Source organism: Equus caballus, chromosome 22 (genome assembly GCF_041296265.1).
Source record: "Equus caballus isolate H_3958 breed thoroughbred chromosome 22, TB-T2T, whole genome shotgun sequence".
In the NCBI taxonomy this organism is placed as follows: domain Eukaryota; kingdom Metazoa; phylum Chordata; class Mammalia; order Perissodactyla; family Equidae; genus Equus; species Equus caballus.
Window position 1 is genome coordinate 28,855,197 of NC_091705.1, and position 71,485 is coordinate 28,926,681.

The 71,485-nt window shown below is 46.7% G+C and overlaps 2 protein-coding genes and 1 long non-coding RNA gene across 5 annotated transcripts; 1 reads left to right on the forward strand and 2 right to left on the reverse strand.

Moving 5' to 3' along the window:
• Positions 1 to 1,372: 1,372 nt before the first annotated feature.
• LOC138915086 (uncharacterized) lies at positions 1,373 to 30,154 on the reverse strand. The gene is made up of 3 exons (XR_011431012.1): positions 30,018 to 30,154; positions 21,568 to 21,686; positions 1,373 to 1,541 (listed from the first exon to the last, which is right to left on the reverse strand). It is a non-coding gene; the product is annotated as an uncharacterized lncRNA (long non-coding RNA).
• BLCAP (BLCAP apoptosis inducing factor) lies at positions 21,061 to 21,645 on the reverse strand. The gene has a single exon (XM_070247721.1). The coding sequence runs from the start codon at positions 21,508 to 21,510 to the stop codon at positions 21,247 to 21,249; it is 264 nt and encodes an 87-aa protein (XP_070103822.1). The 5' UTR covers positions 21,511 to 21,645; the 3' UTR covers positions 21,061 to 21,246.
• NNAT (neuronatin) lies at positions 22,536 to 25,967 on the forward strand. 3 transcript variants are annotated; one of them, XM_001502326.7, is made up of 3 exons: positions 23,476 to 23,698; positions 24,635 to 24,715; positions 24,939 to 25,967. In XM_001502326.7, the coding sequence occupies exons 1-3, from the start codon at positions 23,627 to 23,629 to the stop codon at positions 25,029 to 25,031; spliced, it is 246 nt and encodes an 81-aa protein (XP_001502376.1). In that variant the 5' UTR covers positions 23,476 to 23,626; the 3' UTR covers positions 25,032 to 25,967. The 3 variants fall into 3 exon arrangements, with proteins under 3 accessions (XP_001502386.1, XP_001502376.1, XP_023482305.1); XM_023626537.2 differs by having other exon boundaries at positions 23,502 to 23,698; positions 24,635 to 24,710; XM_001502336.5 differs by lacking the exon at positions 24,635 to 24,715 and having other exon boundaries at positions 22,536 to 23,698.
• Positions 30,155 to 71,485: the final 41,331 nt, after the last annotated feature.

Sequence of the window (71,485 nt, forward strand, 5' to 3'; positions counted from 1 at the left end):
AGTGCCAACTCTCCTGGGAGTCATTCTGCATTCTAAGCTATCTGTTTTGAATGGAATTTGCCTTATTACATTAGCCACCTTATTGGCCATCACTGCCAGTAAGAGCACTTCCCCAGACTTTTTGACTTGGGAACTAACATTCATGGAGCACCGACTACGTGTCAGGCCCCGGGCTGAGCACTTTACAAGCATCATCTCCGTTGACCCTCACAACACTCTGAGGCTGGTGCTGTTATTATCTCCACTTTACAGATGAGGACACTGAGGACAGAGAAATTAGACAAAACAGTGAGTAGCAAGTGGCACTGAGGCCTCTTAACCAAACCCTGCACTCCCACTGGGTCTGGTCATGAACCTGAGGGATGTGAAACACTGGTAGCCACGAATGCCAGTACGTGGGAGAAGCAGGCCTGAGAGCGCAAGGCTGGCAGGCGGCCAGATGTGGAGGCGCGGAGCTGAGAGGGAGGTCTGCCGGGCAAGTCCCTGGCTCCAGGGGACCTGGAGGTCGCACTAGCCTGGCCTGCGGTTTGGTTATGGACGCCAATCAAGTTCTCTTTCTGCCTGAGCTGGTTTGAGTTGAGCTTCTTTCACTGGCAAAGAAAAGAGACGTGAGTAAATGAAAATGTGGTCACACCTGTCTCCCTGCGTAAGCACACTCACCGGTTCCTCAGAACCATTAGGGGACAAGCTCAAGCTCCTTGGCACGACATGCAGGCCCTGCACGCGCTGGCCAGCCTGATTTGTCACTGATCTCTCTCCTGCTGCCTCCATGCCCCCAACCCCGTGTGAGTCTCCACACATGCCGGACTCAGTACTGTCCTCTGAACGCCCCACAGAGCTTGCTGGCCTCTTGGGTCCAGGTGAGATGAGGTCCGTGCCGGCTCTGCCTGCTCCTCCCCCCAGCTCTCAAGTTCTTTGAATCCAAGTCTACCCAGGATTTCACCCAGGCAGGCTCTTCCAAGCTCTGGGTCCTGCTTTTTCCTGCAACAAAATTTACCTCTCTCACGGGTCATCTCCTAAGGACCTAGGTCTTTGACTTTTTTTTAATTACAAAAATAATTTGTGGACATCTTAGAAAATTGTTAAGTAACCAGAGGCAGCTACTGTTCATATCTTGACACATTTCTTATCAGAATTGTTTTTACAAAAACAATTTTCCATTTCTTTCCACATGATACATATACATAGTTTTAAAAAAATTCAAGAGGATACAGGGTTTTGATGAAGAGCATCTTTCTCCACCTTCTCCCCACCCCCAAAATCTCACCCCAGAGTGTGTGATCTGCTCCTCGAGGTCACCTCTCCAGCTCTTAGATGCCTTACACTAGGAAGCATGCTTTCACCAGCATCTAACAGAACACCTAAGAGTGGCTTAAATAGTAAGAACATTTATTTATTCCAAATAATGAAAAATCCAGACGTTGGTAGTTCCTGGTGTCCAGGCTCTGAGTCAGCAGAGAGCTGCGAGTCTCCTAGCCTTCCCCTCCTGGTCACAAGATGGTTGTCAGAGCTCCAAGCATCACGTTTTCACCCAACAGCACCTAGGCAGAAAGGAAGGGGCAGGGCCAAGAAAGCTCTCCAGGTGTATCTCTTTAATCAGAGAGGAAAGTGCTTCTTTGAAGCTGCCTGAAGATGTCCCCTTTCAAGATCCTAGTCAAACTGGGTCATGGGAGTTCTCTGAATAGCATCTGCTACACCCTATTTCTAGTTCATAAAATCCACTGAGGTCCCACGTGGCGGACTGGGCTTTGGGTCACTTGGAAACTACTCCCTCCGTCCCTGCTTCTCCCACACCGTTTTAAGTACCTCTATTGGTTATCTTTTTAAGAAATCTCCTTGCCCCTTCGTTCCTCCTTCCACTGTGTGTCCACAGAAGCTCTTGCCTCCCCACTATCAGCCGTCCCACCCCTTTCCCTCCACTGTGATCTCCCAACCTCTATATCTTTATTTTCACGTTGTGATGGATAATATTGACATTCTATTCTGTAACCACAATAAAATCCGTGTCAATAAAAAAACTGAATTTCAATGAGAATTGGAAAGTAAAAGATAAAATTCTCATTATTTGAGACAACTATACCAATATATTTCCTCGGGGTACCTATCTATGTATTTACAAGTTTTTAGAAAGTCTAGAAAAGTACACACTGAGCCCATTAGAGTGGTTACCTCTGGGGAGGAGGAAGGAAATGGGATGGCAGTGGGTGGCCAAAAGGGACTTTAACTTCATCTGCAATGTTCTATTTTTTAAAAAGGAGAATGTATTCATGTTTCGCTTGTGTCATTAAAGTTTAATTTGAAAAAATTCTCATTCATTTTCAGCCAATAATGCCAGCTCCGTGTGTTTGGCTGTGCTCGCATGTTTGTGCCCAGGGAGGAAGAACGTTTACTGTGTGTGTCTGTGAATGAAGTACAGTGATTAGTACGGAGATTTTAAAAATGCAGCAAGCAAAAGCAAAACAAAAAAGGAGGTGCAGAGAAGACTCGTTCACAACAATAAAAACCACAGGAACAAACCCATTAAGACATGGGTAGGTTCTTCATGGAGAAAGCTGTACCGTGTGGCTGAAGGACACACGAGATGATCAGAACAAACACAGGGTTCTGCTGTATTCAGAGACGGAGAGGCTCAGGATTGTATTGATGTCAATTTTCCCAAAATAATCTTTGAATTCACAGAACTTGACAAGCAGGTTTTAAAATTCATGTGGAGGAAGAGTTAACGTGCAGAAATAGTTAGCTTAGGTAACTGAAAAGGAAGCCCAGCGAAACAGGGCATTTTACTTAACAGGTATCAAAAGGTGTTAAAGCTATCGCAGATAAGATAGTGTGGGACAGACAGGAACAGAGAGATCAGTGAAACAGAACAGGGGCCTTAGACCTACCTAGACACTGAGATTCAGAATATGAGGGAATTTCACTTCAGATCAGTGGAGAAAGGATGAACTAGTCGATCCGTCACGTAGCAATAATCAGCTGTGCGTTTGGAGAAAGGTTAGATCCTATCTCATTTCAATCATAAAAATATATTCCAGATGCATTAAAGCAAAATTATTAGAAAAGAATGCAGAATATATTTAAACTTTAGGAGTAAGAAAGGCCTAAACATGATATATAAATAAAAAAAATAAAGGGAAAGATTGACAAATTTGATTATGTTAAAATTGATAACTTCTGTCTAACAAAAGATCCTACAAAGAGTTAAAGGCAACAGACAAGCTGGAAGAAAATATTTGCCACATACTTACAAAATATTAATATCCACATTGTATTAGGAAATTCCACAAATCAATAAGATAAGGACAAACAATCCAATTTTTATTTTTATTTATTTATTTTTGCTGAGGAAGATTCACCCTGAGCTAACATCTGTGCCAATCTTCCTCTATTTTGTATGTGGATCGCCACCACAGCATGGCGGCCAACGAGTGGTATAGGTCCACGCCTGGGAACTGAACCCACCTGGGCTGCCAAAGCAGAGCGTACTGAACTTAACCACTAGGCCATGGAGCCAGCCCCAACAATCTAATTTTTTAAATGAGCAAAAATTAACAGATAATTCAGGAAAGAGAAAATACAAACACCTAATACACACATGCACATCTCACTAGCAATCAGGTATATATATCATTTTTTAAAAATGATTCAATTTTTCACCCATCAGATTGGCAAAACTTTAAAACAATTGCTTATGGTGTGGGGACTGGAGTCCTCTCATACCCTCTTGTTGGAAGTCTAAATGGTACAGAAATTATGGAGGACACTTTGGTAATATCTGTTAAAACTAAAACTGTGGAAACCTTGAGACCCCAAATTCCACTTCTCAGTCACTACCCTAGAGAAACCTTACAGAGGAGGCATGCGCAAGGCTGCTTCTGCAGCGCCGCTTATGGCAGAAGAAAGGAAAGGAAGCAACTCCATGTCCATGGGTCTTAGGGAAGAGAAAACAGGGTACTTTCATGGGAATGGATACAATACCGCAATTAAAAGGAACAGGCAAGAGATATATGTATCAATAGGAGAATATCTTAAAAATATAAGATTGAGTGAAAAAACACAGCTTACAGTAAAATTTCTATAAAGTGAGATGATTCATTCAAAATACTTACATCAATACTATACATTTCTACGGAAGGAGACACATAAAACTGTAGAGGGGGTGGGAAACTAGGACTTCAGAAGGTGGCCAAAGAGGATTGCAGCAGTATTCACATTGTCTGCTTTTAAAAAGGAGAATGTATTCATGCTTTACTTGTTTAATTAAAGTATAATTTGACCAGATCTAATTTGTTTTCAGCCAGTTATGCCGGCTATGTGTGTGTTTGGCTGTGCTCGGATGTTTGTGCCCAGGGAGAAAGAACGTTTACTTTGTGTGAGTGTCTGCAAATCAAGCACAGTGATTAGCAAACACGTTGAAATGGAATACAGAAAAACAAGGGTCAACAAACAAGGGGAGAAGGGATCTTATTCTCAGTAGACAGCAAAACTAACATAAACCGAGGAGTCAATTTATCAAGAAATATGCAAGACTTTGACCAGAGAAAACTGTAAAACTTCCCTGAAAGACAGAAAAGATGACCAGGACTGAGAGATATAGCAATGTGCATTGGTAGGAAGACTGGAAATGATAGATGCCAATTTTCTTCAAACTTATCCATAAACTAAATGTATCCTAATTAAAGTCCTAGCAGAAATTTTTCTGAAACTTTAAGGCTGACTTTAAAATTCATGTGGTGGGCAAATATGCAAGGATGACCAAGACAATTTGCAAAAGCAACAAAGAAGGTGAGATTTGTCCAGCTAGTTAGCAAAGCATATAATCAAGCTCAGGAGTAGACAAATAGATCAGTGGGCCAGAAAGAGCTCTAATATAGATTCGTATTGGAATTCAGTGTCGGGCAAAGGTAGCAATTTTATACATAGATGATGCAACTAGGTTTGTTCATCTTTGGTTGTAATGCTACTCTTCCAATCAATGGCTGAGACAGTAGAAAACTAATACCTGCCTCTTCAGGGACTTGTGAGCTCAGGGATAACAGGAAGAAACCAACTGCCAGGTGAATGGAAGAGAGAAATGCATGGTTTTCGTGTGTGTGTGTGTGAGGAAGATTGTTGCTGAGCTAACATCTGTGCCAATCTTCCTCTGTTATGTATGTGGGATGCCGCCACAGCATGGCCAGGATCCGAACCTGTCAACCCCAGGCCTCTGAAGTGAAGCGTGGGAACTTAACCACTATGCCACTGGGCCAACCCTGAAGGTAGCAATTTTAAATCAGTGGAGAAATGATACATTATTCCATAAATGGTGTTGGGACAATTATCTATCCATTTGTGGGGGGCAGGGAATTAAAGTTAGATCCTAAGATTCATGCATATGGACTTTATTTTTTGTATATAGTATAATATATATATATATATGTATATGTAAACTATAAATTTTAGAGAAGAAAATACAGCAAATGCTTATGACCCTGATATAGGGAAGGCTTTCTTAAATAAGGCTGTAAAAGAGGCATAAAAGTAAGATTGATAAATTTGACTATATCAAAATTTAAAACTACTCTAAGACAAAAGATACTATACAATAAAATGACAAAAATCACAAAGTAGAAAATATTTGCAATATACATAACAAAGTATTATATTCAAAATACATAAAGAATTCCTAAAGATCAATAGGAAAAAGAAAGAAATCTTAAAAAAAAGAAAATAAGTAGGCAAGGGATATGGACAAGCAATCCAGAGGAGGAAATATAAATGGAGAGTAAACACATGAAGACTTCAGCCCTGTAGGTAATTCAGAAAAATGCAAACTAAAGCAAGATGCTATTTCTCACTATCAGACTGGTTAAAAATGTACAAGTTGGAGATGGTCTGGGGAAAAGGACACTCGCATACATTGCCGGCAGGAGATTACATCAGCAAGGCACTCTAGAGAACATTTTAGCAGTTTCTATTAGAACTGAAGATGTGTATACCCTATAATCCATCAATTCCATTTCTAAGTATCTGTCCCAGAGAAACACTTGTACATGTGCAAAACAGGCCTTATACAAAGATGCTCTTATAGGTTTGTCTTAATGCAACAACACTGGAAACATTTTAATAGTCAATCAACAGGAAACAAGGAAATGAAATGTGGTGTAATTGGTTATGGCGGCCAGTCACCAGCTGCATGAGCCCTGTAGCGGGCTGCGGTGGGCGGCACGAGGTGGGCCTAAGGGTGCACTAAGCTGAGAGCAACAACTCCAGCGTGTACACACCATGTCTGTGCAAACACACACACAGAAAAAGAGAATAGAAGCGTTTCAAAGGGTAAAGGGGAACATTTTGGACAAAGAGCAAAAGTCTAAGAGCAGCTCCCTCTGCAGGGGAGGAGGGGCCCGAGGCAGAGGAGGCATCAGGAGAGACTTCTTTATCTGTAACACTCTAATTTTATCTAAAGGAAAATGTATTCATGTATTACTTGTATAATTAAGATTTAATTCAAAAGTTCTAATTCATTTCCAGCCAATTAACTCTGCTTTACATGTGTGCTGTGTTCTCATTTGTGTGCCCAGGGACAAAGCACATTTACTCCGAGTGTGTCTGTGAATGAAACACTGTGATTAGTTAACTGATTAAAATTTGGAAGCCAAAAGAACAAAAGGAAAACTTTTTCCACTCACAAAAGCAACAAAACTGATAAAGTACTCAGGAATAAAGCTATTAAGAAACATGAAAAACCTTTATGACAAAAGCAAGCGATCTTTATTAAAGGCATTAAAAACCAAACCAAACAAATAAGACTCTGATTAAACAGAGACAGATGCCATATTCACAGACGGGAAGAACTGATATCCTAAAGATGTTATTTCTCCCTCCAATGAATCCCACTCAAAGTTCCAACAGGATTTTTTTAAATGGAAATTTGACAGGCTGATTCTAAAATGCATGTGAAAAAGTAAACGTGCAATACAACCAAGGTAATTTTAACAAAGAATAAAGGGCCAGGAAGGGAGGGGTTCTTACTTTACCAGGGAGTAAGATAAAGGTTTGCTCATTAAAATCTGGTATTGGCCCAGAAACAGACAACAGATCAACAGATCTGAATAGTCTAGACATAAGGAACTGGGAGAAAAGAATGGTGTTGGGACAATAAATGGTGCTTAGCAAACTGGTTACCCATTTGGAAAAAGATGAGATTAGATCTCTGTCACACCATACAGGAAAATATATTTCAGAAGGGTTAAAGACTTAAACATTTAAAAAAATAGGTAGAAGTTTTAGATGCAAATAGAGAACGTATATATCATTCACATGGTGGGGGGCTTCTTAAACAAGAGCGCTGCCCCTAGAGCCAGCACTGCAGATTTCGTCACTGCAGTTTGATACAATGCTTTAATATCTGGTGCTTTAATATCCGGTAGGTCTCCAACTGGACCACACCTTTAACCTTCTGTGAGTGCCTGTGAGATCTCCACCTGGACCTCACAGGTCCCTCTTCCTCTTTCTCCCCAGCTCAACCTGGTCCTGGGAAGAAGGACTGTGACACTGGATGGGCTGACGTCTGAACCCAGCCTCTGCCACCTGTGCTCGGTGTCAGTGAGGCACTTTCATCTCCAGCTTCTTCCCCTCCTCTATGAAATGGGGTAATGCTCTCTCTTGTTGGGGTGTCCGCATGAGATGATGAACGTGGACTTGGATAAATGGCACAGAGCTGACGAGGAGGGGAGCAGACTCCTCTTTTCCCTACCCACCCAGCAAAACACCTGCTACCCATTAATGCCGCAGTTCTTCTTTTTTGCACTGTAAGAAGAGACTTGTCACAGATGCTTTTTGATCAAAAAGTTTGAATGTTCACTTCAGATATTTGATTCCAAGGCAGAAAACACTGATTCGGCACCCAAAGAGCTTACTGCCTGTTGCTGGGTGCTAAGAAACACAAAAAATACTAAGACATGATCCCAGCCATGAGACAGGATAAAACCGATGCTAATTAGAGCTGCAGTCAGCGCAGAGGTCAGAGAAAAGCCCCCAAAAGAACATGGAGATCAAGTTACTCTCTGAAAGGTAAATAATTTAATTTTGCCCCATTCAGTCAACTTTACATTATTGCCTCGAACTAATTTATCCACCTCCACACTTGATCCCAGCCCCTTTGGGAACTCATTTCACTAATTGTCTCCATCTTTAATCGCTCCATCACCCAGGCTCCCTTCCCTCAGAATATTCATAGACCAGCATTGCTCTTTCCTTTAAGAGTAAAATGAAAAGCCCTAGACTTTGCTCCCTCCTCCTTTCTCTCCTTAATCGACCCCAACCCACGCTGTCTCTGGTAAAGGCCCCCAGAGTTCCCCATGGGCCCTGGGGGGTGCCAATCAGCAGGGCCACCATGCTGCCCAATTCTGGGGTGATTGGTGTCATGGTTGCACATTGGAGGGCCTCACGTTTCAGCCCTTGTCCCAGGGACCTCTCTGCACATGTCCACCGCTGACCACGCCATCTTTCTGCTGAGAGAACGCGCTGGCCTTTCTTTTCAGTACCCTAGAACGGTTCTTCTTTTCTTTACAGTCCCCAAATGTTGGTGCTTCCTGGGCTTGGTTTCCGGCTTCTTCCTCAGCTGTCCTCATAGCCTTAGAATGCTCCAGAAACCTGACACCACTTTAATTCACATTTCCACTCAGGATCCCTCGGGAGCTCTGAACCAATCTCTGTACTTTCTCCTCTGTGCTCCAATCTATGCCTGCAGCCACTTCCTCCCCTTCTTCATTTGGATGTCTCAGCTGTCAACCACGAGACTTAAGGTCTGCCTCACAGACCCAGTCCCTTTCTAGGGCTCCCCACTTCTGACAATGGCACTGCCACCTCACCAGTAAGGCAAGCCAGAAACTCAGGTGTCATCCTGAAGACCTCCTTCTCTCCTTGCCCTTCTTCATTCCATCCAGCACCAAGACTAACCAGAATATGTTGATCGTAGCCAAAGCCTGTCCACCATGACAGCAAAAACTACCTGACTGGTCTCCCTAAGTCTGCAAATGTTTCCTCTAATGGTTTCTCCTCAGAGCAGCCGGTCTCAGATGAGAGTGACCCACTAGGGCAGCGCCCGCCCTGCCTCCCTTGTTCTCAGGATGGATGCAGGAGCTCAGCCCTGGCCTCTAAAGCTCTGCACAGCCAGCACTGCCTGCCTTCCTGGTCTCACCTCACCTTTTTTTGCACAGGCTGTTCCCTCTGCCCAGAATGCTTTTCCCCAATTCACTCTGTCCAGTTAAGTCCTCTCCTTCCTTACAACTTGGTTCAAGTGTCACCTCCTCAGGGAAGCCTCTTGGAGTCAGCACAGGGCAGGCCCCCTTGTCGTACACTTCCAGCTCTCAGTACCTTTCCTTCAGAGTGCTGTCGGAGTTGGAAATTGTACACTTATGTGTGATTATCTGATTAATGTCTTTCTCTGCTACTATCAAACAAGTTCCAAGAGAAGAGAGATTCTGCTTGTTTTAATTCATTCACCAAGTATCCATAGTGCTAGGCACACTGCCAGGCACATAATGGGCTAAATTAGAAAACATGCAATGAATGCTTATCACATTTTGGAGTTGACGTCTGCCTGTAAAATTGCTCATGACTTTCCTATGCTCAGCCTCCCCACCCCTATCCTTCGCATCTCAAAGTCTTCCTTCCAGACTCCTCAGAGGACTCTTAGTGACAGATTCGCCTCCCCCTCACATCTTGACATTATTCCAGCTCATGCCCCATCACTCCCCAAACTGCTCTTATTAAGGTCACCAAAAGCTTACTAATCATCAAATCCAAAGAAAAAATTCTGTCTTTATCTTATTGGAATTCTCTGCTGCATTTGACAGTGTTGATTACTTTCTCCTTGAAACTCTTCACTACCTTGGTTGCCATGGCAACCCACTCTCCTAGTTGTTTGTCCCATCTCTCAGGCCCTTCCTTCTTTTTCTCTTGTCACCTGCCCACACCTTGATTGGCTCCTCAAATGTCACTATAACTCATGATTCTGCCCTACACCCTGTCCCATTCTCTCTCTGTGATCTCATTCATTCTCAGGGTTTCCATTACTCTCTGAGTGTCCATGGCCCTGGGTCAGTACTTCCAGTCGAATCTCTCCCTGAGCCTGACCCTGAATCCAAGTGGCTGCTGGGCTCCACCTGGCTGTGACTCTGACGCCTTGGCCATATCTGAGTCCGCTGTCCTGCCTCTCAAACTTGCTCCCCATGCTGAGTTCCCCATCCCAGGGGCCTCTCCTCCATCTACCCAGGGCCCCACTCAAGACACATGGGAGCCACCCTTGTCTTTACCCTCTCTCTCACCCTAACAGCTAATCATTCACCAATTATTTCTGGGTTTTACCTACTACAAGTTTCTGATCTATTTCTCTCCATCTCCACTGGGCTAGTTCAGGTCTCTCCCTCTCTTATCTGAACTATGGCCTCCCCACAGATCTCCTAGCCTCTGGGCTGGTTATTTCTTATAATGGATGTGTTTGGCGTTTGGGCTTTCTAGCATCCTTATCCTTATTCCTCCCTAACGCCCCTTGTTACATGTAGGGAAACTTCCTGTTCTCTGTTTTATGTAGCCATGGTGGGACCCTCCTCCTGGTCCTGCTTCTCAGGTCCTATCGGGGGTGGCATGAGGCCCAAGCTCAGCCAATTAGACCAAGGCTCTCTCTTGACTTTGCCCTCTGTCCAAATATGGAAGAAACAGAATAATTCAATGTCTAGAAGACACTCCCAGGTAGTGGTGGTGAAGACCCTGACACGTAGCATTCAAGACTGTGCCCCAGTCCCCACCCACTTCATTGCCCATCATTCTCTCCCTCCATCCTACCTCTCTGGGTCTCAGTTTCCTAACCTGTGAAATGGGACTAATGGTGGCTTTTAGTGGTTGCGATGGGGTTGCAATGACCAGATGAGACAATGGTCATGACCACATCATGTAAACTATAGAGAGCTGCACCCACACTGGAGCACAGAGTGCATTTCCTGAGATCCAGGCAGCCTCAGCTTTGACTTTTATTTCCTTGTTCCTCGATTCCCTGGGAACTGTCACAAAATCTTTGTGGTAAAAAAAATTCTGAACCTCCATTTCAGACATTTGATTTCAAGCAGGGAATAATTATTCTGCCTCTACCTAGCTCGCTGCCTGTTGCTAGGTGCCAAAAGGTACAAAAAACTAGGAAGACATGGCCCCAGACATGAGGCAGGATGAAACCACTGCTAATTAGAGCTGTAGTCAGTACCCAGAGGGCAGAGAAAAAGCCTCCAGAAGAACATGGAGATCAGGTTACCCGGAAAAATGCATGTGATTTAATTTTGTTCTTTTCCACCAACACAACTAATCCCCGCACCTCTACACTTAATCCCCCCGTTCTCGGCCCGCTCACTACCTGCCCCTGCTCCCCACTCTCGGGCTCGCGCAGCCTCCTCCCTCCAAACGTCGGCGAGTGAGACTCAGCTCCTTCCTGGACCCTGCTGTCCCCCCAGCTGCCCCCTCCCCTCCTGCTTTCTCAGCCAGACTCCAGATCATCCCCCACCATGGTGGGCTTCTGCCCCTTCCCCACAGTTGCTGTGGCAAAGGTCCCCAAAGGCCGGTCCAGGGGATGCCCTCAACCCCCTGGTCTCTGTGCACCTGGCCCACCAGTGGCCACCCTGACCTGTAGAACCTCTCCCCTCCCTGGCCTTCTAGGACCCCCACTTTTTTGGTCTTCTCTTCCAGCCCCTCCTGCTCAGTCTCTTCAGCAGGATCCTCTTCCTGAACCCATCCCTAAAACGTCCGTCATGGTTCAGTGTCCGGTCCTGCTCTGGGAACTCTGCACCTTCTCCTTTAAGCTTATCCCTGGTTCTCCATCTATGCGCCTTGGGAGATGCACACACTTCCTCTGTGAGCTCCAAACTGGCATATATACTTTCCTACTTGACAACAGCTCAAGTCAAGGTCACCAATGGACATTTTTCCTCCTCGCCACCCTTGTCCTTTGATCTTGTCTCTGATTTATACAGCCAGGAGGACTTTAGGTGGCAGCCCTTTCAACCCCTCTTCTGTCACGTCTATCCTTACTTCCTCTCAACACGGCTCAGAAGTTCTCCCTGACTCAGATCGGTACTCCAGCAGCCTCTCCCCAGTGTTCCAAACTCCCAGGACAGGTGCCCATGCTGCCGACTTCTCCTTCTCTCCTTTTCCTCTGCCCACCTAGTGGGGGCTTCTGCCCCATCTCTCCCAGGAAGCTGCTCCTGTGAGAATCTAGGGGCCCCCTAATTGCTCCACCCAGGGAGCTCTCAGTCTTTATCTAACTGGCCATTCTCTTTTGTCTGCTGATTACTCTCTCCTGGAAACAGTCCATACCCTGGGTTTCCATGCTAACACAGACTCCAGTGCTTTTTCCAACTCTTTCCGATTTCTTTTTTTGCCTTTGTGGACTCCCCTTTCTCTCTGTCCACTCCTTAAAAGGGAGAGAGGTTCTCTGTCTGGACCCCCTTTCTCTTCTCAGCTGCCACATTCTCCCAGGGCCAGCTCATGGAAGCCCATGGCTACAACAGCCACCAGTCACAACCCAAATCTTTTGCTCTAATCTGCTGCTGGATCCAAACCCTTTACCTAGCTCCTTTCAAGCCACCTCTATCTGGATGCCCACCTTTCACTTAATGTGCCCAAAATTGAGCTCAATAATCCTCCTTCAGCCCCACAAGCCTGCTCTTTCTCTGGGTATTCTCCCATTCCCTCAGTCACCTGAGAGAAACAGAGAAGGTATCCTTGACCCTCTTTCTTTAACCCCAGCCATCAGTCAGTCAACAGCTTCTCCTAATTTTACCTCCTGTATCTGGCCACTTCTCTCCATCCTCTTGGCCCCCTCCCAGATTCAGGGCTTGCCCTCTCTACCTTGACCAAGGCATTACCTCCTCATTGGCCTTCGAACCTTCAAATGTCTCTAAGTAACCAGAGTAATCATCCTAGAACAGAAATCTTACCACGGCACCTGCCTGCTCAAAATGCTTCAGTGGTTCCCTGGTGTCAAGGGGAAAAAGACCTAACTCTTCAATTAGACAGACGTGGCATTGTGTGATCTGGTCGCACCCTCTCCATCTCCTGCCTCTTCACGCTTTGGCAACCCAGAACTGTCTACGAGTTCATTCACGATACTTCTCACTTCTGTCTCTGCCCTCTACCTGACTAACTCCTACTCATCCAGGTCCCTCTTCTAGGAACCTCCCCGGATACTCCCATAAAGCTTCAAACTTGGACACCCCCCACAGCTGCTCCATGCTTTGCCCATGACCCAAGCGTATCTCTGACCTTCTTCCTACTACATATCATTTTAGTATTTGTCTGTGTGTCTTTCTTGCCTCTTTGACTGTATGCCCAAGAGCAGATGACACATCTTACCTATTTTCATATTTTAGCACCTAGCACTGTGCCTGACACAAAGTAGACACTCAATAAATGTTGTATAAGTAGCCCATTTGCCTTTTCTTGAAACTTTCATCTCTCTCCTCTTCGACTACCATATTACCGTATTTTCCAAAAAGTTTACACCAATTCACATTTCCCTCAGCACTGAATAACAGTGCCTGTTCCACAATTTTCTCATCAGCATTGGGTATTCTTCAACTTTTTTTTCTAATTTGTTGCTGAAAACTTGTATTTCTTTATTGTTTTTTATTAAGCTTTGGTTATTAGTGAAATTGAATACTTTTTCAAAAAAATATTTTTAGTCAATTCTATTTCCTCTTCTGTAAACTGTTTAAGCGAATTCCATATTTATCTGTTGCCTTTTGACTGCTGAAGTTTTGCATGTGTTCTTTTTTTTTTTTTATTTTATTTTTTTTAAAGATTTTATTTTTTCCTTTTTCTCCCCAAAGCCCCCGGTACATAGTTGTATATTCTTTGTTGTGGGTTCCTCTAGTTGTGGTATGTGGGACGCTGCCTCAGCGTGGTTTGATGAGCAGTGCCATGTCCGTGCCCAGGATTCGAACCAACGAAACACTGGGCCGCCTGCAGCGGAGCGCGCGAACTTTACCACTCGGCCACGGGGCCAGCCCCCTTGCATGTGTTCTTTTTATACGTTATGGATCCGCAAATCTCTGCTTTCTGGTTCTGTTTGTGATATTAAATTTGACTTTGGAAATACTTAGTTTTGATGTAGTCAAACTGGTTGGTCTTCCACTTCCTTATGTCATTTTTGTCATTGCTTTTTAGCTTAGTGGGGCTCCTCCATTCAGACACTTGTTAAACATCCAATTCCTTTTCTCCCTGGTTTTTAATGGGCTTTTATCTCCTTTCTGATCTTTTAAAATAGTTTTGAATTTGGGTGTGTGCTCTCAGGTGAGGCTGAAAATGGATTATTATTTTTCTTTCAATAGCTAGAGCCCCAGTTTTGGACAAGCCTTCTCGTGGCTCTGACTCTGAGCTAAGCTATTCCTGGCTAACTAAGGCTTCAGGGCCACAACCTTCTCCGAGAACAGGCCACCTGTACAGGGAACTGGAAAGCTATGGGAAGGTATGATTCCAGGTGTGGTGACAATGAGACACAGTGAGGCATTTAAGGGGTGGAAGCAGAAAGCCTTTCTGGAAGCCATGCCAGGACAGCGTGGAAAGAGGGTTCACCTACTTTGCCAATATAAGTGGCTGAATCTAGCTGGCACCCACCAGTGCCGGAGGCTTGTGATTCTGCAAGGAAACATTACTCAGGAATCACAAGAGAGGGAGAGCCCAACCCCACCCCTCACCTGCATCAGCCTACCTGCATAGACTGCCAGGACATTTCACAGTCAGCAGAAAAATCACTCAGCTAGTTCCTGCCAAGTTCATCTTCCAGGGGCTGCAGCCATCACCACGATTCCTCCATGCTCCAGATGTGGATTGACCCAGATACTGGGGTCACCATGGCCCTGTCCAATTACTACTCTAGGCACCAGGACATCTGAAGGCAATGCTAGAGCTAGAAGGAAACTTGAGGATTATCTAGTCCAATGGCCTCATTTTACAGATGCAGAAATTGAGGCTCAGTGAGGGGAGGTGACATAGCCACCTTTTGCCATACGGAGGACACCAGGCTGTGGAGCCTTTTATGAGGTTCTTCTCACAGACCTTTGTTCAAAATATTGGTCTAGAGGCTGTAAAATACTGTCATTGTCACTTCAGAAGTGCCAAGAGAAGACTTGGGAGGCAAACCGAATTCCCTTCCTTCTAGGAAAGACCAGGCCACCTAATTCCTTAGGGAGTCTAGAGACTGATTGATTGAGCCATCCATCTATCTACTCCCCTGGCCGGCCAACCAGCAGGCTCTATGCCAGGCCTGGTCAGCCAAGTACTGTGCCTGATAAGGGACAAACACCAAGCCCCCACCTTCCAGGGCTGTGCAGGGCCTCCATGGCCAAGCTAAGGAGTTGGGACCACAGGCAAGAGGGATCCACTGAAGGGCTATGTTTGTCTTCCTCACAGACCCTTCCAATTTTGCCTTGACTCTAACCTAGTATTGTTGACAGTTCTGCACCCAAGAGATTTAAAGTTTACTCTTTAATACAAAAGATCCTTTCATTAAACACAGCTTGTTTTAACAAACTTTTGGCCAATACTCCTTGGCATACAGATGGGAAAACAGAGGCCCAGAGAAGAGGGAAGAGAGGAGGGCAAGGTCATGTGTGAAGGGGGTGGGGATCAGGTCCAGGGCCTCAGCTCCCTGCCCGCCCGCTGAGGGGCTGCCATAGAAGGGTGGGGCAGGGACTTGGCAGAGGGGTTAGCTTCAGAAGAGGTGTGCGATCCAAGGGCAGCCTCTCCACAAGCTGCTCGGGAAGAGGTGAGAGCCCAGACCCACTGAAAGGATCAGTCTTTGGAGAAGGGTCCTGTCCAACCCATGTCTGACAAAGCATTCTTATCATACCCTGCACTGGTTCCTCACGACAGGAGGCTGCACAGGCGGGGATTTCTCTCTAAGAGAGTAAAATCCAGGGAGGGTCCTGGGCAAGCTGCTGGCCAAGCAGGGACTCAAAGCCAGGATTTTGGCCTCTCAGGAAAGAGCTATGCCTTAGTGTTACTCTCCCTTTTAGGATGTTGTCATTTTGGGGCTTGTAAAAAATAATTAAGGGCAGTCAAGCTGAGGGGCCGACACATAGGCTCCCAAATGATCGCTCTCCTTACTTCCACGACAGTCCTGACACCATGGCATTGTAACTATCTGCCTACAGGACTGCCTCAGTGTCCTCCCTCCCGCTGAGCTGAGCTCTCAAGGAGGGCATGGTCTTATTCTGCATCAGGTGCTCAGAGCTTGACACAGGGCCGGGCAAATGCTCCTTGCACGAATGAACGAGCGGGAGAGTTGGATGATCAGATTGCATCCCCAAGAGCCTTGGGCCCAATAGGGGTCAGCAATGTGGGGCCACAGAAGAAAAGAAATAACATTTGTGAAGACTTCGCCTTGAGACAGGCGATGGTGGATGTTATGATCTCCATTTTACAGGTGGGGAAACTGAGGCTGAGGGAGGCAGAGTCACAAAGGTGGGGGCATAAGGCCTGAGGCTCCCTGAAGCTTTACCTCTCAACGTTCCTCGGTCCTAAACTGTTCTCTAAGTCTACCTCCACCCACTGTTTGAGGCCCTTTCCCCATCCCCAGAGGGAGACGGAGGGTTTCTGTTTGAAGGCTTCAGCTGCTGCTGAGCCAGCTGCCCTCCTCTCCCTTGAGCCCACCCTATAATCGAAGTTGTTCTCAAGATACAGATTCCCCCTTGAAACCTGCCAGACCACAGCCTGCCCCTCTCAGGTCTTTCAGGAAGACACTGGGGAGAGAGGGGTCCTGGGCTGATGCCGGACAAGCTGCTCTTAAGATCACCTTCTGTCTCTTGCTGAGGAGAGCACTTCTTAGTTCTCCCCTTTTCAGAGCAGCGACCCTTCCACCTACGATGGGGGGTAATGGGGTGAACTCTGCCTTGGGTGCCAGCCGACTCGATACAGGTGACAATTCTCCTCTGGCCTCCTCTCCCGCAGCTATTCAATGGGGGTCAACTTTCCTTCTATCATCTTTCTCTGTCCTCCTTTCTCCTCAGCCTACCCTTTCTCCTGTTTTCCCCCCGCCCACCCACCATGGCTCCTTACAGCCACTTCTCTCCATTCCCGATGATCTAGTCAGGGCAATGGCCTTCTCGACAGCCCTGCTGCATTCACTGCTCACAGGCTATCCTGTTCCCTACTGAAAGAACCCACCTTAAATGCTATTATGATTGGGTTACCCCCTATTCCTGTCATATCCTTGTTTTGTGATGGTTCCAGTCAGTTGGAAACTGAAGAGTTCTCAGGAGCCTGCCACCAGAATGCCAGCCTTAGACCCCCTCAGTATCTCCCAATTGTCTCTCCCAATACAGTCCTCTGGCTTTAAATAGACTGACTCCTACCCCAAAAAGCCTTTTTAGGTTCTGATTCTAGGGCAGCCAGATACTGGTGGTCCTTCATTTTACTTTCAGCCCAGACTCTTTATCTGTAAGCACAGAGATGCTTGATTAAATGGTGAGAAATAATATCTCATTTATTATTTCACTGCTCATTTACACTTGTCCTCAGGTCTCCGCCTGAACATCAATCTTCCCCTGCTTACATCAGCTCCGCTCTTAGACTCTCTCTTATAGCACCTGCCACAATTCATAGTTAAATATCTATCTGTGGGATTACCTGCCCAATGTCATCCCCTTTCCCATTAGCCTGATGACTCCCTGATGGCAGGGACTGCCCACCTTGCCCACCATTTGGTCCCAAGGCCTAGTTCTACATGAGATGGTGACAAGTACCCACTGATAGACTAATAATGCTGGCCCCCTTGGAGGTGGGAGGAGTTCAGTCACTACGGAAGAGGAAGTCTGCCAAACACTAGCACCAGCACTCAACAGAGGGCTGAGAAGTGCTGTAGGCAAGCAGCCCCAGGGAGAGGGAAGAAGTCTGGGAAGGCTTCCTGACTGACAGAGGTGTATGAGGGCTTACATGGTACACTGACTAATGCAGAAAGCACATGCAGACTATCCTGCAAAGGCACTACCACCTTCCCAGAGCTCACTCGCCTTCCTCAAAGTGCATCCAGTAGGACCTTAAGATCCTAGGAGAAAGGATTTCCAGTATATCAGGGCTGGTAAGACTGTGTTCGCTCTAAAGACCACCTTTTACCTACAAGGAAACTGAGGCCCAAAGCAAGGCATAGACCTAGGCCTCATGAGGTCTTGTGATTACCAGGTACCATGTGAGCAACCAACCATTTCGAACTAGGAGCCACAGCGACCGCAGAACTGCAGAGTGTGGTCTCTAAGGCCTGGTGCCCCTGCCTTTTTCCAGAAGAGGTATCTACTTTCCACTTTCCTGAAAGGCATTTCAGGAACAAGGGCAGGGTGCTGCCCATGCTGTCTTGGCAAGGTGGAAAGCACTGTTGGGAAGACAGAATGCTGATCTAGCAGTCGCCTTAGGAGGGGATGGGCTGCAGGCTCCCTGCTGGAAAGGGCCACAGATCTTTCAGCAGGAGGCCTGTTTGTGACTCTTCAGGGGCCTTGACCTAAGACACAAAGCTGCTTTCTGAGGGAGAGCAAAATAAGCAACAATCTTGGCTTCACTTATCATCCAGGTGCCTCCACAGGAGAGGGAGGCCACAAAAGCCTTTTTTGTTTGTTTGTTTTGTTTTTGGAATCTGCAATTGTCTATTTTCTTAAGTCTTCCCACTATGCTAGAATCATGCACTCCTGGAGAGTCAGGCCTGGGTCTTGCCCCTGAAATCCCCAGCAAGCCTAGTATAGGGGCTCAGTGTTTGCTGAACAAACCATCCTTTCCACGTGTATGACTCCTCAGCTTATCAAGACTTTGCTGAACCACCAAATACATCCAGAAACCCGGAAAAGAAGAATTCAGAAATATAAGCACGAAAGAATCAGGAAAAATACTCAGCAGATACAAATCAATAAAAGTTTGGCTCTTTGAAAATACCCTTAAAATGGACAAACCTTTGGCAAGTTTTGACCGAAAAAAGAGAAAGCACCGATAAGCAACGCTAAGAATGAAAAAGGGGTAAACTGATGATGGGGAGGTTTACAGCAATAAATTAAAAATCTACGTAAAACAGATAAACTCGTATGAAATTACCAGACCCCTTTCCCAACTCAATAAACAATCTCAATAAACCCTCACAACAGCCCTGTGCCTTGGAGACACACTGCTCCTGGGATGCTCTCTCGGAGAGATGTAGAGGTGGACACCCAGCACAGGGTCCTGGCAAGCTACCCGGCTTTGCCGCAAATGTCAGAGCCAAGGGAGCACGTGTGCATCAATGACATGGAACTCCACCCCTCTCACGCTTCCAGCTACCCGCTTGAGTCCCCAGCTTGGACAGCCAACTTTATTTCTTTTTCCACTTGAAATGCCATAAGGGGTTTCACTTTATTTTTACTTCAAAAGCAGCACTGTAAAAATCCTTGATGATTAGAGTTCCAGCTGTCTTAAGTTGTTTGTCAAGGGATCGGTTACTCAAATCTCCTATGGAGGGAAACAGTGTCAGGCAAGAAGCCATGGGAGCTGAGAGAGGCGAATGTCTCATCTCTGAAGACTTTCAGACTCCCTCCTGCTCACCGCCTGGCCTGCCCCTGCTCCCCCTCCACCAACCCCACCATCTGCTCTCCAGAGAGCAGATCAAATTTTCAGGCTAAGGTACTCTGGCGCCAAGGACTCAGCCCCTCTGTACCAGCCCCTGTCCCCCACCAACTCAGAAACCCAATACCACGACCCAAATGGACTGCAGCCACATAAAACCACAAAGTAAAGTTTATAAAGCTTTATTAAACATTTCAAACAGCTGTGCAACGAACACACCAGAAATCAAAGCTCCAGAATAGCAGTCCAAATGTTCCACAAGTGTGGCCTTGCGTTCCCATTCACTGCCTCCAGTTCTGTCCTCTGCCGGCCCACCTCCCTCCCCACCTCAGGCAAGAGAAAGATGGATGGTTTAGACTGGAAGGATAACCATGCTGATCCCCAGTGGGCAGGGCAGGAGAGTCTCGTTTGCCAACACTTGTTACTGAAGCGCAGAAAAAGAAAACAGCAAGCGACAGTCACAAAGTCTTCCTGTGTATTCTTCACAACGTACAGTCTATACGCGCAGGACTGAAGAAGCTCCTGGCACGACGAAGACGGCCACTGCTCCCCTCTGTCTTGTCTGAACCACCTCGGAGTCCAGTGTGCTGGTCACTCTGTAATCCCCATGCTAAATAAAAACTGCAGCGGTACCTACTATAGCTAGCTATTGCTAAACCTCAAAATCAGAACACGTTCCATAAAGCTTCTTTAAAAGGAATACACACATTTGTACACGTACACACACGCACAGCACACCAAAAATATCCAAACGCCTATCAAGGGGATCATAGCTGTTATGAAACACAAAGTGCTCTCCCACTCACTCGGCTGGGGACTGCTAGGTCAACGTGAACACACCACACCTCAATCCTGCAGAGCGCGCGGGAGGCACACTGAGGCCCCTCCTCGGGACAGCGGAGGAAGGCAGCAGGAGGGGCAAAGGAAGCGAGGCCCGGCTGCTAAGCATGAGCCCAGACACCCAGGTGAAAGAGCAACACGCATCTGTTACCTCTTTCTTAAAAGTGAAGTGGCAAAAATACTGGAGATTTGTGGACAACAAACAGTCAAGACATGTTTCTGTCTAGCCTGCTGACCAGGGAAAGGACAATGAAAAAGCGAGGCTCTCGGGCGTCAGCAATCTCTTTAAATTTGAGATAAGTGCAAAAATGAGCCCTGTCCTGGACAGGTGCTCCCCAAAAAAGGAAAGGGGTAGAAGAGAACTAAAGGGAAACCAGGAGAGGGACTAGGGAGACAGTAACATTCTGGGAAGGGAGGAGACCCTGTCAAAGACGGGTCACAGAGGTGACAATGAGACTGGCGTTTTATCTGCCTACGTCATACCCAGGCGGTTGACCAGGATGGGCAGAGACTCCTCGCAGGAATGAGACGAGGGGGGTGGCCATCCTGACAGCCGGGGACCGAGATGGGGACAGAACAGACACAACCACAAGACCACCCACGACTACAAGACTCTACAATAAAAGCACCGATCAGTGCCATTATTCACATTATAAGGATAAAACATCACAGGCCAAAAAGGCGCCGTCAGGAATGTGGCACCCGCGGGGCTGCGGGATTTGAAACTCCAATGCTTTATGACCTATGTCAATGCCTCCCCTCCCGTCTTCTGCTTCCTTGGAAAGCTAACTGGGCAGGCTGTTAGGTGCCCACAACACCGGGGTCGTGCGCTGATTCCGGAAGCGGGGAATCAGAGCAGTGGTACAGGAAACAGTTTCCCCAGCAGCTGTAGCAGATGAGGAACAGGGCTGCCAGGAAAACCAAGGCACAAATTGTGCAAGGCTTCCGCTCCAGGAGGAAGCTGAGCAGGTAGAAGCCCATGAACATGGAGTGGCTGAACCACAGGGCGGGGTTGAGGGGCTTGGGGATGAGGAGGACGGGCAGCAGCCACTGGAGGCAATACATGATCTCTGCCGGGCAGGGCCTTCGCCAAGGCCGCCGGGCACCGCTGCAGGAACCGACCTAATGGGAGCCAGCGGGCGCGGGCGGCTGCCCTCCACTTTCTTCAACCCTCACTCTCCAGGAGCTGAGCCGCTGTGCTCTCTGGCTGTCAGCCCGGGATCACCAAGGCAGCAGGGATCCTGAAGAGAAAAGTCAACACAACAGACAGACAAAAAACAGACAGACAGACAGACAAAAAAAAAAAAACAGGAACAGAATGTATACTTATTTGGGAAAATGGATCATGGTTAACAACAGCAAATGTGAATGCCCTTTCCTCCCTGCCCACCCAGGGAAGACTACTCCTCTCCAAGTCACCATTTCGGGAAGCCTCCTGGGGTATCTCCCCTGGGCTTCCCGGGGACCTGGAGAGGGCTCTTCCAGCAGGTCCGGCACAGTGGACTGGCTTTGTCTGGGCCCTGCCCAGCAGAGATCATGTATCGCCTCCTGGGGCTGCGGCCCGTCCTCAAGGGGCCCAGACCTCACAATACCGCCCTGTGGTTCCACCGGACAGGCATGGGCTCCGTGCTGTGCCACCACGGAATAAGGACAGGGTTCTCTATCTAGTAGCTCTCATAGCAGGTGCTCAGTGGAGAATTAAAGCAGTTAGTGGTGCGCTGCCTGCTGGAGATCGCAGGCAATGGATCCTTGCAAGCTCTGGGAAGCTGCAGTGGCGGCACCCCAAATAGTTGGTTTTAACATGGCAGCCTGGGATGAGCTTGCCTTTTTCAAATAGTCCGGTATCATTTGCCAAAACCAGCCACTTCTTCGAAAGTCAACGTAGAAAAAAAATCACCATAGTACTTCGTCCAAACTGACCTCGCCTGGATCACTTACACTCTCCATCTGCTGCTGGCACTGTAGAGAACCTGACCTCTATGAGCTTTTAACCAAAATTAATTTTCTATCCACATAGGGGCAAATGCCAGTTGGCCCCTGTGCCAGGCAGCTTGCTGGAAAGAGATGATCTTGAGCGGCGGGCCATCGGCGCACCAAGGCTGCGCTCCCAAACCATGTTCCCGTGTTCCCGCCGCGCCTGGAAACGGAGCTGCGGCAGCCACAACCCTCTTGTGGCCGTAGCAAAACCCTGCTCCAAGCTCCAGCTACCCAGCGCAAGGGCTACAAAGAACCTGGCTGGCTGAAGACCTACTAGGGCCTGGGGTGAGGGGAGCAGAAAAGAGAGGTTCAAATGACCCGTCCAGCAACTACCCCAGAGCGCATTCCAACCACTTCTCGGGAAAGCTCATCCCATCCCTTCCGTGCATACAAAGGCGCCAATCCGGCACGCCCGCATCCCTCCCACAGGGTAGATACCGGCTACTACCGCTTTTGCGCCTAGCGCTCAGTACCCTGCCTCAGCTCCGTACAATCGCCACCGGCGGAGATCCTCATCTAGCAACCGTTAAGAGGCGGGATGCGAGGAATCCGGGAAAGGTTACGCGCTCAGAGACTCGGGTGAAGCAGAGGACCTGAGCTACAACACACTGAACATTAGAAAAGGAATGCTGACCATAGGCTTATGAAGCCAAGGCTCCTGGAAGGGGCACCTTTATTCGCTCTGCGGGGCAGAGGATCCCTCTCTAAATCAGGTTTTCCGTCGTGCCCAAGGTGGGTTCCGGCGCGACACTGGACACTAGGCTCAAATTTGCAGGCCAGGGTTTGGAGAGAGGGGTTCCGCACCACGAGGCGCACAACCCCTACCCTCGCCCTATGCGCTATTCAAAGTTGCAGTTCCCCTCCATTTTACACTGAAATTCAAAAGCCGGCACGGCGGAATCTTCTGGAAAGGGGCTAAGATGGAACTCAGGAGGCGGGGGTCGGTGTGGAAAGAGCAGATGGATTATTTTTTCCTCTCCTGGCGAATGAGGAGCGCCCCCACCCCCCGGCCACCCCTCCTCACGGACCACCCCCCCCCCCAAGCGCACATGCGCACTTGGGTGGCGGGCGGATACTTAAGGCGCGGCCACCGCTGCTGCGGCAGTGCGCCCAAGAGCGGACTCCGAGAGACCAGCGGACCTCGGCACACCGGCGGCCTCTGGCAGCGCTCGCACTCAACCACCCACCTACCACTCCCGGAACCATGGCGGCAGTGGCGGCGGCCTCCGCTGAACTGCTCATCATCGGCTGGTACATTTTCCGCGTGCTGCTGCAGGTAAGTGTGCCTGGGCTCCGGGTGGGAGCGGGGTCCCAATGCATGCCCCTTGAGCCGGCAAGTCCGCGTCGCAGTTGCCGCTTCCCGGACCCTTCCTGTCCCGATTGCCGCATCCCTGCCTGCCCGAGTGCCGCGGCCGGCACCGCGCGCCTCTGCCCGTCCCCTGCGCCCTCCTCCTCGCGCAGACCCTTCCCAGTGCGCCCGCGCCCGGCCGGGAACAAAGAGTTGGGGCGCGGCAGGCGCCAGCCGCGAACAATCATCGAGACTCTTAGCGACCAACGCGGTAAGAAAAACCCGCTACACTCAGACTCGATCCTAGGAGGGGGGCGGGGCACTTCTGTTTTGCGAAAAGAGACTTTACATCTTGCACAGCGAAAATTTTCCGCCTTAGAAAACTGCGCATTGCGGGGAAATTTTCCTAAAACACACAAATTTGGGGGGACGACGAAAAATAAGTTAGAAAAAGGGACTTCTGAGAAAAAATAAAAAACACTTTGCAAAAAAAGAAACCCCACAACTAATTAGACAAAAAGTAATTCGCGGGAAAAAATGAATTAGAGCAAATGCGCATTGCAGGAAAAATAAAACAGACAAAAGCACTTGGCAGAAAAAAATGCATTAGATAAAAAGCGCATTGCAGAAAAAAATTAGACAAAGGAGCTAAGAGATAAATGAATCGGATAAAAGCGCTTTGAAGAAAACAATTAGAGGAAAAGGCTCTTTGCAGGAAAAATGGAAGAGAAAAAAGCACTTCCAAAAAAGGACAATTCACTTTATTTAAAAAAAAATCAAATAGAGGCAAAGCGCTTCGTGTAAAAAGAAATAAAACAGAAGAAAGCGCTGTGTCCACAAAATCGTTTACCCTAAAAGCACCCCTTGCAGGAAGAATTCTCTTAAAGGAATCCTTTGCCAAAGGAATTGCATATTTCCTTCAAGGTGTTCCTGGAATGCTGCATTTACTGGGTAGGATTCGCTTTTCGAAATCCTCCAGGGACACAGCCCATTGCGAGAAGTGAGGTATACCTAAGTTGTGGGTCCAATCAGCTTGCAGCCATGCAGCCTTCAGCACAGTTGGAAAAGCTCCAGCTGCCCTGACTCGTGGACAAGCTGCGCCCGCGCCCGCCTCTCCTGGTCGGACAGGCGGGCGGGGCAGGGGGTGGGGCGGGGGCGGGCACCGCAGCGCTGCAGACACGCTGCGGGGGCTCGCCTCTAAGGGCAGGTCCTGGGTCTCTCACCGCAGGTGTTCAGGTACTCCCTGCAGAAGCTGGCATACACCGTGTCGAGGACCGGGCGGCAGGTGCTGGGAGAGCGCCGGCAGCGAGCCCCCAACTGAGGCCCCAGCCCCCAGCCCTGGGCGGCCGTGTCACCAGGTGCTCCTGTGCATCTCGACCAGCATGGGAGCCAGTGCCGCGCAGGAACGGGGGGTCCCCTGTGCTCCCTCGCCATAGGAGCACTTGCCAAGGTCAGTGAGGGGCCGGTAGGCCCCCGGAGAAGCAGCACCGACAATGATGACAATACCAGAACCTTTCCAAACCCCTCTGCACCCGTCCCACTGCCAGGCGGGGTAGAGGGAGGAGGGGGGTTTGGGGGAGCAGACCCCTGAGATCTGGGCATAGGCAGTGCATTCTTATCTGGACCAAGTTGGGACAGCAACATCCCAGCCCGGAAACCACGGCCACGCCAGCAGGCCCCACACCACAGAGATCCAGACAACCACACCAGCCAGCAGAATGGACACTCCAGCACCACCAGCCGAAGCCCTGAATCTCGGTGCAGCAGACAAGGCGCCAACTGCGTGCCAGTGTGGCGGGACTGGAGGGCGAGGGTGAGGGAGGAGGCGGGTGAAGAAACAGAGTGGGCCCTCTCACTGTCCCTTGCCTACAGCACGTGCATTCCAGCCTTGCTGCCTTTGCTCCCTCAATTCCCCCTCCCTCTCACTGCCTCCCAAGCCCGCCCCACCCAAAAGAAATGGATCACTCAATTTGGACCTATACAACCAGTAAACAAACCCCATCTTTACTAAAACACCTTCTCCGAGCCCCCAGCCCCTCACTGATCTTGCTTTTCCCTGGTCTCACGCAATTGTGGTCAATGTTGTGGTAATCGCTAATTGTACTGATTGTATAAGTGTGCATTAGTTGTGTCTCCCCAGCTAGATTGTAAGCTCCTGGAGGACAGGGACCACCTCTACAAAAAATAAAAAACCAGTACCTCCCCTGTCTCGCACAGTGTCCCAGGACCCTGCGGGGCAGTGGAGGCGCACCAAAAAGTTGTCTCTTGTGATTTCTCTTGCGGCTTCGACACATACTTCTGAGACTGGGCTGACGTGCCCGTTGTGGAGTGGGCACAACACTAGCGAGAGGAGGGGAGGCAATAAAATAGGAATAGACTGGGACCCTCACAAACCCACTTCCATCTCAACACTGTCCTGAGATAAAGGACCACTTCTCCCTCCTCAAAGAGAAAGGCTCACAGCTTCACTTGTGCTCTGGGAAGAAGGGACCACTTTCCCCCCAGGAGGGAGTGGGTGCCTTCACTAGTACTGGGATAAGGAGCCTTGGCAGGTAATCACTGGAAAAGGTGGGAGTAGCCCTCAAAATGGGATACTAGGGACCCAGGGGCTGATCAGGACTTCAGAACAGTCTTATCTCTATCCAGGAGCCCCCAGGAAATGAGCACTGGGCAGGGTGGGCACTGCCTTGGACAATGAGTATGGGATAAGAGGTGTGTGGTGCCTCCCCGACCCGGCTCATACCTCCAGGCCCTACAACCTCTACCATGAGGCCTACAAAGGCATCCTGCCTGGCCTTGCTACTCTCCAGGGTCTCCTCCCCCACCCTCAGGAACCTGTGTCCAGCTCACTCTCCCCAGGATCAGATTCTCTTCTCTTCTCAGCATTAGCCTCCATATTCTTAGGGGTGCTTACCAGGTCCCTGACCCTGGGCTCTCCCCTGCCATGTCAGGGTGGGCGGGTGGGCTGGCTGCTCGGCTCCCGACTTCTCTCCCCTCTCCCACTCCTCAGTGAGTCAGGGCTCCTTTTACGTGGAGTCAGCTGACTGCCTCACCAAATGGCTCTGCCGCCTGTTTAGCCTTGTCTCTGGCTTTATGTGTCCCTGTCACTACACACCTGTTCCTGGGTCAACACCAAGGGGAGCTGGAGGGCCATAAATCTCTCTTTCTGCCACTTCCTCAAATCCCTTAGTCACGGCTGTCACAAACAGTTCCGGAGCACAAAGCACCTTGCCCCTTGAGCCTGATGATGTTTCCCTCCCCTAAGCAAGCCCCTTACATTTCTTAGCCCAACCACCAGCACCCCTAGAGGCACCTATAACTTCAGTTTAGCAGAGAATCATGGGGATGGAGGGTGCAGACCTCAGTTCCGGTATTGGCTATGGCATCAAACAGCCCAGGGAACCTGGCCAGGTCACCTCCTACCCATCACTTTCAGTTCCCCTCTGTAAAAGGGCTGCTAAGATCCAGTAAACCCCAACATACTAGAAATATTCTGCCATCAAAATGGCAATCAGGACTCACTGGGACTGGGGTGGGGATGTGCAATCCAAGACTCCATCTTCCTTGGGTTGGGTCCCCCCAGCTCCTATCACAGCCTGAAGGTAAGGCAGCTCTCCTCCTGCCCCAGGCTAACTCATCAGCAGGCAATGCCCACACCTCCCTTCTGAAGCCCCTATCTTGGCAGGCCTCAAGACTGGGAGTATCTGTGGTTTTCTATACTAAACCCACAGAACCATGAACATATTTCGACGTGTTCTCAATGAAGGCTGCCCCTCCCCCTCAGAGCCTTCGAAGGGTGTGCCCACAGTCCCACCACCCCAGATGCTCTAACCTCAACCCAGTTACAAGGCAGCTGGGTTCAGGGAGACAAGCCAAAGCAGCATGAAAGGGTCTGGCTACTCTGGACACAGTAGGCCCCTCTTAGCCTCTTGTGCCCCCTTTAAAAGGCAGGCGGCTGCTGGCAGCCCAAGGTCTTTCCAAAAGATCTTGGCAAAGCCCATCTGTGGGGTTTCCTCCATCCATCCATCAGCAGGGCTCTGAGCACGGCACGGTGATGACGGACTTCCAGGCAAGGGCTGTGCTGGTGGCCTGCACCTGCTTGGGTGGGCGTGAATGTGCAATGTCCACTCCTCCCTTTCGTCCCCATGTTCTGGCAGCAAACACAACCCACAAGAGAATACAGAAGGAATGTGTTCACTTTCTATTCCTGTGTGATGCCTAAAAGTCCGGTCCAAACACATCTTGGTTATAAAATTTTTTCCAGAAGCAATACCATCAAAACATTTTATTCTGGGAGGAACTGAAAATGGCGAGTTTTATTGCAAAGACCTTAGTCTACAGGGTGAAATGTCCACAGGCCTCCCCTTTCCCTAAACTGTCTTTACCACCCCCACAGAACTTTGCCCCCACAAGGCCAAGGATAGAACTGATGATTGTGAGGGGATGGGAATGGCTTTGTGGGATTCCAGCAACAGGTGACACCCTTGGGACTAATGCCCCATGAGGGATGTTAGTTTCCTAGCCTAATCAGTTGAAGTTAAGTCCCCAGGGGGTGTAGATACCATGACTTTCAGAGGTGTGGGGTGCTATGTGACACTGTTACCTCTATCTGTGGAGTATTTGGATTGTGATTGAAGGAAGGGGCAGAAGGACAAGTTTCTTGAGCTTCAGGTGCAGGACAGCAACAGCCTATTACACGTGGTTTGGAAGAGAGTTGGTTTGCTGTGAGCCATTTGCTAGATATCTATTTTCAAGCTTGTATCTACTCAGGAGCTGGCACCCTAAAGTGAGACTCTGAATTTGCAGTTAGTTTTACCCCCAGAGATTTAAACGTCTGCACACAGACACACAAAACATTAGTCTAACAGTCTCATTTTCCCTGGTGACCTCTGACTTCCTCTATATGCCCCAGAGACATGTCACCATCTTTTCTGGGAATGATCCTGTTCACCTCCCCCCCCCCCCCACCTGCTCCTCCCCGTTTCCCTCCCACAGGGCCCATATCCCAGCAGGATCCAGATTCCTGAGCATTCGTAAAACAGGAAGTCAGAGAGGCAGGCAACACATGGTCCTTGGTACATCACACAGTGACAGGCTTGAAATCGAATGCATATGTTGCAAAGATAAGAGATCAACAACAAAAAAAGACAGCCAAACCCAGACTTCCAGATTCCTCTTTGAAACAACATATTACAGATAAAAGGTTAAACTGTTTTGGCAACAATTCTAACAAGACCAATTTAAGAGATGGAATTGATCTGGTCACTGGAAACTGACCAGGGCTCGGATTCTTTTAACAGATTTGCTTGACATTAATTAGTCTCTGATTTAAAACAAATAAACAAGATCTAACACCTGGCATTAGCACTTAAGCTTGGAACGTTTTTTTTTTTTTTTTTGGTCCTGGCTTTGGTGTTGCCGTCCAGAAGGCTGAGAGGATGGTTGAACCATGTCAGGCAGGGCAAACAGAAGCTGTCCCCAACACACCAGTTCCCTGAAAGGGATAAAACACAATCCAGACCTATAAACAGAAAGACCATTTCTTTCCTAGGACAGACCCCAGTCTGTCCCAACATTTAGCGTTGAAAAGGGACACGGAGGCCTGGAAGGAAATTAAAGAAGGTTTGGAAGGAGGGAGGGAAAAGCAACTGTCTCCCATCCCCCATACTTCTTTCCAGGCCATTAGTGTGCCAGGCATTCCGTTCCTTCAGCTGCCCTTGAGGGCCACTCCCCATGTATACTGGAGGAAAGGCAATGGGTATCCAGACTTGATGTAAAGTTAGCAAGACTAAAAAGCACCCGCGCCCCAGAGCACAGCGTCAACCTATCAGCCCAGACACCAAAGCGGGGCCCGGGGCGGGACACCCTTGTCTCCCCTCTCCCGCATGCCCCTTCTGATTTAGTGCAACTCAAGTGGAGGAAACAGAGTGACAGGCCTCTCAGAAGCTAGGCCCCCTGCCAGGGTCCCCGGGGCCGCAGTGGGGTGGGCGCGCCCCCCAGTCACGCGCTCCCCGGCTCTGCCTACCCCATCCCAGGAGCAGACAGGCGAGCGCTGACCTTGGAGGCCAGAACCAGAACCCAGCAGTCCAGTGACCCGCCCTCGGGGCGGGAAGGGACCCCCTAGGCCCAGGCTGGGGCCAAATAGGGCAATCACGTGACACCGGACAGGGCTGGCGCCCAGGGTGCGCGGAAGGAAAACCCCAGAGAAGGACCGGGCGACGCCTAAGGTGACCCCAAAGGGACAACATGGCGGCGTGGCCGCATTGAGGGCCTCTCATCCCGCCCCAGGAGGCCGTTGCCACGGTACCTGCGAGCCCTGCCATGGCGCCGCCGCCACTGTCGCCCTCGCTGCCGCAGCCTGCCTCCACCTCAGCTCGCCACCGACGCCGCAGGAAGCCGGGGTGACGCCCCCTTCGTCTTCTAGTCGAGCCGGCCGAGGACCCCTCCTGGGATTGGGCTGCCTAAGGCAGAAGCCTGATCATATGACCCAAATTGGAGTATCTCTCCTCCAACGTCCCTTCAATATCCGTGCCAGATGACCCTTTGAAGACTTTATGCGTATGTGTGCAGAACTCTGGGGGCTCCGAAGTCTTCAAGTCCGAAGAATTTTTTTATCAGGCGCAGCCTGGGCAGTCCCACATCAAGGGCCCATGGTCCCCTCATGCATATGCAGCAGATTGTGATCTTTACTCCCTGAGCGCCCAGGGGGCGTACCTCAGTCCTTATAGGTAAGCTCTGGTCTCGTGTGGTCCGCGTGGATGACCCGTGTACTCCGGGAAAACTTCGTGGCTCAAAGTCCGCCTCCTCCCTGGCCCTTTCCCCAAGGGGCTAAAGCTCAGGAGCGTAAAGATCCGGGTTCAGCACTTAGAACCTGACTCGAGTCGGGACCTGACTCCTCCTCCTGCCCACCCCGACTCAGCTTCCTCGTGTCTGATGAAATGCCTCCTTCGCAGGGTTGTTACGGGGATTGAAGGAGGCAGTGTATTCATTTATTAGTTAGTTAAGCACGTTTCTAGAGCCCTTTCTGTGTGTAAGTGCAGTACTAAAAGCGAGAGGGTAGAGTGGAGGGTGACAGACACTGATCTAACCTCGACGCGCTGCCAGTCTAGTGGGGGAGAGTGGGGGAGGAGAGAAAAGACAGTCATCAAATTATCACTACATATTAATAATTTTAATCAAGTCAATATGTAATTATGCATCATGGGAGGTGCTGTGGGGCAAAGTAAAGAGTATTATGAAAAATTAATAGAGTCGAATGTAGGGTGAGAGGTGAAGGTGGACCCTCCTTGGGAACCTGGCAGTTAGGCTGAGAAACTAAGGAATTGTGTGAGGCAGGGGTGAGAGAGGAAATGTTCGAGTCAGAAAGAACTACTTGTCCCAGGTGTGGAGGTGGGAACGAGCAGGGTGAGGGTGAGAGGTGAGCAAGCAGGTAGCACTACCTAAGGATTCTGGGTTTTATTTTGAGAGTAATAAGGTGTTTCCACCAGGGGAGTGATTCCAAGTTTGGGTTGCTGAAAGATCAGCCTGGCTGCATGGCTTGGAAGACACTTGGGAGTGGGTGTGGGGAGAGGCATTAGAAGGTTGTTGCAGCTTTCCAGGTGAAAAGAGATGGTGACTCAAGCAGGGTGGTGGCTTGGGGCGGTGAAATAAGGGATGTAATATTGGGTGTGGGTGCGTGCAGAGGCCTTGGCAATAACACTTAGGGTTTTGCCTTGAGTATGAAGTAGTGAAAGAACCCTTGACTAAGGTGGTGAAGCCTACAGAAGGATCAGATTGAGGGAGAAGATCAAGAGTTTGGCTTTGAGAAGCCAAAGTTTGAAATGCCTGGGCAACCTCTAGGTGGAGAGGGTCAATAGGCAGTTTTATACGAGATGAGAGCTCAAAAAAGAGGTCTAGGCTGGAGCTACATATTTGGGGAACATCAGCACACAGGTGCTACATCATGGTGCTGGATGACATCCCAGGGGAGAGGAGGAGATTTAAAAAGGTAGGCAGAGGAGGAGGAGGACCCAACAAAGGAGGCTGAGAAGCAGTGACCAGTGGAGTAGGAGGAGGACCAGGTGAGCATGGGATCCCAGAGAGAAGGTTTCAAGGAGAGAGTGCTCAGGGGGCTGACTGCTGTGGAGGACAGAAATGGCACCAGTGGGTTTGGTTACAAGGAGGCTTATGGACTGTATCCTTTATGTTGCAAGTTCCTAAAAAGATCCTTAAATCCATTGGCTTAAAAAAATAAGGAGGCTGCCATCAATGGCGGGTTAATTGAGTGGCTTGGCAATGTTATCAAGGACATTCTGTCTCTCAGGTTCATTCCATCTCTGCTCTGCCATTCTCACATTGAATTCATGCTCATGGTCATAAGATGGCCACCCCAGTTCCTGGGGTCCCGTCCATGTCAAGGAGATGTCCATTCCTCCTCTAGCTGAGACTCAAACAAACTGGATGTGGCCTCTCACTCTCTTGCTGCTTATGGGCTGAGGGATCATTGCACCCATGCCAGGTACACCCAATATCCAACACTGGAGGAAAAGAGAAGTCTCATAGTGGGAAGTCTTGTTTAGAGTAAGAAGGGGCTAAGTGTTGGCCAGGATGTGGAGCAAATGAAATTCTTGCACACTGCTGGTTGCGAGAGGAAATTGGTACAACCACTTTGGAAAACTGGCAGTATCTACTAAATCTAAACATACACCCATGCTATGACCCTGAATTTTCACTCTGCGGTGTTCATTCCGAGAGAAATGAGAGCCTATGTCTGCAAAAGACTCGTGCAAGAATTTTCATGGCAGATTTATTCATAGCCTCAACTGGAAATAGTCTGATGTCCATCAACAGGAGAAGTGATAAGCAAATTGTGGCTTGTTCATCCAATGAAATACTATGTTTTACATGTGAAAATAAAAAATACTGATCTACACAACACCATGGACTAATCTCACGTATAGCATGCGGACTAAAAGAATTCAAACACAAAAACAGTACATATTGTATGATTCCATTCATGTAAAGTTCAAAGGCAGGCAAAGCAAATCTATCGTTTTAGAAATCAGAATAGTGCTTACCTGGGTTGGAGGGGGAGCAGAGATGGGCAAGGAGCAAGAGGAACTTTTCTGGGGTGCTGGAAAGGGTCTGTATCTTAATCTGGTTGGTGATTACACAGGCAAAAGTTCATCAAGCTTATACTTTAAGATTAGGGGACTTTATGTACTTTGTGTATGTCATACCCTAAGAAAAATAAAATATAATGAAAGAGAGGAAGAGGTCCTGCCAACCCATGGCGTGTGATGTGTGCTGCTGAGCAAGAATCAGAAGGTCCAGTTTGGAGGGACTCAGCCTTCCAGTAAACATCACACCGAGGTCTGGGCATTGACAACCCTCAGTGGTCAGCTCTCTCTCCCTCGGGGCCCCAGAAAACTGGAGAAGGGGAGACGGGGCTTCTCACTCACATGGGGCTGCCTCCTGCCCCCCGCCGGCTCCCTTCCTCTGTACCCACAAGATTGCTCCGCCCTCCAAGCTCAATTCCAGGTGGTAGTAATGACGCCAAAGCTGGGCCCTGACTTGAGGGACCTAGAAGGTCTTTCTGCACTAAAATTGTCCTCAACAGACCTCAACTTCCTGCCAAGTCCTCTCGAACTTGCCTTCCTCCATCAGATGCCCAAACTCACTCACGACTCTTGCTCTCTCCTGCTCCCCACTCCCCAAGTCTTGTTCATCGCTCCTGAATCCCCCTCAGGCCTTTCTGTCCTCACTGCCAAAGCCTTGGTCCAGGCTGCCATCCTCTCTCCCTGGACCCTGCACCAGCCTCCCCACTGGTCTCCTGGCCCTGTCTTACCCGGAACCAGCGTCCTTCACACAGCAGCCAGGATGATCTTTCTAAAGTGGCCCTGTCACTCTTCCTCTTCAGGGGGGTCCCCTCTCCCCTGTCTTCACCTGTCAAGAGCCTCTCCAGTTGTCAAAGTCCAAAATCAAATGCTGCCTCCTCCCTGAAGCCTTTGCATTCATTCCGCCAATATTTATCAAGCACCTAAAATGTGCCAAGCACTGTGCTAGGAATGGAGGATAGAGAAGTGGATCAGACACTGCCATCTACAGACGGGTCTGAGAGATGGGCAATTAAGGAATGCCAGTGCAGTTAAAGCCCTTCCGATGGCTGTTAACTCCCCTAGACTGTGAGTCCTGGAGGGCCAGGCTCCTTTTGGGGTCATTGCTTGGTTTCAGAGCCCAGTCCAGGGCCTGGCAGGGAGGAAGAGGCAGTGACTGTTGACGAATGAATGAATGAGCAACTGAATGAATGAATGAAAGGCCAGGCCAAGCTCCTCCCTTTCTCATTTGCCCTCCAAGCCTCCAATTTAGCTGGTAACCAGGTATGTGGGATTCAGTTAGAACTAGATGGCAGACTTGGGGCTAAATGATAAAGAATCAGCAAAAGTTTGTGTTCTTTACAGAACCAAGTTTTGTGAAACCACAATACCTATTTCCTATATTGGCATCCATTTGACAATTACTTTTTTCGAAAATCAACATTATTTCCGGGGCTGACCCCCTGGCCGAGTGGTTAAGTCCGCGCACTCCGTTGCAGGCGGCCCAGTGTTTCGTTGGTTCGAATCCTGGGTGCGGACATGGCACTGCTCATCAAACCATGCTGAGGCGACGTCCCACATGCCACAACTAGAAGGACCCCCAACGAAGAATATACAACTATGTACTGGGGGGCTTTGGGGAGAAAAAGGAACAAAAGAAAATTTTTCCTTACCAAGACTTAGATTCAGGAAATTTAACCTGTCATGGAACAGTAGTTATTTGTTAAGTCACCAGAGAAGCTATGTGATGTCAAAAGATTAAAAGCGTAATAAGAAACATTATTACCAAGGTGACGAAAGAAGTAAACTCTGCAATAGCACAGATTGCAGCCAGAATACCAGGGTTTTAATCCCACTCTGCATTTACTAGCTGTGTGTCCTTGAGCAAGTTGCTTAACCTCCCTGTGCCTCGCTTTTCACATCTGTAAAATGACGAAAGCATTAGAATCTGCCCCATATGGTTGTTTCTGGGAATTCAACGAGTTCATATTTTGAAGTGCTTAGAATAGCGCCTGTCACGTAGTTGGCTCTCCTAGTTACCTATTACTACGAATGCTAAAACAGGCTATCCCATGGGCTGGATGAGCTGTGGGAGGCCTGGTGGGGAGGGCCCCTCCCAACCATGGCCCTTAAGTTTGCCACCCTTAAGGAGGCAGAACAAGGGAGTTCAAATCCGGGACCTGCTTTCATGACCTCTAGAGGTTCCTGCCTACTCTGTCTTCCATTTCTCCAGCTCCCAGGCCCTTTTGTCCCTGACTTAGGCTTCTACACTCAGGAAGCTGGTGCTGCTATTTTAGCCAAGTCTGTGGCGACACCTAATGATAATATGGGGAAATGCCTAACGTTCTTACTAAACTTATCAAACTATTAGTGCTACAAACAATAATGGTATATTAAGCTCCTCCTCTGTGCCAGACACTCAGTGTTACATGAACTGTCTTAGTTAATTTTCAGTGTAATCCTATAAAGAATCTAGATTGTTCTTATCCTTATTTTACAGAAGAGGAAAGGAAGATTCAGGAAGATGAAGTTAGTGGCCTATGGCTACACAGCTATAGGTGACGGACCTGGGTTTGAATCCAGGCCACATGGAACCTGAAGTCTGCATTGTTGTTGTTGTTTTTCTTAAGTATAAGTTAATATTTATAGGAAGTTCTGGATTTGTGTTTTTTTTTTTTTTTTTTTTTGGCAGGGAAAGATTCACCCTGAGCTAACATCTGTTGCCAACCTTCCTCTTTTTTTCCCCTCCCCAAAGCCCCAGTGCATGGTTGCATATCCTAGTTACAAGTCATTCTGGTTCTTCTGTGTGAGCCGCCACCACAGCATGGCTGCTGACAGACAAGCGGTGTGGTCCTTCACCCGGGAACCAAACCCGGGCCACCAAAGCGGTGAGAGAGCTGAACTTTAACCACTAGGCCATCAGGGCTGGCTCTGAAATCTTCACTTTTAACACCTCTGTGCCAGGCCCCCCGATGAATACTGGGAAAACATAAAAAATCATATTCCTGCCTCATACAGAATGTAACCATAAGAGATAGCTATTTTAGAGGGAATAATTAATACTTAGGCTCCCATGCTTGGATAAGCTATAAAATGTCTCCATAATATCCCTTGGAGAATTTATGACCTAGAGAGCTTTTCCTTCCCAAGGGGCCAAGTCCATCCCAGAAGATTATGGAATCTGGCCAGGGCTAGCTAGAAGCCTAGATTCCAGAATCCCAGCTGTCATTCATTCATTCATCCCTATTGCAAACACTTACTGAGTACCTGGTATAAGCCAGGCATTGTGCTGGGCTCTAGGGAGACAGCTGTGAGCAAGAAAGAGAGTCCCCGCCTTCATGGAGCTCACAGTCTGATGGCAGAGGAACCGGGGACAGAGGAAGATTACAAGTGTGTTGCTGTCTGATGGAGAAGAATCATAAACAGGAGGACCTAAGTTAGCCGGGGGGTGGCCAAGGAAGACTTCCTGAAGGTGGTAACATTTGACCTGAAACATTTCACCTGAAGCCTGAGGGTGAGGAAGGAGTTTTCTGGATCGTGAATATGGGCGACAACATTATAGGCATTATAGAGAATAGAATTTGAGACAGCCCAGAAGTGAGAGATTAGGGCTGTTCCAGAGACCACAAGCTGGTCAGTGTGGCTGGCTGTCTGAGGGTAAGAAGTGAGTGACCTGCATCATGGTCATATCACACAGGGTCTTACAGGCCAAGGAGAAGGTTTGGATTTTATCTTAAGACAATGGAGAGCCATTGGAAGGCTTTAAGAAGAAGATTTGCCTTTTTAAAAGATCACTCCAGCTGAAGTTGATGGATTGGAGAGCAGGAGAGGAAGTGGGGACATGGTGGGGAGGTCAGGCAAGTGTGTGGGCGGTGGTGGCTTGGTGGAAGGTGGAGGCAGGAGTGGTGTAGGAACGTGGGCTAGAATGTGATGTATTTTGGAGGCTGGACTGTCGGGACTTGCTGATTGCTTAAATGTAAGGGGTAAGGAAGGGAATCAAGGATGATTCTTGGGATTCTGGCTTGAAAAATGGATGGATTTACTGAAATGGGTAAGGCCGAGGGAAGAGCAGACGTGGGGAGACTCTCGAGTTCAGATCTGCCCCACAGGGTGGAGATTCTTCTCTGTTCTGTTTGGTTTAGATGATGCTGGGAGATTACACCTGACACAGGGGTGGGAGGAGGTCATGGGTGCCAGAAGTGTTGCTGAGAGAGACCGCTGGGCTCTGCTGCCCTGGCGGGGTGTGGAATAGGGCCAATGACTCATTCTGAAGAATCAACAGAAGGAAACAAGGAAGTCAGGTTCCTTTTCGTTACTGAGTTGCACAAGAGGATACTCTCTTGACTTGTCCTTTGAGAGGACAGATGGACCCACATATACATTAGCCCAAGAACTTCTTTCTGGCCAATGAGTCTATTGAGGTGGGTATTTATTTGAGAGACTCAGGTTGATGTGACCCTGAGAAAAGGCTACAGACTGTGGCCATTCCTGCCTAAAATATAAAGTGTATATTCCTTTGGTGGAAAGCAGTGGAATTTCAGCTAATTTAAGTAAAAAGGAAAGGTATCAGCAGAATCCTGGGGTTCACAGAATTGTGAGACAGTTAGAGAAGGAAGCTTGGAAAGTACGGAAACCCAGGAGGCTCCCTTCCTGCCCCAGGGCCTTTGCACATGCTGTTCCCTCTGCTGGAATACCTCACCTGCCCTTCTTCACCTGGCTGACTCAAAACCATTCTTAAGGTCTTAGTTTTACTGTTGCTTCTTTGGAAGCTCTCCCTGGTTTTTCAGATGAGGTCAGGTACCTCTGATAGGTGCTGTCCCAGTACCCTGTGCTTTTCCTTTGTAGCCCTTAAAGTAATTGTGACTAAATAATTATTCATTTGGTTAGCATCTTTCTTCCTGAGTAGACTGTGAGCTCCATGACGGCAAGGACTAAGTCTGTCTTGGTCCCAGTTGTACTTCCAGAACTTAGGACAGGGGATGGTAGACGAGGTTATGCTGTAGAGACAAACCAGTCCCAAACCTCAGTGGCTGATGACCACAGATGTTTATTTCTCGTTCATGCTGTGCATCCATTGCAGCTCCACTGTGGCTCTGCTCTGTATTGCTTCATGGTGGGACCCAGTCAGATGGAGCAGCCTCAGTTCGGCAGGGGCCAAGTCTGACTCAGTAGCAGGGTAGATGATACAGAAGACCGGATCAGCAAACTGGATGAAAGACTAGAGGAAATCACCCAGGCTGAACAGATAAAAGAAAAAAGAATTAAAATGAATGAGAATAGCCTAAGGGACCTCTGGGACAACATCAAGCACACTAACATTCATATTATAGGTATCCCAGAAGGACAAGAGAGGGATAAAAGGGTAGAGAATCTATTTGAAGAAATAATAGCTGAAAATTTTCCTCACCTAAGGAAGGAAACAGACATCCAGGTAAAGGAAGCACAGAGAGCACCAAATAAGATAAACCCAAAGAGGTACACACCAAGACACATTATAATTAAAATGTCAAGAATTAAAGATAAAGAGGGAGAATCTTAAAAGCAGCAAGACAAAGCCAACAAGTTACATACAAAGGGAAACCCATAAGGCTATCAGCTGACTTCTCAGCAGAAACTTTACAGACTAGAAGGGAGGGGCACAATATAGTTAAAGCACTGAAAGGAAAAACCTACAGCCAAGAATACTCTACCCGCAAGTTTATCATTCAGAATGGAAGGAAAGATAAAGAATTTCCTAGACAAGCAAAAACCAAAGGAGTTTATTACCAAGAAACCAATCTTACAAGAGATGCTCCAGGGACTTATTTAAGTGGGAAAGAGAAGACCACAAATAGGAATAAGAAAATTGTATATTTAAAAAGGCAATAAAATCACTGGTAAAGGCAAAAATACAGTAAAGGTAGCAGATCAACCACCTATGAAGATAATATGAAGGTCAAAAGACAAAAGTACTAAAATTACCCATTTCAATAATAAGAGGGTAACAGATACACACACACACAAAGAGAGGTTAGATATGATATCAAAAACACAAAATGTGGGAGAAGGTGAATAAAAGAGTAGAGCTTTTAGAGAGAGGTCAAACTAAAGAGACCATTATATATGAACCTCATGGTAACCACAAACCAGGAAACTATAATAAATACACAAAAAATTAAGAGAAAGAAACCCAAACATAATACTAAAGAAAGCCATCAAGCCAGAAGGGGAGAGAGCAAGAGAAGAAGAAAGGAACAGAGAAGAACTAAAACACTCAGAAAAAAAGTAACAAAATGGCAATAAGTACATACTTATCAATAGCTACTTTAAATGTCAGTGGACTAAATGCTCCAATCAAAAGGCATAGGGTGGCCAGCTGGATAAAAAAAATAAGACCCATGTATATGCTGCATACAAGAGACACTCTTCAGACCTAATGACACTCACAAACTGAAAGTGAAAGGGTGGAAAAAGATACTCCATGCAAATGGCAAAGAAAAGAAAGTTGGGGTAGCAATACTTATATCAGACAAAATAGACTTTAAAACAAAAACTGTAACAGGAGACAAAGAGGGGCCGGCCCTGTGGCCAAGTGGTTAAGTTCACGTGCTCCGCTTCAGCGGCCCAGGGTGTCACCAGTTTGGATGCTGGGCGCAGACATGGCATCGCTCATCAGGCCATGCTGAGGCAGCATCCCACTAGCACAACCAGAGGCAGTCACAAGTAGAATATACAACTATGTACTGGGGGGGCTTTGGGAAAAGAAGAAGAAAAGAAAAGAAAAAAAAGAAGATTGGCAACAGATATTAGGTCAGGTGCCAATCTTAAAAAAAAAAAAAAAAGGACAAAGAAGGGCACTACCTAATGATAAAGGGAGCAATCCAACAAGAGGATATAACACTTGTAAATATTTATGCGCCCGACATAGGAGCACCTAAATATATAAAGCAATTATTAGCAGACCTAAAAGGAGAAATAGACAGTAACACAGTAACTGTCGTGGACTTTAACACTCCGCTTACACCAATGGATAGATCATCCAAACAGAAGATCAGTGAGGAAACATTGGCTGCAAGTGACACATTAAACCAGATGGACTTAGTAGATATATACAGAACGTTCCATCCAAAAACCACAGAATACACATTCTTTTCAAATGCACGTGGAACATTCTCCAGGATTGATCACATATTAGGCCACAAAACCAGTCTCAAAAATTTAAGAAGATTGAAATAATACCAAGCATCTTTTCTGACTACAAATGTATGAAACTAGAAATCAACTACAGGAAGAAAGTCAGAAAAGCCACAAATATGGGGAGAGTAAACAAAATGCTCTTGAACAACAATTGGGTCAATGGAGAAATCAAAGAAGAAATTAAAAAATACCTGGAGACAAATGAAAATGAAAATACAACATGCCAAAATTTATGGGGTACAGCAAAAGCAGTTCTAAGATGGACGTTTATAGCAACACAGGCCTACCTCAACAAACAAGAAAAATCTCAAACAATCTAAAAGTGCACCTAAAGGAACTGGAAAAGAAGAACAAAGCCAAAATCAGCAGAAGGAAGGAAATAATAAAAATCAGAGCAGAAATAAATGAAATAGAGACTAAAACGTTAATAGAAAAAAAATCAATGAAACTGAGAGCTGGTTCTTTGAAAAGATAAACAACATTGACAAAACTTTAGCTAGACTCACCAATAAAAACAGAAGGTTCAAATAAATAAAATCAGAAATGAAAGAGGAGAAATTACAGTGGACACTTCAGAAATACAGAAGATTATAAGAGAATACTATGAAAAGCTATACACCAACAAATTGGATAATCTGGAAGAAATGGATAAATTCTTAGAGTCATACAACCTTCCAAACCTGAGTCAAGAAGAAATAGAGAATTTGAATAGACCAATCACCAGTAAGGAGATCGACTAGTAATCAAAAACCTCACAAAAAATAAAAGTCCAGGACCAGACAGCTTCCCTGGTGAATTCCAAGAAACATTGAAAGAAGACTTAATACCTTTCCTTCTCAAACTCTTCCAAAAAATTGAAGAGGAGGGGAAGCTTCCTAACTCCTTTTATGAAGCCAACATTACCCTGATACCAAAACCAAACAAGGACAACACAAAAAAAGAAAATTACAGGCCAATATCACTGATGAACGTTGGTGCAAAAATCCTCAAAAATACTAGCAAATTCAACACAACAATATGTTAAAAAGATCATACACCGTGATCAAGTGGGATTTATTTCAGGGATGCAGGGATGGTTCAACATCCACAGATTAGTCAACATAATACACCACGCTAACAAAAGAAGAGTAAAAATCACAGGATCATCTCAATAGATGCAGAGAAAGCATTTGACAGATACAGCATCCATTTATGATAAAAACTCTGAATAAAATGGGTATAGAAGGAAAGCACTTCAACATAATAAAGGCCATATATGACAAACCCATAGCTAATATCATTCTCAATGGAGAAAAACTGAAAGCTATCCCTCTCAGACCAGAAACCAGACAATGATGCCCACTTTCAGCACTCTTATTTAACATAATGTTAGAACTCCTAGGCAGAGCAATCAGGCAAGAAAAAGAAATAAAAGGGATCCAAATTGGAAAGGAAAAAGTGAAACTGTCCTATTTGCAGATGACATGATTTTATATATAGAAAACCCTAAAGAATCCACAAAAAAACTTTGAGAGATAACGAATACAGTAAAGTTGCAGGATACAAAATCAACATACAAAAATTAGTTGTGTTTCTGTACACTAACATTGAAGTAGCAGCAGAAGAAATTAAGAATATAATCCTGTTTACAATTGCAACAAAAAGAATAAAATACCTAGGAATAAATTTAACCAAAGAGGTGAAAGATCTGTGCACTGAAAACTATAAAACGTTGTTGAAAGAAATTGAAGAAGACATAAAGAATGGAAAGATAGTCCATGCTCTTGGATTGGAAGAATTAATGTAGTTAATATGTCCATACTTCCTAAGGCAATCTACAGAGTCAATGCAATCCTTATTAAAGTTCCAACAACGGTTTTCACAGGAATACAACAAAGAATCCTAAAATTTATATGGGACAACAAAAGACCCCAAGTAGCTAAAGGAACCCTGAGAAAAAAAGAACAAATCTGGAGGTATCATACTCCTTTATTTCAAAATATACTGCAAAGCGATAGTAACCAAAACAGCATGATATTGGCGCAAAAGCAGACACAGAGATGAATGGAACAGAATCGAGAGCCCAGAAACCCACACATCTATGGACAGCTAATTTTCAACAAGGGAGCCAAGAACATACAATGGAAAAAAGACAGTCTCTTCAATAAATAGTGTTGGGAAAACTGGACAGTCACATGCAAAAGAATGAAATTAGACCATTATCTTAGACCATACACAAAAAGTAACTCAAAATGGATTGAAGACTTGAATGTAAGACCTGAAACCATGAAATTTGTAGAAGAAAACACAGGCAGTATGCTCTTTGACATTGGTCTTAGCAGCAAATTTTCGAGTACCATGTCTGATTGGGCAAGGGAAACAATAGAAAAAATAAACAAATGGGACTACGTCAAACTAAAAAGCTTCTGCATAGCAAAGGAAACCATCAACAAAACAGAAAGACAACGTACCAATTGGGAGAAGGTATTTGCAAACCATATATCTGATGAGGGGTTAATATCCAAAATATATAAAGAACTCATACATCTCAACAACAAAAAAACTATCAACCCAATTAAAAAACAGGCAAAAGACATGAACAGACATTTCTCCAAAGAAGATATACACGTGGCCAACAGGCACATGAAAAGATGTTCAACATCATTAACTATCAGGGAAATGCAAATCAAAACTACAATGAGGGGCAGGCCCCGTGGCCGAGTGGTGAAGTTCGCACTCTCTGCTTTGGTGGCCGGTGGTTTCACCCGTTCAGATCCTGGGTGTGGACCTAGCACCGCTCATCAAGCCATACTGAGGCAGCATCCCACATGGCAGAACTAGAAGGACCTACAACTAGAATATATAGCTATGTACTGGGGGGCTTTGGGGGGAAGAAGAAAAGAAAACAACAACAAAAGATTGGCAACAGTGTTAGCTCAGGGCCAATATTTTTTTTAAAAAAAAGCAAAAAAATACAACCACGATGAGATATCACCTCACTCCTGTCAGAATGGCTGTAATTAACAAGACAGGAAACAACAAGTGTTGGAGCTGTGGATAAAAGGGAACTCTCATACACTGCTGGTGAGGGTGCAAACTGGTGCAGCCACTATGGAAATCAGTATGGAGTATCCTCAGAAAATTAAGAATAGAACTACTATACAATCTAGCTATTCCACTGCTGAGAATTTATCCAAAGAACATGAAAACACTAATGTGTAAAGACACATGCACCCATATGTTCACTGCAGCATTATTCACAATAGCCAAGACTTGGAAGCAACCTAGGTGCCCATCAAGGGATGGATGGATAAAGAAGATATGGCATATATACACAATGGAATGCTATTCAACCATAAGAAACGAGGAAATCCGGCCATTTGTGACAACATGGATGGACCTCGAGGGTGTTATGTTAAGCGAAATAAGTCAGAGGGAGAAAGTTAAACACTGTATGATCTCACTCATAAGTAGAAGATAAAAACAACAACAAACAAACACATAGAGACAGGTTGGACTGGTGGTTACGGGGGGAGAGAGGGAGGGAGGAGGGCAAAAGGGTAACTGGGCACACGTGTGGTGACGGATTGTAATTAGTCTCTGGGTGGTGAACATGATGTAATCTACACAGGAATTAAAATATAGTGATGTACACCTGAAATTTATATAATGTTATAAACCAATGTTACTACCATAATTTTTTTTTAATTTAGCATAGAGCTGGCACATGGTAAATACTTGCTAAATGCTAGCTTAGAAAACTAGTAGAGGAAAGACCTCAGTAAGATGGTAGAATAGGGGTCCTCCACTTGTCTCCCCCTCAGCGACAGTAATTTGGCAGCTATCTATGGACAAAAGTGCCTTTTTTGGGAGCTTTGGGATCCAGGTAGGAGATTGTGAAACCCCAATAATGGCAAATTGTTAAAATACTGCTCTCTCATTAGATATGAGCAGGACAGCTGCTGAAGGGAGAAATCCTCAAGAAGAATTCTGCCTACAGGTCACTTCATAAGAGTCTTAAGTTCCCTTTCTTTCAAGACACCCAAATTGGAAATTGTAGACTGCAGATAATGAACTAGAATTCTGATCAGTGGACTCCTCAAAGAAAAGGCCTTGGACCTGTATAAAAGATTGGAGAGTGAATAAGTTTCTATGTTCTAAGTTAAAGTAAAATACTGAAGCTTTATATGTAACATTTTAAGCCTTTTGTTTAATTAACATACTAAGCTGCAGCCCATATAACACCTTTGTGTAAATCAGAAAAAGTGGAAGGGTAGATTCAGCTCCACGGCAAAGGGAGCAAGGGCTAGATTTCCATCTCTCCTTGGCTAAGTGCTCTTGTGCAGTATACAACCTGCTCGACAGTTAATGGCATCCCAGAAACTAATCTCCAGTCCCAAGCACAAACAAGTAAGAGGGCTGTGGGTGGTTGCATCACCCTCCAAGTCTGAGGGGCACCTCACACCCAAAAGAAAGGTCCCTAACAGAATGCCATCTCCCCCATCCTCCCTGGGCCTCACTCTAATTCCTTGACCTCCTCTTTCCATCTGTCCGCTTCCTACTAATGGGGCTGGAGATTGTGGAAAGAGGCTGGAGGGGATCTCAAGGATTATCAGGGTTATATTCAGGGAGAAAGTGATTTTCCAGGCAGAGAAATGGCTAATAACACCCTACCTGCCCCCAACGTGCTACTTTTATCTCCATTTCAGGGTTCTCGGAAGTAAGTGGGAGGGCATTCTACGTCATGCAGGGAAGGAGGTCTGGAGAATGAGGAGAAACAAGATCAGGGGCAGTGATGGCCTCTTTTTTGATCATTAGTGTCCTCCCACACACACCCATGGCCCCCAGGGGGACTGCAGACTAGCATGGATCCTGAGGTCCGGCCCAGGAGGCCAGAGTGGCTCTAAGTCCTGGAGTGCTGAGTGGACCAGCCCACAGCCAAGGCTCGGGGCAAGCTAGGACCTCCAACCTCCCTGACTCGGAATCAGCTCCCACTGCATGGACCCAGCAGACTGCGGCAGCTCCAAGGACATCTCTAGGGTCCCTCAGAGCGTTCTAGTCCTACCTCCAACACCCAGGCACTAGTGAACTCAGGCCAGTTGCTCTATCTCTGAGCCCCAAGTGCCCCAGCTGTATGGGGTGATCATAGCACTTCCCTCTTGATATGGTTGTGGTGCTTCAATGTGTTTATGCAGATAGAGCAATTGGCACAGCGCACGGCACACAGTAACTAATCAGGAAGCAGCAGCTGCCCTTACAACCTCTGGGCTCCCACACAGCCCCTTGTGCCCTAGGAGGGAGAATGCCAATCCCACAGTCTGTCAATCACAAGACAAATGCCAAAAACCTTTTTGTGGTCTCAACGATCTGGTTATAAACTCAGCTGAAGAACTCGCTGAAAGTATTTCATGCAAGATGAAGAGACACTTAAAGATTGAATTAAAAGATCATCGTGAGTATTTTCCTGAACTGGAAAGCAGCTGTGAGTGGATAAGAACCCTTTTCCCATCACTTTGCAGACGTCGATAAATAACTTGACACACTCAGTGGAAGGACAGATTCTAGAGACTGCTTCAGATGGCTTCCAGAAACACAAGTTTGTTGTACAAATGTCATGACTTCATTTTGGTAAGGAATTAATTCTCAGTGTTCAACCCTATCAGAGAAGGGGTTAATACCACTTTTCTGAACTCCAGATGTTCAACTGTCTACTGGATGCTGTCATTTAGATGTCCAATAGGCACCTCAAACTCAGAGTGTCCAAAACAGAAATCCTGATCCTTCCGCCACCCCAACCTGCTCTCCCTGCAGCCTTTTCCATCTCAGCTGATGGCGATGCCATCCTCCCATTTCCTCAGGCCCAAAGCCTTAGAGTCATCTTTGACTCTTTGTCTACACCTGGTCAATCTCTGTGACTCTACCTTTGAAATATCTCCAGAATCTAATAACTTCTCACTATTTCTGCCGCTAATGTCCTGATCCAAGGTACCATCATTTCTCCCCTGCATTATTGCAAATGCCTCCTTACTGGCTTCTTTATTCCAGGCTTGCTCCACTGTCGTCATCACCCAACAGCCAGAGTGATTTTGTTAAAAATAAGTCAGATCATGTCAATACTCTCCTCAAAATCCTCAATGTCCCTTTATTTCTCCTAGAGTTAAATCCTCAATCCTATAAGACGCTCCATGAGTTGCCTCCTTGCTCCCCCTCTGACGTCACCTCCACAGCACTCTAGCCTCGTTGTTCCTTGGAGCTTCCAGACATGCCTCACCCCTTACTACTTTACACTGGCTGTTCTCTCTGCTGGAATGACCGTCCCTCAGAGATTTTCATGGCTGCCTCCCTCGCATCTTGTACATCTTTACTCAAGTGTGCCCTATTGAGCAAGGCTGAACCTGGCCGTCTGTCTGAAACTGCAGCACACCCCACACTCAGATCCTTCTAACCACGCTCTGCTTTTTCCCAATAGCCCTTACCACCTTGTAACATATGTAATTCATTTATTTAGTATGTTTGTTGTTTTTTATCTTTCTCCCCCTCTATAATGTAACTTTCATGTGGGCAGGGATGTTTGCCTGTTTCATCCACTGATGTAACCCTCTTTTCTAGCACAATGCCAGGTGAAATAGTAAATATTTGTTGAATGAATGAATCTGAGGACTTTCTGAGTGTATATATACATGTGAAGAGGGATTCTGACTGCTGGATTTATAATAATCTGAAAACGAGAATCATCTACTTAACTTTGTTGTTTAGAACTTCATCTTCATCCAAAACTAAGTGGCATTGAAGTGAAGGGCTTGTTCTGATTGATCCTAAATACTCCTTTCTCTTTACTAAGGAGCATATACACTAACATGCTATATGCTTAAATTTTTAAAAGTAAAGTAAGTTGCTCAAAAGAAATAAAACTGTAAAATTCACAAATTTGTGGAAATTAACACATTCTTTTTTTTTTGTGAGGAAGATTAGCCCTGAGCTAACATCTGCTGCCAATCCTCCTCTTTTTGCTGAGGAAGACTGGTCCTGAGCTAACATCTGTGCCCATCTTCCTCTACTTTATATATGGGATGTCTACCACAGCATGGCGTGCCAAGTGGTGCCACCTCCACACCCGGGATCCAAACCGGTGAACCCTGGGCCGCCAAAGCAGAATGTGTGCACTTAACTGCTATGGCACCGGGCCAGCCCCTACAATACATTCTTAAACAACCAATGATCAAAGAAGAAATCACAAAGGAAATTAGAAAATACTTAGAGATGAATGAAAATGAAAACACAACATAACAAAACTTATGAGATACAGCAAAAGTAATGTTAAGGGGGATATTTATAGCTATAAATACTTATATTAAAAAACAGGAAAGAAATCAACAACGTGGCTTTACAACTCAAGGAACTAGAAAAAGAAGAACAAACTAAACCTAAAGCTAGCAGAAGGAAGGAAATAATGAAGATTAGAGAAGAGATAAATGAAATAGAAAATAGAAAAATGAGAGAAAAATCAATGAAGCCAAAATTGGTTCTCTGAAAAGATTAACAAAATGACAAACCTTTACCTAGATGGACTAAGAAAAAGAAAGAAGATTCAAACTACTAAAATCAGAAATGTAGGGGCTGGCCCCGTGGCCGAGTGGTTAAGTTCGCGTGCTCTGCTTCAGTGGCCCAAGGTTTCGCCGGTTCAGATCCCAGGCGCAGACATGGCACCACTTGTCAGGCCATGTTGAGGCAGCGTCCCACATAGCACAACCAGAGGCACTCACAGCTACAATATACAACTATGTACTGGGGGGCTTTGGGGAGAAGAAAAAATATATATTGGCAACAGTTGTTAGCTCAGGTGCCAATCTTCAGAAAAAAGTAAAAATAAAAAAAAGAAATGAAAGTGGGGGCATTAGTACCAATTCTAGAGAAATAAAAAAGATTATAAGAAAGTACTGTGAACAATTTACACCAAAAAATTGGGTAGCTTAGATGAAATGACAAATTCCCTGAAACACGAAACCTTCCAAGGCTAAATCACGAAGAAATACAAAATCTGAATAGACATGGCACCACTTGGCAGGCCATGCTGTGGCAGGCGTCCTATATATAAAGTGGAGGAAGATGGGCATGGATGTTAGCTCAGGGCCAGTCTTCCTCAGCAAAAAGAGGAGGATTGGCAGCAGATGTTAGCTCAGGGCTAATCTTCCTCAAAAAAAAAAAAAAAATCTGAATAGATCTGTAGCTAGTAAGGAGATTGAATCAGTAATCAAAAATCTCCCAACAGGGGCCAGCCCTGTGGCTGAGTGGTTAAGTTCATGCACTGTGCATTGGCAGTCCAGGGGTTCGCCAGCTTGAATCCTGGGCACAGACATGGCACCACTCATCAGGTTGTGTTGAGGCAGTGTCCCATATAGCACAACCAGAGGCACTCACAAAGTAGAATATACAACTATGTACCAGGGGGCTTTGGGGAGGAGGGGGAGGGGGAGGGGGTGGGGGAGGGGGAGGAGGAGGAGAAGGAGAAGGAGAAGGAGAAGAAGAAGAAGGATTGGCAACAGATGTTAGCGCAGGTGCCAATATTTAAAAAAAAAATCTGGGGCTGGCCCTGTGGCCGAGTGGTTAAGTTTGCGTGCTCCACTGCAGTGGCCCAAGGTTTTGTCAGTTTGGATCCTGGGTGTGGACGTGGCACCACTCATCAAGCCACGCAGGGGCAACATCCCACATGCCACAACTAGAAGGACCTGCAACTAAAAATACACAGCTATGTACTAGGGGACTTTGGGGAGAAAAAGGGAAAAAAAAATCTCCCAACAAAGAAAAGCCTTGGGCCTAATGGCTTCGCTGACGAATTCTACCAAACATTTAGAGAACTAATACCAATCCTCACACTTTTCCAGAAAATTGAAGAGGAGGGAACCCTCTGAGTTCAGCATTGTTCTGATATTAAAGCCAGATGAAGAGAGTACAAAAAAAAAAAGAATACTACAGACCAATATCCTTTATGAACATTGATGCAGAAAACCTCAACAAAATACTAGCAAACCAAGTTCAGCAGCATATTAAAATGATCATACACCATGACCAAGCGGGACTTATTCTTGGGATGCAAGGATGGTTCAACATACAAAAATTGATCAGCATAATACACCACATTAATAAAATGAAGGAAAAAAAATGATCATCTCAATTGATGCAGAAAAAGCACTTGACGAAAAGGCACTCAACAAACTAGGAACAGAAGAAAACCACTTCAACATAATAAAAGCTCTATATGAAAAATCCACAGCAAGCATCACACTCAGTGGTGAAAGACTGAAAGCTTTTTCCCTGAGATCAGAAACATGGCAAGGATGTCTGCTTTGCCATGTCTATTCAACACAGTGCTGGAAGCTCTACCCAGAGCAATTAGGCAAGAAAGAGAAATAAAAGGCATCCAAATTGGAAAGGAAAAAAGTAAAATTATCTTTGTTTGTAGATGTTATGATCTTATATGTAGAAAACCCTAAAGATTCCACAAAAAAACTCCCTGTTAGAACTAATAAATGAATTCAGCAAAGTAGCAGGACACAAAGTCAACACACATAAATCAGTTGCATTTCTATACACAATGACAATCTGAAAAGGAAATTACAAAAACAATTCCTTTTACAATAGCATCAGAGGGAATGAATTACTTATGTGTATTTTACCATAATAAAATGTTTTTTAAGTAAGTTGTATAATAAATAAATTCTTATACACCAGCAAGTCATTGGAAATGAATTTTTTAAAATTCAATTTAAATAGCACTATAAACCATAAAATCTTTAGAAATTGGAAAGGGAAAAACACTCTACTCCCACTAGTGCACACAACACTTCACTCTGACCCCAGAAGTATGGGTTTTCCTACACATCAAGCAATTCTCCCATTCTCTGTGGGTACCAGCTGGGTGGCCTACAATACCACTTACAGTCTCTCCAATGAATATAAAATACTAAGGTACAAACAACATGTATAGGATCTGTATGCTTGAAATTATAAAATGCTGTTGAAAGAAATCAAAGAAGAGCTAAATAAATGGAGAGACATATTGTGTTCATGGCTTAAAAGAGTCAACATAGTAAAGATGTCAGTTCTTCTCAAATTGATATATTGGTTTAACACAATTCCTGTCAAAATCCCAGAAAGGTTTTTGTAGACATAGATAAAGTTATTCTAAAATTTATGTAGAAAGGCACAAACCCTAGAATAGTAAAATAATCATGAATCAGAAGAATAAAGTGGAAGGAATTATTCCACCTGATAGTAAGGCTTACTATATAGCTACAGAAATTGAGACTGTGTGGTACTGGCAAAGGGGTAAATACATAGATCAATGGAACAGAGTAGAGAACTCAAAAGTAGACCTACACAAATATGCCTAACTGATTTTGGGGAAAGATGCAAAAGCAATTCAATGAAGAAAAGATAGCCTTTTCAATACAAGGTGCTGGAGAAATTGGACATCCATGGGCAAAAAAGAAAAGCAAACCCAAAAAAACAAACAGCAACCTATATCTCACATATTATACAAAAAATAACTCAAAATGGATCACAGACTTATAGGTAAAACATAAAACTATAAAAATTTTAGAAGGAAAAAAGAGAGAAAATCCTCAGGATTTTAGAGCTAGCAAATTTCTTAGACGTGACAGCAAAAGCACAATCCATAAGGGACTGGCCTGGTGGCGTAGTGGGTAAGTTCACATACTCTGCTTTAGTGGCCCAGGGTTTCTGGGTTCAGATCCCAGGCGTGGACCTACACAGCGCTCATCAAGCCATCCTGTGGCAGCATCCCACATACAAAATAGGGGAAGATTGGCACATATGTTAGCTCAGAGTCAATCTTCCTCAGGGAAAAAAAAGAAGAGCACAATCTTTAAAAGGGAAGACTGACCTCATCATGAATTTGCTCCATGAAAGACCATGTCAAAAGGATAAAAAGGCAAGCTACAGACTGAGAGAAAATGTTTGAGAAGGGACTAGTATCTAGAATACTTCTCAAAACTCAGAAGTGAAGAAATAAACAATTCAATTAGAAATGGGACAAAAGACATGAACAGACATTTCAGTGAAGAGGATATACAGATGGAAGTCAGCACACGGGAAGACGTTGAGCATCGTTAGCTGTTAGGGAAATGCAAATTAAAACCACAATGAGATGTCACTGTCTACCTATCCGAAAGCCTAAAATAAAAAAGAGTGCCAACACCAAGTGCTGGTGAGGACGTGGAGACATTGCTCGTGGGAATGTAAAATGGTACAGCTGCTCTGGCAAACATGTTTGGCAGTTTGTTGAAAAATAAAATATGTAATTACCATATGACCCAACAGTTGCATTCTTGGGTATTTATCCTAAAGAAATAGAAATTTTTGTTCTTTCAAAAAACTATGCACAACAGGTTTATTACTAACACCCCCAAACTGGAAACAGTCCAGATATCCCAACTGGGTTAATGTTAAGCAAACTGTGATACATCCATACCATGGAATACAGCTCAGCAATAAGAACTAACTATGGATAGACGCACCTTGGAGAAATCTCTAGAATTGTGCTGAGTGAAAAAAGCCAATCCCCAAAGGTTACATACTATATGGTTTTATTTTTATAAAATTTTTGAAATGACAAAACTGTAGTCATTGAGAACAGATCAGTGGTTGTCAGGAGTTAAGGACGAGTTGGGAGGGATGGAGAGGTGACAGTGGCTGTGTTTTTAAAAGGACAATGCAAGAGATCCTTGTAATGATGGGACTGTTCTGTGTCTTGACTGTGGCTGTTGATACGCTAACCTACACATGCAATAAAATTGCATAGACCAACACTCACACACACACAAGAGTAAAGCAAAACTAGGACACACACACACACACTCACAAGCAAAGCAAAACTAGGAAACCTGAACAAGATCGATGGATTGTATCCATGTTAATGTCCTGGTTGTGATGTTGTACTAGGGTTTTGCAAGATGTTGTCACTGGGGAAAACTAGGTAAAGGGTACATAGGATCTCTCTGTACTATTTCTTACAATTGCATGTGAATCTGCAATTGTCTCAAAATAAAAAGTTTGATAACTCAGAGGATGACGTCAGCGTCATGGCGGAGTGAGCTCGCCCAGGACTCTCTCCCCTCCAAATTACAACCAAAAGGAGCAACCGCATTCCAACAAAAAAATCCTAATAGCACAGAAATCGTGAGAGACCCACAGCAGCCAAACGACGGCAGGTGGAGAGGCTGGAGCTACCCTCAGAGGGGCTGGAATGGAGTAAGAGAGAACTTTGCTCCCTCCCCTAGAGACTGGGGTCGCTGCCGCAGGCAAGGGAAGGAGCAGGGGAGGGGCCATGTGTCCACCGGATCGTCCAGGACTCCCACTGCCCATGCAGCAGAAACCCTCTAACAGGGGAAAGCTTTTGCCTGGGGGGACCCCATCAAGCCAAGGCCCCAGGAAACCAGAGAGCGAGAGCTGATCAGAATCCAGGTCTGAGCATGAGAGAAAGTGCCCCTCCTCCCTCAACCCATGCTGTGCGCTGCCATGGCAGCTAAAGGCGGAGGGCTCAGAACGCACGGCTCTCGACCCCCATCTAGTGGCGACAGGCTGTAACTGCAACCGAATAATAGCATTATATGCAAAAGCTGCTCCTCTACCATCCAGCAATTTATAAAAGCTCCAGACCAAAAGGAAAACAATAAAAACACAGAAGAATGTCCTGAGGACTTGGAAATAGGTAAACTAAGTGACAATGAATTCAGAATAGCTATCATCAAAAAACTCAATGAGGTAAAGGGAAATATAGAGAAGCAAGTCAATCAGATCTGGAGTTACTCCACAAAAGAGATTGAAACTATAAAGAAGAATCCATCAGAAATACTAGAGATGAAAAATACAACGGATCAGATAAAAGAGAATACGGATTCCCTGAATACCCATGTAGACATCATAGAGGAGAAAATTAGCATAATTGAAGATAGACAGATTGAATGGCTCCAGACAGAGGAAGAAAGAGAACTAAGAATAAAAAAAATGAAGAAAATCTCCGAGAAATACCCGACGCAATGAGAAAATGCAACATAAGAATCATCGGTATTCCTGAGGGCGTGGAAAAGGAAAATGGAGCAGAAAGTGTGCTCAACGACATAATAGCAAAGAACTTCCCAAATCTAGGGATTGAGTGAGAAGTGTGTGTGGAGGAAGCTTTCAGATCTCCTAGATTTGTCAGTGTAAAAAGACCTACGGCAAGGCACATAGTAGTAAAAATGGCAAAAATGAATGACAAAGAAAGAATACTCAGGGCAGCAAGGCAGAAGAAAATAACCTACAAAGGAACCCCTATCAGACTTTCAGCAGATTTCTCTACAGAAACCTTACAAGATAGGAGAGATTGCAGTGACATATTCAAAATTTTAAAGGATAAAAATCTTCAGCCAAGAATACTCTATGTGGCAAAAATATCCTTCAGATGTGAGGGAGAAATTAAATCTTTTCCAGACAAACAAAAGCTAAGGGACTTTGTAGCCACAAGACCTCCACTACAAGAAATCCTCGGGAAGGCCCTCATACCTGAAAAAAGAAAAAAAAGGGAGGAAGGGGTCACAAAACACAAAGTAGGGAGATAGATAGAGTCAGAATAGGATAGCAAATATTCAACTATAGAATTAGGATAAAGGGAAGGAAATCACCAAAGCAAAGACAATCTTATCACTCTAACCACAAACTCACAACACAAGTTGGAATAAGAGATGAAAATAATAACTTAGGAGAGGAGGAGGAAAGGGACTGAATCAGTTTAGGCTAAGGAAGTAAGAGGCCACCAGAAAATGGACTATGTTATGCAGGAGATTCTGAATACAAACTTCAGGGTAGCTACTAAACTAATCTAAAAAACAACAGAGACACAAAACATAAATAAGGAAAAAGCTAAGAAACCAAGCATAAGAAATTGCAGAAGTCAATGGGTAGGCTAAAACACACAGGACGAGAAACAAAGGAAATGCAGGAAAACTGGATAACAAGTGACAGAATGACAGCATTAAGCCCTCATGCATCAATAATCACCCTCAATGTAAATGGAAAGAACTCTCCAATAAAAAGACACAGAGTGGCAAGATGGGTTAAACAACAAGATCCAACAATCTGTTGCCTCCAGGAAACACACCTCAGCTCCAAGGACAAACACAGTCTCAGAGTGAAGGGGTGGAAGACAATACTCCAAGCTAATAGCAAACAAAAGAAAGCAGGTGTTGCAATACTTATATCAGACAAAACAGATTTCAAGATAAGGCAGGTAAGGAGAGACATAGAGGGCCAATATATAATGATCAAAGGGAGACTCCATCAAGAAGAAATAATGCTTATAAATATCTATGCACCCAACATAGGAGCACCACAGTTCATAAAGCAACTATTAACAAACCTAAAAGAACATATCAAAAATAACACAATAATAGTAGGGGACCTCAACACCCCACTCACATCAATGGACAGATCATCCAGACAGAAAATCAACAAGGAAATAGTGGAGCTCAATGAAAAACTAAAACAATTGGACTTAATAGACATATATAGATCACTCCACCCTGAAGGAGCTGAATACACATTCTTCTCAAGTGCACATGGAACATTCTCTAGGATAGACCATATGTTGGGAAACAAGACAAGCCTCTACAAATTTTAAAAAATTGAAATAATAACAAGCATCTTCTCAGATCATAGTGCTAGAAGGCTAGAAATTAATTACAAGAAAAAAGCTGAGAAAGGCACAAAGATGTGGAGACTAAACAATATGCTATTGAACAAGCAATGGATCATTGAAGAAATTAAAGAAGAAATCAAAAAATACCTGGAGACAAATGAAAATGATAACATGCCATACCAACTTACATGGGATACAGCAAAAGCTGTATTAAGAAGAAAATTCATTGCAATACAGGCACTTCTTAACAAACAAGAAAAATCCCAAATAAGCAATCTTAAACTACACCTAACTGAATTAGAGAAAGAAGAACAAACAAAGCGCAAAGTCAGCAGAAGGAGAGAAATAAAGAAAATCACAGCAGAAATAAATGCTATTGAAACAAAAAAGGCAGTAGGAAGGATCAATGAAACAAAGAGCTGGTTCTTTGAGAAGATAAATAAAATCGAGAAACCCCTAGCCAGGCTTACAAGGAAAAAAAGAGAGAAAGCTCAAATAAACAAAATCAGAAGTGAAAGAGGAGAAATAACAACAGACTCCACAGGAATACAACAGATTATAAGAGAATACTACAAAAAACTATATGCCAACAAAATGGATAACCTAGAGGAAATGGATAAATTCTTGGATTCCTGCAATCTCCCAAAGCTTAGTCAAGAAGAAGCAGACAATTTGAACAGATCAATCACAAGGAAAGAGATTGAAACAGCAATCAAAAGCATCCCAAAGAATAAAACCCCAGGACCAGATGGCTTTCCTGGGGAATTCTACCAAACTTTCAGAGAGGATTTAATACCTATCCTTTTCAAGCTATTCCAAAAAATTAGGGAGGATGGAACACTTCTTAACACATTCTATGAGGCCAACATCACGCTGATACCAAAGCCTGACAAGGACACCAAGAAAAAGGCAAATTACAGGCCAATATCGCTGATGAACATAGATGCAAAAATTCTCAACAGAATTTTGGCAACCCGAATTCAGCAACTCATCAAAAGGATCATACATCATGATCAAGTGGGATTCATACCAGGGACACAGGGATGGTTCAACATCTGCAAATCAATCAACGTGATACACCACATCAACAAATTGAGGAGTAAAAACCACATGAGCATCTCAATAGATGCAGAGAAAGCATTTGACAAGATCCAACAGCCATTTATGATAAAAACTCTGAACAAAATGGGCATAGAAGGGAACTACCTCAACATAATAAAGGCCATTTATGACAAACCCACAGCCAACATCATACTCAATGGGCAAAAACTGAGCACCATCCCCCCGAAAACAGGAACAAGACAAGGATGCCCTCTATCACCACTCTTATTTAACATAGTACTGGAGGTCCTGGCCAGAGCAATTAGGCAAGAAAAAGGAATAAAAGGAATCCAAATAGGGAGGGAAGAAGTGAAACTCTTGCTGTTTGCAGATGACATGATCTTATATATAGAAAACCCCGAAGAATCCATGGAAAACTTTTAGAAATAATCAAGAACTACAGCAAAGTTGCAGGGTATAAAATCAATTTACATAAATCAGTAGCATTTCTATACTCTAATAATGAACTAACAGAAAAAGAACTCAAGAACACAATACCATTCACAATTGCAACAAAAAGAATAAAATACCTCGGGGTGAATTTAACTAAGGAAGTGAAAGACCTATACAACGAAAACTACAAGGCTTTTCTGAAAGAAGTGGATGAGGACATAAAGAGATGGAAAGACATTCCATGTACATGGATTGGAAGAATAAATATAGTTAAAATGTCCATTCTACCTAAAGCAATCTACAGATTCAACGCCATCCCAATCAGAATCTCAATGACATTCTTTACAAAAATAGAACAAAGAATCCTAAAATTCATATGGGGCAACAAAAGACCCCGAATTGCTAAAGCAATCCTGAGAAAAAAGAACAAAGCTGGAGGCATCACAATCCCTGACTTCAAAACATACTACAAAGCTACAGTAATCAAAACAGCATAGTACTGGTACAAAAACAGGTGCACAGATCAATGGAACAGAATTGAAAGCCCAGAAATAAAACCACCCATCTGTGGACAGCTAATCTTCGACAAAGGAGCTGAGGGCATACAATGGAGAAAAGAAAGTCTTTTCAACAAATGGTACTGGGAAAACTGGAAAGCCACATGTAAAAGAATGAAAATTGACCATTCTTTTTCACCATTCACCAAAATAAACTCAAAATGGATCAAAGACCTAAAGGTAAGACCTGAAACCATAAGGCTTCTCGAAGAAAATGTAGGCAGTACACTCTTTGACATCAGTATTAAAAGGATCTTTTTGGACACCATGTCTTCTCAGACAAGGGAAACAATAGAAAGAATAAACAAATGGACTTCATCAGACTAAAAAGCTTCTTCAGGGCAAAGGAAAACAGGATTGAAACAAAAAAAACAACTCACTAACTGGGAAAAAATATTTGCAAGTCAAACATCCAACAAAGGGTTAATATCCATACTATATAAAGAACTCACACAACTCAACAACAAAAAATCAAACAACCTGATCAAAAAATGGGCAGGAGACATAAACAGATATTTCTCTCAAGGAGATATACGGATGGCCAATAGGCACATGAAAAGATGTTCATCATCGCTGATCATCAGGGAAATGCAAATCAAAACTACACTAAGATATCGCCTTACACCCATTAGAATGACAAAAATAACCAAAACAAATAGTAACAAATGTTGGAGAGGTTTTGGAGAAAACCCTCCTACACTGTTGGTGGGAATGCAAACTGGTGCAGGCACTATGGAAAACAGTATGGAGAGTCCTCAAAAAATTAAAAATAGACCTGCCATATGATCCAGCCATCCTACTACTGGGTATCTATCCAAAGAACTTGAAATCAGCAATTCCAAAAGTCCCATGCACCCCAATGTTCATTGCAGCATTATTTACAATAGCCAAGACATGGAAGCAACCTAAGTGCCCATTGACAGATGATTGGATAAAGAAGATATGGTATATATACACAATGGAATACTACTCAGCCATAAAAATGAACAAAATTGTCCCATTTGCAACAACATGGGTGGACCTTGAGGGAATTATGTTAAGTGAAATAAGCCAGACAGAGAAGGACAATCTCTGTATGACTCCACTCATATGAGGAATTTAAACATGTGGACAAAGAGAACAGATTAGTGGCTACCAGGGGAAAGGGGGGGTGTGGGGTGGGCACACAGGGTGAAGGGGTGCACCTACAACATGACTGACAATAATGTACAACTGAAATTTCACAAGGTTGTAACCTATCATTAACTCAATAAAAATTAAATTAAAAATAAATAAATAAAAAGTTCAATTAAAAATCAAATCAAATCAGGTAACATTATTTTATTTTCACGATTATTTATTATTGAGATATAAATGAACAAATCTTAGCTATACACATTCAAATAATCACCACCCAAATCAAGATATGGAAAGTTTTCAGCATCCAAGAAAGCTTTCCTGTGTCCCCTCCCCATCTATCCCCACCCCCTCAAGGGGGCAATCACTATTCTGATTTGTATCCTTGTAGACAGGCACGCCTGTTCCAGAATTTTAATGAATGGAATCGTATCATATGCAGCCTTTTGTATCTGACGTTTTTCACTTGGAATAATGTTTTTGAGATGCATCCACGTTATGGAATGTGGCGACAGTGCATTCCTTTGCATTGCTGGGCAGTGTGGCACTATATAGATACAGCACAATTTGTTTGTCTAGTCAGCTGTGGAGGGACAGTTGGGTTCTTTGCAGTTTGGGGCTATTTCAAAGAAAGCTGTGATGAACCTTGTTGTACGAGTCATTTTGTGGACATTTGTTTTCCTCTCTCCTGGGTAAATACCTGGGAGTGGAATGGCCAGGTCATATGGTAAGGGCGTGTTTAACTTTGTCGGAAACTGCCAAAATGTTTTCCAAAGTGGTTGCACCATCTGACTTTCCCGCCTGCCAGGCAGGAGAGCTCCCGTTGCTCCTCATTTTCTCTAACATTGGGTATCGTCAACTTTTCATATTTTAACCATGCTGGTGGGTATGTAGAGGTAATTAATTTGCAAACAAAAAGTATTACATAAGTTAGAATGATAAATAGCACATGGATATACCAAAAATGATCTCAGGGGTCCAGGAGTTTAACAACTTGGGGAGCCCAGCTCCGAGGAATTCCTGTATCACCAACCCTAATTTCCCTCCAACCCATCCCTGGTTGGCTTCTCTTTCCCCCACTACTCTGCTCACTGCACTCCAGGTCCCACCCTCCTCCTGCCCTCCCCACCTCCAACCCTACCCTTGACCATGGCCCTTCCCTGCTCTGAGCCCTCGGGATCAAGCCCCCTCTCTTGGGGCTGGCATCTGAGGCGCCCCTCCTCTGTGCCAGCCTCATTCCCATTGTTGAAGATCTGTCTGGCACTTTGCAGCTTCCAAGAAGCAGGCACACCCTCTCATGGCCACTTCCCACCGTGTCTCCCTGCTCCTCTGAGGCACCCTGGGCTCTGGGCAAACTCACCTCCTTCCTGTTCTCTTAGGACCCTGCCTCTTGGCCTTTGTTCACTCTTTGCCCTCCACCTGGATGCCACACACTCAGCTCCATCTCTTGAAATGCCACCATGCCGTCGAATCCTGTCCCAGACACCATTGCAAACCATTTCCTGTCCCTTCCCAATTCCCTTTAATTCCACAAGCAGTTCTGAGCACCAAATACCTGTCAGACACTGGGCTAGTCCCTTTGCTCCTTGTGGGCCTGTTCAGTCTTGCATGGACAACTACAACAGCGCCTCTGTGGTCTCGCCCTTCCACTCTGCATGCCCCAGTCTGTTCCCCTCAGGCAAGCCAGCATGATCTTTTAAAAAAGACATCAGGTTCCATCACCCCTCTGCTTAATGCTCTTCAAGCTCCCCCACTGCTTTTAGAAGAGTCTCGTAAGTCCTCACTGCAACCCTCCAGGCAACGTGTCTTAGCCAAAACAGAGCCTGAGACAAGGATCTGGGTGCAAGAAAGTTATGAGGGAGGTGATTGCAGGGAGCACGTGTGGGAACTGAGAAGTGAGACAGAGAGGAGAGAGCCAACAAAGGGCTCTGTGGTGAGTGTGTCACTGCTGTGGGCCACGGGCTCAATCCTGCCGGGGACCCTCTAAGGAACTGTGTGGAGATAACTGTATCTGATTCAGAAAGCCTCCACGGTGGGGCGAGGAATCCAGAGCCCAGACTAGGGTGATGCGAATGAGGTGCCTAGGGTGCCAAAGCTAAGGAGGAGCCACAATGAGGCGCCACTTCACACCCACAGGATGTCTATAACCAGCAAGATGGACAATAACAAGAGTTGGTGAGGATGTGGAGAAATTGGAGCACTCATACACTGCCTGTGGGAATGTAAAATGGTGCAGCTGCTGTGGAAAACCGTCTGGCAGTTCCTCAAAAGGTTAAACATAGAATTACCCAGCAATTCCACTCCTAGATATATACCCAAGAGAAACGAACATACATCTTCCCAAAACTACGTGAATGTTCATAGCAGCATTTTTCATAATAGCCAAATAATAGAAACAACCCAAATGTCCATGAACTGGTGAATGGATAGACAGAATGTGTTCTATCTAGACAATGGAATATTATTCAGCCACAAAAAGAAGTGAAGGACTGACACATGCTACACCAGGGACGAACCTTGAAAACGTTATGCTACGTGACAGCAGCCGGTCACAAAAGGCCACAGAGTGTAGGATTCCAGTTCTATGAAATGTCCGCAACAGGCAAATCCAGAGACGGAAAGTAGATGAGTGGTTGCCTAGGGCTGGGGGCGGGGATGGGAGTGGAGACAGGAAGTGACTAACGGGTACAGGGTTTCCTTTGGGGTGATGAAAACCTTCTGGAATTTGATAGTGGTGACGGTTGCCCAATTTCATGAATATACTAAAACCACTGAATTGTACACTTTAAGGGGTGGACCTTATGGTATGTGCGTTATATCTCAATAAAGCTGTTATGAAAACACTGAAGAAGGCCCTCACTCCCAGGTGCTCACACTACACTTGCACAACCCTAAGAGAGAGTGTCTCAAATTTTGTGCCCTGGACACCTCCCTCCTACACCCTCATCCTGGCCCTGGTGGAAGACGGGGTATTTATCCTCTAAATTCTGATCCTCGTTGATCGATCGCTTCTGGGGTTTAACTCTCCTGGCGTGTCCTCTGCATCCAGCTGAGCTCAGTGCTGTGGAAGGTGACTCCCTCAGGCAGAGAGACACGGGATGCCATCAGGGAGGGAGTGTGGGTGCTGATGGCAAAGGCAGTGTCAGCGTCTGCTACACCCTGTGTCATCTGGCCACCGCCATCCCTGTAAACTCATCTCCCTGCTCTCCCCCTCACCACGCTGCTCCAGCCACCCTGGCCCCCACTCTCTTCAAGGAACACACCACTTGCCCACCTCAGGGCCATTGCACAGGCTATTTCCTCTGCCTGGAACACTCTCCCGAGCCTTTCTTCTTGCTGTTTCCTTCCCATCCTTCAGAACTCAGCTCAAATGTCACCTCCTCACAGAGGCCTTTTTCCTGCCCTATCCAAATGGGTTCCCAGTTATTCTCTCTTGAAACAGCCAGGATGCTTTCCTGATAGTATTTATCACAATTTGGAAATTATACACTCATTTGTTTGTCTACGAATTTAGTGTCTGTCTTTCCCAGCAGGCTGTGTGATTCAGGAGAGAGGGACTGGGTCTGTCGCACCCACAGCTGTAGCCACAATACCCTTCACTGTGCCAGACATATAGAAGATACTCGATAAATGTTTGTCAGATGCTTTGTGAATAAGACACACCCGGGGCCCTGCTTCTCAAAACAAGCTCTCTCACCAAGTAGGGAGGGAGGCGTGGGCAACATCTATGGCACCAGATGGTCTACACTGTTTAACGGGGAGGTGAGCAGAGGGGCATGGGAACCAGATGAAGGAGAAATGAATTCTTCTGGGAGCTCAGGCAGGGAATAAAATCTAGACAGCAAGTGCCATTTGAGTTGGGTTTTGAAGGATGAATAGGAGAGCATCACGTATAGAAGGCATGGGAAGAAAATGTTAGGCAGAGGAAACAGCATAGCTGAAAGTTTGGAGCAGATAGCACTGCTCTGTGTGTGTGCATGCATGTGTGCGCGTGTGCATGCGTAGGGCTGTAGGCTGTGAGCCTGGAGATGCAGGTGGAGGCCTGGATGTGAAAGGTTCCTAACAGCCAGCTGAGGAGGTTGGATGGATTCTGAGCCCCAGCATTTCCCTTAGTGTGACGTCAGTGCCACTGGGAGGATGGGGCTGCTGACTGGCTGATTTGAGGTGGGACATCCAACTCACGATTTCACAAGGATTTAAAATAGGATCTTATTTGAGTAGTTTCCTTTACATATAAATTTATATAAATAAAACAGCTAAGTCAACTGGAAGAAAAATATTAATAAGAAATGCAGGTGGATCCAGGGCAGAAATGTGGCTAATGCTGCTGAGGATGGTGGGAGCCACAGCAAGGACGGAGCAAAGGAGGGGCACAGTGAGGCTAGTGTTTTGAAGGCTTGCTTTGCCAGTGCATGGGCCATGTGGATCTCCAGGGAGTGGTAAGCAGGAGGGCAGGAGGCCAGGGCCTAGAGGATGGGGGGAGGGGAGAACCCATAGCCCTGGGGGTGTGGGAGCAAAGCGGGTGAGGAGTTGGAGGAAGCCCTAGTTAGAGGCTGGAAGGGACCAGGCTGCTTCTCACAGGAGGGGCCAGAGCAGCCATGTTGAGGGACTGCCCCTCTCTGTAAGATTCGGATTCTCACATCCCTCAATGAAACCACATTTGCAGAACTCTACATGGCAAACGCTTCCTTCCGCTTGTCCCCAGCAGATGCTGTAGCAGACGTGGCTGGTGCCCTGCCCGTATCCCTCCCTCAGCCCTTGGAGGTGGCCCGCTGACCGTACCACGCTCGCCAATGCCGACCTCTCTCTGTGTCTCTCTGCCCAGGGGTAGTCTCCAGCCAGAGCTGGCTCCGCCCACACAAGGGGCAGCTGGATGGGCCAGGGAGCTCCCACCCCAGGACCAGCCCGCCACCACCGGGACAGCTCTACATGCGCTCCACACAGTGTCCCAGAGGGCCGGCCCCCAGACAGACTGAGGCCCAGGTGCCCACGCAGGTACCCCCTCATTAACAAACCTGTATTGGCTTTCTTCCCTTCCCTGGCTCGCTTCCCTGTCTCAAATCGTGCTTCCTGAGACCACGAAGACACCACCTGCTCCCAGCTCTGCGCCTCAGGATCTGCTTTCATGGGAACCCCACAGAGAGACAGAGAAGCAAGAAATGCCAGGGTCACCCCTACTTCCCCAGCCTCCCCTGAGGCTGCAGGTTTCATTTGTCCAGATGAAACCCAGAGCTGGAGTGGCCCTGATAGCCCATCACAGCAGGCTTTGTGGCCACAACCAAAAAACCAAGACTCAAGCCCCTTCTTGTTGTTTCAATTAGGTCAGCAATTGGCAGCCCTTGGGTAGCTGCCGGCATAAGCTTTGGGCCATGGAGGGAGTGGCCTTCTTGCCTCAGGGCCTTTGTACTTGTTGGCCCCGCTGCCTGGGATGTCTCTTCTAAGAGATCCTCAAGCCCAGCTCCTCTACCTCATTCAGCTTTTGGTTCTAACAGCATCTCCCCAGAGAGGCATCTCTGACCACATTACCCTAAATACACCACTTTCCCCTTCATCCTATTGTCTTCATAGCTCTTGGCATTATATCTTTTTAAAAATCAACTTTGTTGAGGTATAATTTACATATAATAAAATACACTCATTGAAAGTGTACAGTTTGATGAGTTTTGACAAATACATGTGTCCCGCCCCTGGAATCGACGTTTCCGTCACCCCAAAAGGTTCAGTTAGACAGCACCATGCCTGCCCCGGGCGCTCACTGAGCTGCTGTCCGTCCCTGGAGCTCAGCTTCCCCTCTCCTAGAATTTCACATACATGGAATAATTCAGCACGTACTCTTTCGTGTTTGATTTCTTTTGCTCAGCATAACGTTTTTGAGAGTCATACACACTGTTGTGTGTATTGGTCCTTCATTCAGTTTTACTGCGAGCTGTATTCCATCGGATGGGTGTGCCTCCGGTCGTTAATTCACTCTCCTGTTGATGGGTGGTTCCAGTTTTCAACTATCAGGACAGAAGCTGCCATGAGCATTCACATACAAGTCTGTGTGGACATGTGGACGTGTGTTTTCATCATTCCTGGGTATGCCTAGTGGTGGAATTGCTGGATTGCCAACTGGCATTCTATTACCTACTTGCTTGCTTTTTTTATGGACCCCTTCCCCACTAAGCTTCATGAGGGCAGGGACAGTGCTCACCACCGGATATGGCCCCTGCCCAGCAAGCACGTGGCATGTGGGAGGTGCTCAGCAGTCCACAAGAAATGAATAAAAAGCCAGCACACCTGGTTTCCAAAAGGAAGGGCTCCAGGCCAGGGATCTTCGGGGCTTCAGGGTCCCCCACGACAGCTGCAGGTTCCTGCTGTGGATCCTGGGGGGGCCTGACGCTTTCTAACCCTGCGGTGGGAATAACAACCACGGGAGAGGGGAAGTCATGACCTGGTGTGCCAGGGGTCTCGAACCCCACACCTGGAATTTCCATAAGGGTTTCCGCTGAGATGTTGCAGTGGAGTCCCCGCCTCCTCTCCTCTCCTTTAGGACTTGGCCTGCCCTTCGAATGGGGCACTTTTCCCACTGCTGGGTGACTGCTGCCTTTCCCTCACGGGGGTTTTATGCAGACCCCCTCTTGTCTGCCTCCCCCAACACCACGAGGTGCCTCCAGGACACACACACCTTTGGATACCCCGGCCCACGTGTCCAAGCTCTGTCCACAGCTTCTACCACCAGCCACTTGCTCTTCCGGGCTCCTGGGACCTCGGGAAGGGCCCGGGTGGCATCGTGTCCATGTTTTAGGGTGGGCCTGGAATGTCTGAGGCCGGCGAGCACTCGCGTGTGTGTGCCTGTGAACGCCCCTCCCGCTGCGGGTCCGGGCCAGCTGGCGCTGCAGACGCCGAGGCAGCTCCGGTGGCGGCGAGAGCCAGGGCTGCCCGCCCGCCCCGCCCCAGCAGGGGGCGCCGGCGCTCCGCGGAGAAGCGGCGCCGCGGCCACGCCGGGCTGCGGGCGGAGCGCGGACTGGGCCCCGGGAGACCCGGCTCAGCCGGTTCTGAGAACCCCCACAGCCCCAGGATCTCTCCCTCGGTTCTGAGAGGGAGACTGAGGCCCAGAAAGGGGGAGGGAGGCTACTCAGGTCTCCTAATTCCCAGTCCCAGATCCCACCGCACCACACCCCTCTCCAGACGGAGTGTGGGGAAGGGAGGGGTCTCTGGGCATGACGGTGGGAGATCTGTTCTCCCCCGGGGGCTGCTCAGACTCGCTCCAGGCAGGGGGATGGACTCGACCCCTCAGTCCCCTCCGAGACCTTCCTTAGCTGCTGGGAAGTCTGTGAGCCCAGGCGTAAGCAAGGCCGGGGCGACTTGCCTGTGGAGGTGTCCCCAGCGTGAGCGAGGGACTGAAGGCCTGCTTACTCATCTGCAGGCCGGCTTTGTAGGGAACCAGCACCTGCGGTTCTCTCCCATCCTTTCTGCTTCATCCTCAGTTAGGCTAGAGGCTTCAGAGGTGGCTGGGCCAGTGTCCTGGGGACTCCATCCTTACACGGTCCAGACACAGCCACTTCCAGAAGAACCACCCCTCTAATTCCTGGACACTGTGTACCCTTGGATAAGGCAGTGGTCATTTGACCGAAGGGTGTGCATTTTCGTTACCTAAGCAGCCTGACTCAAGATGATGAGTTGGGCCAATCCAATATGGCCCTCCCACTCTTCCAGAAATTTATATGGAGCGCCACCAATGCGCAATGTGCGCAGGCTTTGTGCTGGGTCCTGGGGATAGAACAGAAAGCACAGAAATGAGGCCTTTCCCCTAGGGACATCACCATCCAGAGTGGGGAGACAGACTGCCAGACAAGTAAACAACAAACAAATAATTAATTACCAATTGTGATCAGTGAAGGAAACCAAGCAAGGGCAGAGAGAAAGAAGAACTGAGGAGGGGCAGGCGGCTCCTAGCTGGAGCTGTCAGGGGAGGCCCTCTAATGAGGCAGCGTTTAAACTGGGAGCTGAAAGATGAGATGGAGCCAGTCATGCAAAGGCGCGGCAAGTGGAAAGGGTGAACCAGGGCAAGGAAAATGACCAGATTTATATTTTTAAAAGATCCTCCGGCTGCTGGGTGGAGAATGGGCTGGGGCAGGGCGGGAATGGGAGCCGGAAGACCAGAGAGGAGGCCGCTGCAGTAATTCAAGGGAGAGGGGCTGGTGCTCACACTGCGGTGCTGGCTGCGGAGGTGGTGGATGCTGGATCTATTTTAAAGTCTTGCTATTAGATGAAAGGTGAGAGACAGGTTAGAATCCAGGATGATGCCTTAAAGGATTAGGTGGTTGGAAGTGTCCTTCACCGAGATGGGGAAGCATTGGAGGAAAGCAGGTTGAAAGAATCACAGAATTTAAGAACTACTGGTGGAAGAAGGAATCCCGGATGGAAGTCCAGCCCTTCCTCCAGAATCCCCCACCTTTGGGGAGGTGGGTTGGGTTCTGAACTCAAGGATTAAGGCTCCTAAAACTGGCCCAGCCTCAGCATCACCCTGGAGCATTGGGAAATATGATTCCCAGGCCCCAAATCTACAGACTCAGAAGCTCCCAGGTGGTGCTGATGCAGCTGGCTGGGCCCATAGGTAGGAGCCCCTGCCCTGGAGCTCGTCTTCTGTTCCCAGTGGGACCCTGGTGAACTCTGTCCTCCTCTTCCAGGTGGCCAGACCCAGGTGAGGGAAGAGGCAGTGACAGGACAGGCAGGAGGGAGCCCCGAGTGAGACGAATGAGCAGAGGCTGCTGGAGAGTCTGAGATGTCCAGAAATGCCAGGGAAAAGCAAGCCACCTTTTTATTTTGACCTTGTTTCTATATAATCCCAGCTTCCGGGGAAGACATTATTTTACCTCCTGGGAAGTGATTGGGGAAGCGCCAAGAGGAACTGGCCGGCAAAACAGGACACAGAGCCTGAAGTCCTTGCACCTGCAGAGGTGGAGGAGGGGAATGCTGAGGCCCCGAGGGCTACTCGGGCCCTGGGCTCACTCCAAGATGAGCCGGCCAGCTGAGGACAGCCCGGTTCCTTCTGGACCCATCCCACTAGTGGGTCTCAAATGCCCAAAATGTCCCTTGCCTTGGCAGGGTTGGGAGGTACATGGAACATTCTCTCTCCTTGACTCTCTTCAGCTGGGGTCATCCTTCTGGGGTCACATCCCCAGTTGTGAGCACCCACTTGGCTCTCTTCCCATATTCACGTACATGATCTGCTTTCACCCTGCAGGATAAGCCTGCTCTCCCCTTTCACAGAAGAAGGCGCTAAGGCTCAGAGAGTTTAAGCAGCTTTCCCAAGGTCACACAGCTAGCATACAGCCTCAAACTTCAATGGCTGCGGCAGACCCAGGAAATATTGCCCCCCAATCCTTTGTTATAGCTGAACACCACCGAGCAATGGATCCCCGAAAGTTTCGATGAACCATCTCAAAGGACCAAATAAATATCAGTGCCGGGCCAGGCATGAGGCAGGAATTATGCTTTAGTCCCCATGCCCTCCTGGAGACAGGACCCCAGAGACCAACCTCAGCCGAACAATGCCCTCCCCTTTCCCAAAGTCAGCTGTTTCTCTGTGCCTGGAAATGCCTGTGAAATGTCAATTGTGGGCCCCCCCTTCCTCCCTCCCTCCCTCCCACCCTGCGAGTCATGTAGCAGCTCAAATATATTATACATATTAAAAGAATATATTCTCTGGCAGCCCAGAAGGGGATAATGAAACCTATATATATATATCTATATATTTATACACAATGGATTGGCTCGAAACGCTCTGAATATCCCTCCAGCTGTGGCAAGCCTTTGAAATATGACACTGGAACAACGCCTCCCCCACTGGCGGCTGGCGGGAGACATTAAAGATTTAAAAAAAGGGAAGGAAGGAGGGTGAGGAAGGAGAAGAAAAAGGAGGCAGCTGCTTTTGCCTTTGGCTGTGCAGCGGCAAACTGTGTTTAAATATTAAAACCACCCATCACCGGCCCAGCTGTCCGCCCCCTTCAGTGGCCTGGGTGCGCACCAAGGGCTCCTGTGGCTCAAAAGACTGGGGGTTGCCGTGCAGATCTAACACCTCCCCAGCTCCAGTGCTGGGGGTGCTGGGAGAGCGTGTGGGGGGTGGAGATGGGGGTCTGCTTCAGATCTCGGATTCCGGGCGCGTCTAGGTTTGGCTGGGAAAAGGGGCCTGAGGTGGAGTGGGGTGGGGGGAGTCCGTGGTTTTGAGGCAGAAGATGTAGGTTTGGATCCTGACTCTGCTTCTTAGGTGCTACGTGACCTTGACCTTGGGAAGTCTCTTCCCCATCTCTGGGCTGCAATTTTCTCATCTGTACTCTGAGAGATCTGGACTAGATCACGGACTTTAGGGGTCCATGAGTCCTCAGAAATTATGTGCAAAATCGGGGTGGGATCAAGAGGGTCATAGACTCTGGAGAGTGACTGGTCCTTCTCTGAGGGTCCAGAGCATTATTTCTATGTTGACATTGGCACCTGGGGGCACCCCCACCAGGCAGGGCCCCCTTTCCTCTGCGTCCCAGCTCCCGCGGGGTGGGAGAGCTTTGAGACGTTCCTTAATGCTCAGAGATGTGGGCAAGTACATCTTGTAAAAGTGAGCAGAAGCGACATGGGCTCTCTTGCAAGGTGGTGAGCTCCCTGCCACTGAAGGAATTCAGATGCTGTGAGAGCGATTTCAGCATTTGACAGGGCTTGGCTGTGAGGTCCCTTCCAACCCCAAATTTCCAGGATTCTAATTTTCTATGATTCAAGACTATAGAGAATTTAACTGTAACTGGAGAGAGAGCGAGCAGCCTGGTATTCCTGTGTACACCGCGAGAGTGTAAAATGGAGGTCTGCGGCCTTGCCTTCCAGGTGCCGCTCATGGTTGGTGTGAGCATCTTGCCACCTTGAGTGAAATTCAGGGTTTAAAGATGCACATTTCACTATACCAGAGCCCCTAAACTCACGCCAAGTACTTGAACTTCAGCTCAACTGAAAAGGTGGGGCTCTGTGCATCATTGGGCTCACCGAGCGGCGCGTGGTCTCCAGCATGGGGTCTCTCTGAAGGATTCATGGGGTAATTTTGACTCCAATGGGTTAGAATACTTGCTCACCTGCTAATTCTAGAGTCAAATTTGTGAATAAGACGTGATTCCCCTTATTGGGAATCCCAGTTCCCCTGATTGGGATGCCCCAAGTCTAAGATCTGGGAGTCTAAGATTTCAGGATTCCAGAAGCTAAAGTTTCTATAACTTGGAGTTTCTGAGAGTCAATATTTCTATGAGTCAAGAAATCTTTAAAAGAAAGGTCAAGATGGGAACTTTCTATGGGGAATGTATGTTGGGGGTTGAGATGGACAAGACGTAGATATGAAAGCTTCTTTTTGTTCCTAAGGTGAACTGTCTACCCACAGAAAGGAAAACTGTAGAAAGACCACATGCAAAAAGCAAAGTCATTTAGCTTTTTTAACTTAGGAAAATATGAAATATTTTATATATCCCGACAGCACTGGGGCTCAGGTGGGGTCTGGTAAAGGGACAGAGTCGGTTGTATACTGCTAAACAGCTCTCCAAAAAAATCCTGACTGGGGCTGGCCCCGTGGCACGGTGGGTAAGTGCGCACGTTCCGATTCAGTGGCTGGGGGTTCGAGGGTTCGGATCCCGGGTGAGGACATGGCATCACTTGGCAAGCCATGCTGTGGTAGGCGTCCCACATATAAAGTAGAGGAAGATGGGCATGGATGTTAGCTCAGGGCCAGTCTTCCTCAGCAGAAAGAACAGGATTGGCAGCAGATGTTAGTTCAGGGCTAATCTTCCTCAAAACACACACACACACACACACAACCCAACAACAACAACAAAAGGTATTTTTGAAAAGCCTGATCTGTGGCATTTGCCAATTTTCATGGGGTAAATATTCCCACCATGGCTGATTTTAGGTTGCCAAGAGTTTAAGTGCGAGTTCTCAAAATTCCTGAGAATTGAACAGTTGCTTCTTAGGATGTAGCTAAAGCTGGCCCCAGCACTGCCCGGGACGGGGCGGCTGCCCAGTTCTCTGTGGCTGGACCTGGAAGGGCTGGGTTCCTCCTTGAACAGCAGGAAGAGGGCTATGCTGATCTCCATGTGACATCCGGAGTGTGGTGGGAAGCTTTCCTGCTTAGTGGGGGGAATCAGAGGGCTGCTTGTCCTCCTCTGGGTCCAGGAAGACGGAGCGGGTAGAGGCGAGAATTTCCAGCTTTGGGACTAGGAAGGCAGCTGGGTGGTGGCGGGTGGTGAGGAAGGGCAGAAACTGTCCTTTCCCCCCAGGCCGCTCCTCAGCTAAGGTGGGACATTTGTCTGTTTCTTCACTCAGTTATTCAGTGAAGATTTATGCAGAGCAGAGATCATTGTGCCCATTTCATGGATGAGGAAATTGAGACTTAGACAAAGGTATTTGTTTCCAGTTGCCAAGAAATAACACGATAGTAGCTAAAATGGATTGAGCCTTTGCTGTGAGCCAGGCCCGTGCTAAACAGCTTGACTCGTTGCTTAGGTCGGGGTCCCCAGAAGCAGACCCAGAAATAAAGATTCCTGTGCAAGCGATTTATTAAGAAGGGGTGCCCAGGCGAGGGGCTGGTCAGGGAGCAGCCTGATCCTGTGGGGAGCTCTGGATGTGATGAGTGCCTCAGAGTTTGTCCCGCCTGAAGCCAGGCTGGACTCCACACTCCTGCACCTGTCAATCATGGGCTGTGGGCGACCCCAGGGGGACACAAGCTCCCAGGTGCTTCAGGCACACTGTCATCTAAGGTCAGGCCAGTACTGAAACCTGTACCCAGTGTCTTTGGTCCTCCTCTGGGAGGAAGGAAGAGGGCAGCTGGTAGGGGACAAGATGGGTGGCCAGAGGTGGGGGAAGCTGTCAGCAGGTGAGAGAGAGATGGCTTTAAGAGATCTGTCTGGACAGAGAGGAAGATAAACGAGAGAGAGAGAGAGAGAGAGAGAGAGAGAGAGGGACAGAGAGAGAGAGCTACAAAGAAAGTTGGGGGTGGGGTTGCAGAGAAGGGGCTCCCGCAGGGCCCTCTTCCCCTCTCCCAATGTGCGAGGCCAGTTCTCTGAGCCTCCGTTTTTTCCTCTGTAAAATGGATGAGTAGAGGCACCTGTTGCCTCATGGTGCTGTTGAGAGAATTAAATAAGAAAGTGCCCGTCAAGCATTTGGTCCAGGGTGGCCCACGGCGACAACCACAGCTGTTCTCTCTGCCCGGCCAAGAGGCACCAGCTGGTGTGCCAGATGTGAGCTTGGCCTCTGGCCTGGGGACCGGAGCTGTGTGAGGGCTGAGTGGGTGCATGCGTGGAATGGGCAGCGTGCCTGTGCTGGGACCAGCTCTGGGGGCCCCTCCAACTCACTAGTGCTCTTCCTTCCCCACTTCACTGCAGGGGTTATTTATTTACCCCAATCTTCCAAATGGGGAAACTGAGGCTCAGAATGGTCAGGTCACTTCTCTGTGTCACCTAGTCGGAGAAGATTAAGCGGGATTTGATTTCAGGTCTCTTGTGTGTGTGTTCTAAGTCCTGTGTGCATGTGTTTGCGTATTTCTCTCTTTCTCTCTCTGGGTGTGGATATATGAATATTTGACCATCAATCATTCGTTCCTTTCTCCACTCACTCATTCATTCATTGCGTAAATGCATATGAGGTGTCCCCTGCCCCAGCACCGTGTCACTGCGGA

What these genes read in the sequence shown, in the direction of transcription:
- BLCAP (XM_070247721.1), bottom strand. Translation starts at nt 21,510, where the DNA reads ATGTATTGCCTCCAGTGGCTGCTGCCCGTCCTCCTCATCCCCAAGCCC.
- NNAT (XM_023626537.2), top strand. Translation starts at nt 23,627, where the DNA reads ATGGCGGCAGTGGCGGCGGCCTCCGCTGAACTGCTCATCATCGGCTGG. An exon ending in TTTTCCGCGTGCTGCTGCAG is followed by an intron (nt 23,699 to 24,634) that starts GTAAGTGTGCCT and finishes ATTTCCTTCAAG; the next exon opens with GTGTTCCTGGAATGCTGCAT. An exon ending in GACACAGCCCATTGCGAGAA is followed by an intron (nt 24,711 to 24,938) that starts GTGAGGTATACC and finishes CTCTCACCGCAG; the next exon opens with GTGTTCAGGTACTCCCTGCA.